At 36.5% G+C, this 72,089-nt stretch overlaps 3 protein-coding genes across 3 annotated transcripts; all 3 read right to left on the bottom strand.

Moving 5' to 3' along the window:
• Positions 1–2,531: 2,531 nt before the first annotated feature.
• On the bottom strand, positions 2,532–9,308 carry LOC140236019 (uncharacterized). The gene is made up of 5 exons (XM_072315998.1): positions 9,155–9,308; positions 8,543–8,827; positions 7,003–7,263; positions 2,891–3,039; positions 2,532–2,558 (listed from the first exon to the last, which is right to left on the bottom strand). The coding sequence occupies exons 1-5, from the start codon at positions 9,306–9,308 to the stop codon at positions 2,532–2,534; spliced, it is 876 nt and encodes a 291-aa protein (XP_072172099.1).
• A 6,847-nt stretch (positions 9,309–16,155) lies between these two features.
• Positions 16,156–39,368, bottom strand: LOC140236328 (uncharacterized). The gene is made up of 8 exons (XM_072316282.1): positions 39,113–39,368; positions 37,839–37,964; positions 29,251–29,424; positions 20,270–20,548; positions 19,536–19,811; positions 18,734–19,006; positions 17,383–17,646; positions 16,156–16,319 (listed from the first exon to the last, which is right to left on the bottom strand). The coding sequence occupies exons 1-8, from the start codon at positions 39,366–39,368 to the stop codon at positions 16,156–16,158; spliced, it is 1,812 nt and encodes a 603-aa protein (XP_072172383.1).
• Positions 39,369–43,277: 3,909 nt separating this feature from the next.
• On the bottom strand, positions 43,278–71,225 carry LOC140236327 (uncharacterized). Its single transcript, XM_072316281.1, has 11 exons — positions 71,129–71,225; positions 70,203–70,403; positions 69,602–69,865; positions 53,693–53,890; positions 52,184–52,249; positions 49,065–49,343; positions 48,342–48,617; positions 47,505–47,777; positions 45,476–45,739; positions 44,185–44,333; positions 43,278–43,315 (listed from the first exon to the last, which is right to left on the bottom strand). The coding sequence occupies exons 1-11, from the start codon at positions 71,223–71,225 to the stop codon at positions 43,295–43,297; spliced, it is 2,088 nt and encodes a 695-aa protein (XP_072172382.1). The 3' UTR covers positions 43,278–43,294.
• Between the last annotated feature and the right edge of the window lie 864 nt (positions 71,226–72,089).

Here is a 72,089-nt window from a genome sequence, read left to right as displayed (position 1 = left end):
GATGAAGTGTAAGCTTAGTACTTCAATAGAAAGTACACACGTGACATTATGTGGTGTTATTTATTTTATTTTCCTTTCTTGTTCACAAAACAGATACCCCTTTACGAGAAAAATTAAACATGAGACTGCGAAAAACCTAATCAGCTAATATCCCGGTGTTGTTTGCTTGGTTACATCTGTCAAAAGGCTCTCATCTGAGTTTTAAACAATTGAGTATCTGAATATAAGAACAATCCAAGTCCATGGAAGGCCATTTCGAGTAAACTTAAAAAACTTTGTCCAACAATATTCGATTTAACTCTAATGGGAAGGCAAAATTGTACATAGAAATTAGTACATATCACAATCAACATTTACATTAATTGTGGAGATGTCATTTTGTGTGATGGAATTTGGTCATTTTTTGAATCATAATTTATGGACTTTGGTCGTTCTTTGAATCATAATTATGGACTTGGGTCGTTCTTTGAATCACATACAGGATAGGCTGCTATATCAATGGTATGTAAAAGCAATAGATGAGAGAGTTTAGTTACTTTTTTTTTCAGCTTTTAGTCCGTATCCAATCCGTATCCAATCTGCCGTTCGTGGATTCTAACAAGTCAATTTGCAACTACGAAATGTTACTAGTGAAGTGTAAGCTTATATCCTTCAATAGAAAGTACACACGTGACATTATGTGGTGTTGCATATTTTATTTTCCTTTCTTGTTCACAAAACAGATACCCCTTTACGAGACAAATAAAACATGAGACTGCGAAAAACCTAATTAGCTAATATCCCGGTGTTGTTTGCTTGCTTACATCTATCAAAAGGCTCTTTCCTGAGTTAAAAAAAAAAAAAAACATTTAAAATGCGAATTAATATAGCTACAAGGTTACTCTTAGGCGTTGGTAGCGGAAGAAATGATATTGTAACATAAAGCACAGTGGATGAGAGAGTGGGGTATCCCGTAACACCTTAAATCTGATTTGACTGGCATTGTATGTACTTTCGGGAGACAGGACAGGAAATATTCGTATTGCTTCGTTTTATCTAAAAATGACGGAGCTTGAAATGCGCGTCTCGACGGAATTTGATAAAAGAGAATTGTAACAGGGAATTGAGACCCACGTTTAAATAATCGTAAAAATAAAAACAATTTGAATTTGAATTTAACAAGTTTAATCATGAGTAACTATACTCGAACCGTTCAGACAGTTTTTGTTTCATTACCTTATTTACATTTTTCGTCTCGTTTGTCATGTCTGAATAAATATGATGTGTAACTTGTGAAGAGTGTTGGCATGTGCAGTTGGGATCATGTCAAGAGTTCAAGAGACAGTACCTTCCCAAATGGGTGATTTAAAGTTCGGTGTTAGTGCCAGCTACTGCTGCCTCAACACTAGCACCGGAGATAAAAGAGAACTTGAATTCAGTCGATGTTGGCAGGTTGACAGCAACATTATGACCTATTTCCGGTAATTGGTGTTTGGCCCGGTGTTGCATATCGACTGCTAAACCAAGCTCCACCGTCGGTGTTGGCAATTTACGTGCTTTTTTCACGCTTTGGCTGACACTAGCCCCTAGGGATTATCATTGTTGTCATTTCAAGTTGGTGATGGTGTAAGCGTTGCTGTTAGAGACCCGCATGCACTCACAATAGATGCACTTTTTACGTGCAAAGTCTATACTAGCACGATGGTCGCCCGCGAAATTTACACGAGCACTTTAGACATGGTTACATAAAGCTGAGCCTGTGAGAAAAAATAAAATCGTTGTGTGCTGGAGAAGAAATTTGTAGCATTTTAATCCGTCTTCCCCATTTTTTAATGTGTCTTAAACTATTAAAGCAGTCGTGACTACACAGTTGGTTAGGAGACAGCATTATCACTAGCATTAGCACCAAACTTGAAATCAACCAGCGAATATTTCGCCAATTCTGATGATTGAGATTAGAAATTTTAGACTACAACAACTCTCCAGCATCGATAAATACTCGATAAACTCTACCTTTACAACTGTTACTGAATTAATGATACACTTATTTAGGAATCATTGAATATTCCTGCTGATATTTGTGAAGGTGCTTCTTGAGATGTGATGTTAATTGTGCTAAAGTCTCTTGAGTAGGTTTACGTGGTAAGCGATGGTTCACTGGTCAGCACTAAAGCCTGGCCTGCTGGCACCAGGGAGGTCATGGAGGTGTCGTCTCACCTCCCTACTGACACGGAGGTATCATGATGACTGCGGCTCCGACACTCCCAAAAGACTAGTCCTCTTTTCTCTATACTAAATCCGCAAACCATGTAGTGCAAGATATCTATACGCCTGATCAGGGTCCTCCGGGGCTTCTTGTAGTGGGTAGTGTCTCCGTTCGCTGTGTTCTATTTTCAGGTACCTGCCGCCTGGTTGAGACATAGAACAGAAAGATAAAGTATACTTGAATATTACGCGCGTTGATATCATATTGCACTTAGAAATGTCTTCTATCGTCAGCAACTCTTTCAAAATCGTTGTACGAGTAGTTCCCCAGTCATGCTTACCTTCGATTATGATGCATAGTCTGTGATTGATAGCTGAAAAGAAGAAACCGAGTTAAATATGTTAATTGTTGAGGAATTGAGGCGTTTAATGCACATTCCAAGAGAAATAATTCTTGATATGGCCAGTGTTGTAAATACTTGAATTTGATAAACATTTAGCGTGCCATTATTCGACTTACAGGAAGAGGATGGTGTCAATACATTTATGCCACATCCACTGAATGATAACTGGTTTATCGTAGTTATGAAAAAAAAAATATTCTTTTACAACTAATTTCAAAAGGCATTACATTACCCTTCTTGGAAAAATATAGAAGGGAAATATACTCGAATAATGTTATATCAATAAAATGATCTACAATCACCTCGGTGGGAGTAGAGAGTTGTTTTCGCCTGATGACAGCAGCAACACACACCGCCACTGATAAGATGAAGGCGATTGTTAACAATGCTGCAGTGGTGGATTCCTGGTGCAAAACTCCTTCTACAGTTTGCATCTCTGGACAAAACTTATCTGATGGGAGACAAAAAAAACCCAACAAACACAGGTGCAATTTGAATTCAGGATAAACATTGTGATGATAAGCACGAACTAACATGATTTAATTGACATCTTAAATCAACATTTCCAGCAGTAATCTGTTCTTCTTTTTTTTTTTTTAAGGGGAGGGGGGAGGAGGGCACCAATGAAAGCTTGCAACCTATTTTCAACCTGTGAATGTTTTATATCCACCGGAAGACACCCATCGGAATAAGGATAGCGTTGTTGCGTCACAACTTCAGCTGCGTTGTTGTGATGTGACCACTAATGTGGCTATGGGATCTTTGTGTCAACTGATATCGAAGAAAGGATTGACCAAATCATAATACGATACAAAACAAACACGATAAAATACACACACACACACAAAAAAAAAAACCCAGAAACGATAAATGATACAAAAAAGTCTTCAGAAGAACACGGGCAAGATCGGAAGAGCAACCCATATGAAGAGAATACCGTATGGCACAAATAGCGTACCCATCGAGGCAAATACAGTATACGTTATAATGCATTGAAATTTTGTTATAGCCGAACAAATACAATTATGAAGAAACACACAAACTATTCCTATATTGTATGTTATCTAATGAATACCCATTATACCCTGAAAAGCAATTGTAAATGTGATAGTACCTAATAATTAATTTCGTTTGACCATAATGTTGTTTGTAGCCCTGCTTTCATACTTAGTTTGAAAAGGCATGCATGAAAAGTGATGGTTAAGGATTCTGCTACAGTTCGTTGTTCCTCAGGTTCATTATTCCTTAGGTTCGTTATTACGAAGTCTCGTTTGAAACAAGGCTCGTTAATTATTCCAAAAGGTTAGTTAATCAGAACAAAAAAAAATAAGGTTCGTCATTCCTAAAATTCGATAATTCGAAAATAAACTAAATGACGAAGGTTTGTTAGTACTCATTTTTTCCTCACTTTCGAAAAAAAAAAAACAAACGAATATCTTTTATCCATTTTCGGACTCTCGAACGTTTCGTAATAAAGAACCCTATTTTTAAGTTCGGATTGAAGAACATGTAGGTATACAGAATTTGTGTTGTTCGGAAAAAAAAAACAACAACAACAACAACGCCGGAACATATTATAACACGAGTTCTCACACAGTAAACGAATTGGGCAATTTTTGAATCACATTGCAATGTAAAGCGTTTGCTCATGCAGAGACGCTCTGTAAATGTTTCTCCCGGTATGTAATTTTGTAAGCGATCCACCTTTTGTTATAACGGTGCACATTTCTCTTGTATTTCTTTATCAATGGCGCCAGGAAATGACTTCGTTATAACGAAAATGCTATATCCGTGTTCGTTGTATACATTCATAAGCAAATTTTACACCACTGACTTCATGATGATAATGACCTGAATTTTTACTTCGTCGTAACAAAATTTCGTTATGACCATGTTCCTTAACGGGAGTACACTGTACTATATAAATACGTGAAGGCACGTTGACGCTGTTGCGACACGGATTGTCGTCCCTACACGGATTGTCGCCTCCTGCTCGGGGCGACAATCCGTGACGGGCGCTGGCGGCACGGATTGTCGCCCCCTACACGGATCGTCGCCTGGCGACAATCCGTGACGCTTGTGCAGTTCCCAGTTTTTGACCTCGAAGGCGATAATCCGTGTTGGCAAAAAAAAATGTTGCGACACGGATTGTCGCCCCGTCACAGATTGTCGCCCCGGGCTCGGGGTGGTTCCTCCGGTGTTAAGCTTTGGTGGGATGGGTATGACTGGTAAGTTATGCGTATGTGTGTGTGTGTGGGGGGGGGGGGGGTGTGTGCGCGCGCGCGTGTGTGTGTGTGGGGGGGGGGTGTGTGCGTGTGTGTGTGTGTGTGTGTATTGTGAGCTGCATGATATGTGATGTGTATGATTTGTTGTGTGTGTGTGTGTGTGTGTGTGTGTGTGTGTAAATGTGTGTATGTGTATGTGTGTTTGAAGTATAATAACACAATATGTAGAAACTGTGCATGTGTGGTGGTCATAGTGGTAGTGGTTTGTTTGTCTGTGTGTATACGTGTGCCTGTATGCTTACGTGTGTATGTGGAATATAGCGGCGCTACTGTGGCAATACAAACGCCTTCAGAGTGTATGAGCACATGTTTAAAAAATTCACGCCAGCGTTGATCTAAAAATAGTATGGGTGTGTGAACCAATATCAGCGGTGAGGCAGGGTAGGCGAGAGAGAGACCGAGAGAAAATACATACGAGGGAGGCACCCTCCCCAAATGTTATTTGTCTTTGTTCATTTTTCACTGCAGTCATTTTCTTCCATCAGTCTTATAAACTTGAACGTCCATACCACTATTCTTTGTCCCAGAATAGGTTTGGCATGCTTTATGCATGAGCGAATAATTTCCACACGCCGTAAAAAAATTTGTCAATCGTTAGTTGATTTTAGCACAAACGAACTGCCATTGCACACCGCTAACACATACGTAATACAAACAAACACCAACAAACACTCAACAAATCCTCATAATGCAAATAAACCAACTCACCACTTTTTTCCTTGATATTCATTGATTTCATTCAAATCATTCATAAATCGACTCATTCTGGGTGTAACATGAAAAAAAAAAAGTTACAAATGGCAATTCGAAACAGAAACAAATCCATTTGTCAATTTATACCACAAATAATCTCATTCCAACATAGATAACTCGATTATAGACCAACCCTACTAACAATTTCTTCACGAGAAAGTTTTGACATGTAGGGCCCTACCAAACCTATATTCCTTGAATACATTGGTTTGGATCATGTAACACCTTCTTACTTACAAGGGCATATACATAAAAAAAAAAAACACAAATACATTACACGAATCTAGAATGAAATCAGTCATAAAAAACCCGACCACCCCCTCCCCTCCTCATCCGAAACAAATCTAGGGCCTACATCTATCCTAAATATTAAATCCTAGCATGAACATCTGTCATACCATTTATAACTATCCTTCTTCAAATCCAATCCCCAACCCACCAACCCCTGATTAAACAAAACCTAAATCATCCCACACCCACATTCACCAACCCAAATACATACACACACACACACACACACACACACACACGAAGGTTCCGTTATTCCGAAGTTTCGTTTTTTCCGAGGCTTCATTTTAATATCCGAAACACACAATTCCCTATACCTAGAGGTTCGTTGATCCAAAAATGAAATTCGGAATAACGAACCTTCGGAATAATGAGCCTTCGGACGAATGAGCCTTCGGACGAATGAGCCTTCGGACGAATGAGCCTTCAGAGTAACAAACTTTTGCAATAACGAAATGTAACCCACATACCGACGCACACCCGACCCGATACCACATTCCTTCCTCATGAAACGATTTCCCAATGTTGATAAATAAGACATAATGGACCGTATGCAGAAAAGCAGCATCTGCCCGCACGCAAGCTCCACTCCGAATTCATAATTATACAAATCTGCCAAACAAACTCATCAAATTCAAAGCTGCTGATAAAATCAATATCAATGTTTATGCCAGCAACAGCTTGCTAGGTATCCCTCCCCACGCGCAGCTAAAAAACGCATACGCAAAAAAACTTACATAATAAACACATTCTTCCATCACACACACACACACACACACACACGCACGCACAAACGGACACTAAATTATCATGTACACGCGCACATACACACTTCCTTGAAACCTTACCATGACTTTTTACATGGCATGTTTGCATGGATATAGCTATGTAAGTTATGTGTTAGTATTTCAATGATTATGTCCAGAACGATATTACCCAGCAAAACGTGCTTCGAGGGCGGGCGACAATCCGTGCCGCCAACGCCCGTCACGGATTGTCGCCCCGAGCAGGAGGCGACAATCCGTGTAGGGGCGACAATCCGTGTCGCAACAGACGCCTTATGCGGTTATTCGCGGCGAGTTTCTTACCTGTAGGACAAAGCGTCTTCGAGCCTGCAATCAAACCATAGGCATTCATGGCCTCACATGTGATAGTAGTGCAGCCATTGAGTACGGGTTTGATTGTGATCGGTGTGGAGCCATGAGTGGACCACGTGACATTATTCACTGTGATGACGTATGAATGGAAGCCTGCCTGTGGTTGGTTCTCTCTAGGCACGTGACACGACACTGCGAACATGACGTCATCGCCTCCCAACATCTCGGAGACTTTGATTTCAATTACGCTGTCTGTAATATAAAATCAAGAGAAAGAAAAATAGGAATTGAGTACCTGAACTTAAGAACGACCAAAGTCCATGGAAGGTCATTTCGAGTAAACTTAAAAAAAACCAAACCTCGTATCTTTTTTATTTGTCCAATAATGTTCTATTTAACTGTGACGGGAAGGCAACATTAAGTATATACAAATTAGAACATACATGTATGTTATCATGACAATGAACATTTACATTAATTGTGGAGAGGCCATTTTGTGTGATGGACTTGGGTCGTTCTTTGAATCATACACAGGATAGGCTGCTATATTATGAGATGAGAGAAGCGATGAGAGAGGGCGCTATAATATGAATATAAAAATGACCCAAGTGCTGGACTTGGGTCATTCTTACATTCATATAAGATTTCACTCATTCATTTCAGGCACTTCCGGGGGTAATTAGGATTTATCATTTATACACAGGATGAATCCATGCATAAGCTATACAGTTTCCCATGTCAATCTGAATTTGGCCAAAAATTGGACTTGGGTCGTTCTTATATTCAGGTCTTCAATTAACATCAACAACACAAATCACAGGATTTGATTGGTTCTAATGACGTTGAATGCATTCATTAGTCACTATTGTTTGGCATTTTCTACGAAAAGTCACTACAACGTGGAAAGCATTGGTAGTGGTACACACTTTGGAGGCCTTGAAATATTACCTAAAAAATCATCAAATGCTTGCTTTTTCTCCATTGGTTAGTAGGACACGTGATTCAGAGTTTGTCTTTTCTCTACTGACCATATGTCAGGATGCAGATAATTCAATTTACATAGCATCTGGTACTTAAAAAAGCAAATGATACTGCGTGAATGATACACATGCGTCTCTACATTGTTAAATTCTTGTGCGTTGAATATAATCTGTGCATATTCTTTTAAATCTTGGACCTCCTTTTGTTTTATAAACCTCAGCAAATAAAAAAAAAATGAAGCTTGGATATTCATGATAGTACTGTAGGCCTAAACAGACGTCTAAACGAGTTAAGCTTGTCAGGGATGTGGGTAAACGGCAGAGAACAACCTGCATTGACCTTGTAACTATGATTTGAATATAATACACTTCTACTGGCATACAGAAGCTGCCACTGCCGGTTTTACGTTTACGTACCTCGCTGAATCAACGAAGTATTGCAAAATACTCGTCACAATTGTGGTGATGAGAATGTTGTCAACTTGCTCCTTTGTTCATTTCAACCCTTTTTAATCTTATGATAATGAATACAAGGCTGTTCCAGTGCTCACCATCACCCGTGGGGCAGTATGTCTTTTCAACCGTTGTAGAGCCAACCCCATTTTGACCAAGGCAAGTCACGTGTTTACACCTGTCTGGGCGAGGTGCTATGATAAATGAAGATACATCTGAGGACGAAACTACCTCCTGGTCTACCTTAATGACGAATGTATGGATCGGAGGGTACGGCTGATCACGTGGTTTCAATTGACACGTGACCAAAAGGTTTCCTCCTGGATGGTTGGCGTCCTGTTGTTCCTGAAGTCTCATTGACAGGGCGTCTGCTGCTGGTGCATCTATCCATGTATGGTGATCAATCAAGTGAAGGTTTTGTAGGATATTTGTATCATGATATCAAAATACTTTACCTAGAACTAAAACATGAAAAAAAAAAACCCAAAGTATTATCAACGTCACCACTAAATTCCGTAGCTTTTCTGACAAACTTTTACAGAGAAAGTTACGGATAACATTTCGAACGCATGATTCATACTATAGCAATCACTCATATCCGATCGGTTCCTGGACACAATTCTATGCACTCTTCTACCAGAAACTTCATTGCAGCACTCAATATGCATTTGAATCATGGATAACTCTGACAAGCAGACCAAAATAGTTACCTTTTGGACAGTAAATAGACGCTGTCGTTGTATTTCTGAGTCCGTTGCTTCCCTTACACGTCACGTCCACACACCAACGGGGAAGGGGAGAAAGACGAGTTTGAGGTGAAGAAGATCTCCACAGTTCGACGCCATTAACGGTTATCTCATACATTGTGATGGGAGGAGATGGTTGATCGTAAGGAGTCACGTGACAATCAATGATAAGACCAGGCTCAACGTCAGGGTCCGATTGATCGTGAAACTTGATGGTTATCACACCTTCTGATGGAAGCTCTTAATCAAAAGAGAATGAATTATAACAAGAGGTAATCAAATCAAAGTGAATGGTTTATTCATAACATTATGTTGTACTTTCTCTGTTTTACGGGACGGAACTATAATTTGTCAAAGGTATATTGTTAAAGTTAGATATCATATACAATCCTTCATGTAATAGAACAGTGGTTCACCCTTCATGACCCCAAATGCACTTAAGTTTTTCCTCTGGCCAGGTTAAACCTGGAGCTACCTATACACCAAACAACATTTTGACTGATCTAACGTTCGTCAAGCATTCAAATTCATTATCTACTCGTTTGACCCGACGCTATAAAGAAATGCTGAAGCCGCCTAACATCAAATTGATTGTTTCGCTATTTCCATGTTCTCGGAATTCTCATAATTATTACTTCAAGAAATATGTGATTTGTTCAGCTTAAATATCAAAACGTTCCAAGGAACGGTACGGAACTCATTGACTAATTAATGCATTTAGGTTACAATCCCTTAGAATTTTCTTTGTATAACCTATTTAGGAAAAGACATCGTTTACAAATTTATCTATCTGTCTTCATGATATTGGTAAAATTATATTCATTTGTGACATATGAAGAGCTTGTTTGCAAAAACCGATAAGTCCATATTTGCCAAATGGAGATATTTGCGATTAAAGGTCAAGAAAAATGAAGAGAATAAGACGATTTTTGCTTCTTTTTAAACCATAACTTCAAAAATGTACCTGAAGTGACCAATATATCATTTAAAAGGTGTTATTTAGTACTTTATGACAGACACCGGATTTTAACATCTTCAAAAATGGACTTGCGAACAAGCACTTCATACATACATATATATATATATATGAAGAGTTTGTTTGCAAAAACCGATAAGTCCATATTTGTCAAATGGAGATATTTGCGATTAAAGGTCAAGAAAAATAAAGAGAATAATAAGAAAATTTTTGCTTCTTTTGACCATAACTTCAAAAATATACCTTTATATGTAGTGACCAATATATAATTTAAAAGGTATTATTTTGTACTTTATGACAGAGACCGTACTTCAAAATCTTCAAAAATGGACTTATCGGTTTTTGCAAACAAACTCTTCATATATATATATATATATATATATATATATATATATATATGGGTTACTAGACTTCATATTGCTGTTACCACAAACTGCGTATTTCAAAAAAAAAAAAACGGAATAAGGCTAAAATCCTTTCTTTTCTTTGTTTAACTCGTAAGCAAGTGTTTCATATCATAATGTCTGCAAATGCAAGAGCATCCCAAAAGTCTTGCGTGGTGTACGTGTACCTCATTACAGAATAAGCATTTTGATTCGTGAATTTGCGCAGGAGCCAAATCGACGGCATAGTTAAAATAGTAACTATGTTACTCGTAACAGTTACTTCTCTAGATTTGAGGGATTTAACATTGATTTTTTTCTGTCGTATAAACTCATATTAACCGGTACTTCGTGCAATGAATATAATATCATGTGTCAGGTATGCACGGTGAACGAGAGAATTTGCCTATTTTTAATTACTTGTAAATATCCTTACATAATTCATTTTAATTTGTCTGATTTGATAACATAACCAGTCGAGCACGAAGATTAGAATGCAGAATGCCTCAATTTGTTGACACCAAATGACATTTAAGAATGTACGAAAGTGTTCCGCTGCGTCCAAACGTGAAATACGTAATCCATTAAACCAAAATGATAAAATATTTTGTGCCAGGTAAGATTCATCATGAGGGAACTGAGAAGTGTCATGTATACATCGTATTCAATTTGATTTTATTCAAAGATAACTTCTTCCTTTAGTCTCCGATACTACCTCTTCTTGTTTTCTTCTGTTTACTCTCTCTCCCTCTTTCTCTCTTTCCGTCTGCCTCTCTATCTTTAAAGGGATTGTATAGTTTTGGTTGAAACATAACTCCAGGTTTCTAACATTCCTCGGTGAGATAAAGAGAAACCTCTTATGAAATATGAAAGAGCATGTGATTCCAAAAGGAATTCGCCGATTATTTGGTGAAAATTGGTTTTGGAAATGGCCGAGATATTCAAAACAGAGTGATCCTAATAAAACGTGGGACCGACCTTTTATTAGTATCGGTCTCTTTGTTTTATTTTGTTTCTGAATGTCTCAGCCATTCCAAGAACGGTTTTCATCAAATAAAATTTGAATTCCTCTTATAATCATGTTCTGTACTATTTCATGAGTGATTTCTTGATATCAGCAAAGATTTAATCCCAATCCTCATCTAAACCAATGCTATACCATCCCTTTAAGCCCGATTTCATGTAACAGAAATACATTTAAACTCTAATTTTTTATGCGTAGAGTTTAAGCCTGTTTTAATGTAATATATCTATAAATATATATATCTGTATAAAATATGTTCAAACTCTAAGTGCATGCAATAATTTCTTTAATTGTAATAGCCTGAAAATCATGGATCACTGTTTTCGTTTGTGTGGCAGTACATAGTAATGTTTATCTCCATACGTACTCTGAGTAGGGTGTGTTGGAATTTGTGCATGTGTGTGTGTGTGTGTCTTTTTGTGTGTGGGGTGTAATGAACGTGCGTATATGTAACATGTACTCCTAATTCTTTTAAAAAGTGCAGGAGAAATGAAATAACCAAGTAATCACGACAGAAACAATATGAAATGAATTTGAAGGAAATTTTGACGAAAATTATCCATAGAAGACGAAATTACTTCTGTTGTGATTTTAGTTGAAAGTGTGACAGACGAATAGGAATTGTAATGACGAGAATGTGTGACAAATGACTAAATTGAATAGACTTTGTTCGAAAATGATCGACAAAAGACGAATTTGAAACTAGTACTGGCATATTCTAGATTTCTCGGGACGAAATTGAACTACAAAGCTTTGTAATTGAATGAGAAAAGTTTTGAAAATAAACGGGAAAGCATATAATTATTATCCTTTCTTTCATTCTGTTTTCTGTCACACTCCTTCTCTGGCTGTTCATTTTTAAAGATAGGATGGTCCGAAGATATTATCGTCCCTGCGTCTGCAAATATCTGTTGTGTTTGCCGATCACCTCGGATTTTTTTTTTTTTTTTCGTTTGATAACTTCGTGAACTTTCATCCACTCTGGAATTTCGTACCCGGTTAACTGAATATACTCGTCATAATGCAATCTCATGTCTTTCATACTATATTTTCTCTCAACCACAAGAGCATTGGCAGAATAAGTGGGAGCGGATTACAATGGCAATCTCGTCTGTAATATACTAATACGATAGATACTTCAAACCACATGAAAGCAATTGGAGTTTCTTAGTGCGATATACCTGTTTTATTCTCTTGATGATTAGTTAATATGGCAAGGCAATCGTTTACTTAAAATTATCATGATTTTACCGCTACAAGTGACAGACGTACGCTGTAACATGATTACACCAAACCTATTGTAAAATAGTACAAATCTACGTAACTCTTTAATTACAGTTTGAAAATTCACTAGTCAGAAATAAGTCTTGTAGCAAAACAGAAACTAGCAAAACAAACGATCGTTTAACTATTGATATCTAATTCAATCCTGATTTCAACCAGAGCTACAACGGAGAAAACAAAAGAGTGGAAGAAATAAATGTATTCATTTACATTTTGATAAAACGAAAGTCAGATCAAGAACTATCTCATTTTTCCTTTGAAGGCATTATCCTTAATATTTTCAAAATATTATTCAGTCAGTTGCATCCCTAAATTATCTATATTATTCACAAGGTAATACGATGCAATATATACAATCAGGGAGTAGGTAGAGAAGGAGAAGCAACAGAGTCTCTCCATTGTATCTATTTTCCTTGCCGCGGAGAAATTACCCGCTCTATAGCAGGTGTTACTGAATTGCTTTGGCCAAAGACAAACCTTACTGTTTTGTTGTTTTTTTTTCAATATTCACCCTTCCTCAATCACAACAAACCGAGCGAACTCTGTCCCTTTCAGCATATTTGGCAAAAATTATTTAGTCTGTAGAAAACAGGACACACGAACAAAAATCATTAAAAGGTTGTACTTCTTTAACTGTAAAATGCTATCAAACACGCAGAAACACTGATTAGCGAATCACCTAATCCGTAAGATGTCACATTCAGGAACTTAAAATGGCGAGGAAAATTATGCACAAATGTGCATGGGTAAAAGATGGTTAAATGCTAACTTTCCATAAGCTATCAATATTTTTTTCAGTCCTGCAGGGGTAATAACAAGAGCATTTGAAGAAAATCTGAAATAATTATTCAGTAACGTATCACCAGAAGGTGAGAAAGTTCCGTGCAGGATTTCAACAATTCCTCTAAAATACAGCTTAAAGTTGTTAAAATCAAAAACGTTTTCTTTGGTTTAAAAAAAAAGAAAATCTATGGAAGAGCGGCTTATTTCGAGTATGGAACATCAAAGCCAATGGAATGCTAATCATTCAATTCTCATACTACGGAACCTGTGCATAAATTTCAACAAATTGGGAAGAGATTCTCCTCCTCTGTCATCTCACTGATACGATATATCAACGTTACAGAAAAGGAAATATATTTTTGAGAATATACGATTTGCACTCGAAAAATAGAGCAGTTTGCAGTTCTCAGATCAAAGTTCAAACAAACCGGACTCATTGCTTGTGCAGCGATACTGTATGAATAGGGACTGCGGTGACATAACGGAATCAAATTGGAAATGAAGAAGGAAAAACAGAAGACTATTTTGTAATATTCTATTCTAATTGTAAGTAAAGAATCATCATATCTGATGGCAAATCAAATCATGGAAAATTGATCTGACCGTAAATTGTCCTGCGTCTCGCAACTATCAATATTATAATGGGTAGTGTTTTTGTTGTTGTTGTTTTTTGTTTTTGTTTTTCTCCATGTGAATATGACGAATTGCTTCATGAATTGTTTGGCAAAGACTTAACAAGTGAGTAATTGTTTTACTGTATGACAAATTATGAGTGGAATGACAAGCAAACTATTGACATAGGTTTAACATAAGACATTACACAATATTATGTATTTAACTTTATTGCTGAATGATACACTTGGTAACATGAAGTCCGGAAACCGTACGCACTTGCATTTTATGAAAAATATGATCATGTATAGGATTGCCATAGTCCATTGCAAAGTTTGGCAAAGTTATAATCAAATCCACCTCATCAGTTATTCAGTATCATATCATTAATAAGTTTTCGAGGCGAAATTGAGCCGTCGTGTCACAAGTAAAATGGGTATCCCATAAGTCCAAGATGAAACCGTTTACTCGAAACTCTGCACCTGTAAAGAAAGAAATAATTTGATTATGAATTAATTTGACTATCAACAAATTCAATTGAATTATTTAGTTTTGAAGTTACATGACGTTCCCTGAACCATTACTACAAAGTACGTGCAAACTATTCTGTAATACCAAAGTAAGTTTATATACTATCATATAGCCGGATAAGAATGCTCGCTTCAGGCTTATGAACCTTTCTTGGCTCGTGCATGGCCCTCCCGTCTTGTCCTTATTTTTTATTGGGTCGCATTTACATCAACTCTTCAAATATAAAATAATTATGAAATGTGACCCTGCACCTCAAAACAAACAAAAAGTCGCCAGAAATGAATTTTTAGTTAAGACCATATTCTAAAAGAACAGACTTTAAGCTTTAAAATGATGTATAACTCAAATCAAATGGACTCTCCTATCCTATCTAAATATTGGGAAGAAAGCACAAACTCAGGAAAAGTGTGAACTGAGAAAAGAGGCTCTGAAGTACAGTGACTACTCAAGCGCTTAATCTTTACCAAACCGTGCTGGCTGTGTGATGAATGGGACAAAAAACAGGAAGTAAAACACTAGAGTAACAACAATGAAGGGATTATCAAATTAAACTGAAATTAAACATGCCTCATTAACACATTCTGTCCATAATTAATGCCAACTTTCAAAGCAGTAGCACTATCCTTTCAAAAGTTATTAGAATTGAAAATGAAGAGTGTGGACAAGGTTTTGCAGAAATGAAAAAGGGATTCTAAAGACACACCTAACGAACCTATTCTACCAAAAATGTTCGAGATAAACTGCTAAAAAAACACACTTTCCTGCCCGTTTTATGATACCAAATTTTTGGATAATGTAAAAGAAGACACGCTCTTTTAGAACTTAAATATGAAAAAGTCAGGTTCGGCTAGGTTGACCCATTTCACTTATTTTCAGTCCTCACGCAAAATCAGTGTGTGCGACTTTATGTTCGTTTTCAGGTGCACGGTCACAAATATGATGAGAAGTTAATATGACAAGACAAGATTGTTAATCTGCCCTTCAATAAAACACAAAAATGTACATCAATTACAGTTTGTACAGCTTGCGATATCAGTCACTTCCACTTAAACAATTATAAATGCTGTATTTCGTTCACAGCTTCTACAATAATTCGTTCCTGGACCGAATTTGCTTGACTGTAAATCGTCGAGAAAAAAAAAAAAAACCCAACATATTGTACAAATGAAATCTATAGTATGACATAAAATTCAAGCCTCCGAAACCAAACTCCCTATACTTCAAGCTGTGATATGAAGATGCATAATACATGTGAAAGATCCTCAACACGTCTTAAAGGTAAGTTGGTGTAAACACTTTTTAGGCAATTTTTTTACTTTGGTGAAGTGCAAGTTGAAGGGTGTTGGTGCTTTCTTGTGGCATTGTAGTCTGATCATCTTTTAAATACCTCGTCAGGGGGGAAGAATGTTCTTCTTCTGTTGACGTAAGCGATGCAGACGATTACAGACAGGAAGAACACGACCACAAGAAGAGCGTAAGTTGTCGACGATCGTTGCAAGGCTCCTTGACGCTGAAATTCTGCTATTATTTCCACAGCTTTTGCGAGTTTATATAAGACAATGAGACAAAATGCACACTAGCCTGAAAGAGAGTGTTGTATTATTCATGATTTTCAAACATGCTAGGTTGATGTAGGTATCTGATTTTCAATCGCAGGCAAATCGCGCTGAGATCTTTTACTTGACTAACGTAGGAATAATAGAAGTATTAATAAGTAAAACTAGCCGGTGAAGGAGACCCTTATGTTTAATTCATTCAATGCTTTAGTGTTGCATGGTATACTTTTATGTTTTGAACAACTAATTGTAGATAAAAAGGAAAATGCTTAAAATGGAGTAAAATACGAGGCCGACTTCATCAAACCGTGGTAAAAAAAAAATAAGTTTTCGTTTTCGGTCACATTTATTGTCCCTACTTAGTGATTTTTCTTGCAAATTGTAGCTTCAACTGATATGACATGTTAAGACATATCTCATGACTTTTCCATCACTTCCGTTCTTCAGAGGTTAAGTGTACATCGGTCTAGAACGAGCTTGAACGGCATGTTCGCGCGGAATCAGAACATAGTATTTAAAACGGATAGGATAAATAGAGAATAGTCTAATCTCTGGATTTATGTAGGGCTGTTACCAATCAAACGTCCTTTCATTGAAAGGACTTCAGACACGTGCACGTGTGTTCGTAAGTGTGTGTACAAACTGTATGTATGTCTTTGTAGTAAACATCTGTTTCTGAATGTCTGAAGATATAGCACATGTATCATGACCCTATGTCAGGTTAAAGAGAAGTACTAAACGTATTGAAAATAGTGGTAAAGTCCTTTTTTAGACTAGTGTATCATGTATTACATTGGTTTACCAGCTTTCCAGTTGTTATGGTCTCTTTTTTAATATAAAAAAGCACCGTTTTCAAGATAAATGTTCACAAACCGCTGAATATTCAAACGATTATATTGATTATAACAATCTGCATTAGAGCACGATAATAATTGACAAAAGTAGTTTTACGCGCTTTATGTACACTTTCGTCTTTTACATCAGAAAAGGGGTAGGTTTTAAACACATCATTTTCAACAATTCCATGTTATGCCACAGCTTACCTGACGGGCAGAAGGTCTTGGTTGCAGTGGTGGAGCCAAAATCGTTCCATCCCGTACAGGAGACTTCGGTACCCCCGTCGGCCCGAGGGGTGAAGGCAGTCGACGGGGAGCGGGAGGATGAGAGAGTGACGTTATCGGCTGTGATGAGGAAGGTATGGATACCTGGTGTCGGCTGGTACTCCTCGTCGATGTGACAGACCACTGTGTAGATTTTCCCATTGTTCTCTCCCACGCGCTCGTTGAACTGAACATCGATTATGTCATCTATTATTCAATATTACGTAAAGGATGACGGTAAACATGTAATTCTAAGGTGAGAGTATGAAAAAACACTTATCAAACAATTGGAAAGGCATTTCAAGACAAAGGTACGATATATGTGGGAATGTAAATGCACTATGATATTTCACGTGTTTTGTGTTACGTGCTTAGATTAGCATATCGTGTCATATTTCAGATCGAAACTTAGCTATGATTATAATAGAATAATATTCATAGTACATTCTTACCCTAAAAACTTGTTTGTAAACAACCAATCAATTGTGACCCTGCACCACAAAACAAAACAAAAAAGTCGCCAGACATGGATTTTTAGTTATGGGCAGATTCTTAAAAAGCTATGGACTCCCCTGACGTATCTAAATACTAGAAAGAAAGCACACACTCTGGAAAAGTGTGAACTGAGAAAAGAGGCTCTCAAGTACAGGGTCGATTCAAGCGCTTAATCTTTACCAAGCCGTGCTAGCTGTGCAACGAAAGGGACAAAACACAGGGAGTAAAACCATCGGAACAACAACAATGGAGCGATAACCAGAATAAGCTGAAAGTGAGCATGTTATATTAACACATTCTGTCCATGATTAATGCCAACTCTAAAAGCAGTAGTGTTATCCTTTCAAAAGTTATTAGACTTGAAAGCGAAGAGTGAGTAAAGGATTTCAAGAAATAGAAAGGGGACTCTAGAACATACCGGATCATTCTATTCTCTCCTATAAAAGGGTTGTATAAAAACTGCTGAAAACACACTTTCCCATTAATGTTATGATTCCAAACTAAAGAATAATGTAGAAGAAGGATAGCTCTTTCAGAAAATATAACAAACTCAATACTGACTCGGTTGACCCATTTCACCTTTTCTGAGTCCTCACAGAAAGTCAAGGGGTGCGACGTTTTGTTCGTTTTGTGATGCACGGTCACAGTTATAAACTGTTTGTTTTATGTTAGTGCTGTCTGGGGCAGATTATCTGTAAAGGGACCCATTTTTCTCTCTCGCTTCTCTCTTTCTTTCAAACAACAACAACCAATCAAGCAGACAAACAGAATATCTTAAAAGTAGAATATCTGGATTTACCTCTAAAACAGTACAAATCCGTTGAACGCGTTGAGCCACGTCTATTTCTTCCTTCACACATGATGTTGATACACTTGTCAGGACGAGATTCCATAATCGCAGACGGGACACTTGACGATGAAATCGTCTCGCCGTCAACGGAGATCTCGTATGCGTCAATTGGAGGTGTGGGTTGGTCACGTGGTTCGATGTGACACGTGATCACAAGGTTAACCTCGCTTGCGACTATCTGCTCTTCAATCTGCAGAGCTATGATGTCTTCCCCGGGAGGATCTTGATTTGATATCAGGAAGAAATCCAAATGAAAAATAATTACGTACTATCATTTCATTAGTTGTAACTTTACGTTATGAACATGGGGAATTACATCAGAGGATATCTGTAGTATACTACAGTATACTGTCGTAAACTTCTATGTCATACATGTATTACTTATAACGGAATAAAAGGTATAATCAACGCATCTTACTCTTAAGAAAGGCTGTCGTATCGGGGAATCCATACGAGCGTCTTAATAATCTGTAGTAGGTTTCGTTTCGGTCAAAAACATCTTGTTCTAAATCAAGCATAATGGTTTGTTAACTATAGATGACTCTCGTCCTTTGGTGTAGGTAAAATAAATTTAATAACAATCATTAATATGAAATATTCTCACTTAATATAATATGCAATGATGTTGATTGGTTATAAATGGGGTTCATCTATATTCTTGATGCTTATTTAGTTTCCTTCTGCTTAAAGCTAATCTCGTCATTTCTAACACCCCAGTCAATAACAAAAAGGCTTTATCAATTAAAGTTACCTGTTGGACAAAATTCATTCACTGTAGATGTCGAACCGAGTTCATTCATTCCAATACACGTGACGTCCGTGCAGCCTGGAGGGCTTGACGATACCGTGAACGATGACGAGCTCGAGTTTGACACTGTCACACTTCCAACTTTGATCTCGTACCTCTCGAGAGCAGGGAAGGGTTGGTCGATTTCGTTCACATGACAGGAAATGGTGACAGTACCTCGACCACTGTCATCCAAACCTTCGTCGAACACGATGTCAATGATATGATCACGTGGTGGATCTGCCAACGAATCACAGGAAGCATTTGAAAGAAGCCATTAAAAGCTCAACCATTGAAGAAAAGATATCATGACGTCATGTCAGGTATAACACCCTGCAGAACAAAACTGAAAAGATGTATGGTGAATATTCTGAGTTGTCATGTGTGAACGAAAAAAAAAATCATTTTGTTTATCACATCCCTTTCTTCACACATGCATTCCTTTCTGAATGCCTTGGTTTTCTTGCACGAAAGAATGTGTCATTCCATGCATATGCATCACTTCACGCATTAATGTATAAGAGCTAGAGCTAATATGCCTGATGAAAGTGCACACAGTTCATTCAAGCACACATTAAAATATACACTGTATTAATATTCATCATTCTCACATAATGCATTATGAATAGGTATAATACATTATGTGATATGACATACCGGTGAACTATCAGAATGAAAAAAAAAATATAAAGTCTTACTTTTTGGACAGTAGATTTCAAGAGATGATGCCGACCCGATGTCATTTTCGCCAATACACGTGATATTCGTGCACCTATCCGGTCGAGGAGATAGGGTGAACGAGTTGGAGGTCGATAATGTTTGACTATCTCTCTTGATGACGTAAGTGTTGATAGGCGGGAATGGTCGAGTATGAGAGGCTATCTCGCAGGATATAGTCAAATCAACGTGACCACCAACCTCCCTAAGATCCCCCGACTCTTGGAACTCAACCTGTATAGCATCGTTTGGCGGAGGTGCTGCACAGGGAAACATAAAACATCGGAACACGATTTTACAACATTAAGAAACCTTCAACTACACTTAACAACAGAGCTGAAATGGTATTGTTAGTTTGAAGTCAAAGATTCCTCCTGAAGACTTGCTTGAGTATTTTAGTCGTATTGATTTTATTCATGGCATAATGCGTAATGGACTGTTTTCAAGACCTATCAGTATAATTGCATTCAAGCTTCAGAAGAAGCTTTACCGATTGTACCATACCTCGTGGACAATAGATTGATGTACTCGATGTCGATCCCAAGGCGTTCGTTCCTTCACACGACAGTTCGATACACCAACGAGGCCGTGGAGAAAGGAGAGTAGTAGGAGAAGATGACTGGGTGAGTATAACGCCATCAGCTTTGATGACGTATGAATTGATAGCGGGCGCTGGCTGGTTCTGCGGGATCACGTGACATTCAATTTCCAAAGAAGACCCCTGACCACGTGTCTTGATACTAATCACACCATCAGCAGGGCCATCTGTGTGTTGGTAACAATTGGATTGTCATCAATTTCTGTCTACACTTTAATACATCAACTCAGAGAATACATAATGGCCCGATTTCACGAAAGTGGTACAAATGAAACCATGGTTTAAACAATGGGTAAAAACTATGGAGCGTCAAGTGTCGCATGGAATTCGTTACAAAATCAGTCGTTTCGTCGATGATTATTTTGTAACAAGGTGAAAACATTTTGTAACTTAATGAATATTTCGTTAACGAAACGGTCATTTTGTCGACGAAATGACAAATTTCGTAACGAAATATTCCGTTCGACACTTGGCGTTCCATGATTTTTGTCCATGGTTTAAACCATGCTCTCATTTGTACTACCTTCGTGAATTCGGACCATTTTGTTGTTTATCGCATGTTTGAATTTCATTTAAGCATGCACACTCGTGTACAGACTTGGCAAACGACGCCGGCCTTTTCGTAGGACTCAATATGTGATTGCACAATTAATTATTAATGTCTGCGTCGAAGCAACGTCTCTATAGCTACCATGTTGCTACGTTATATGTATCAATTTTGGTATGCATATTAACAATGTTGTGCATAGTTAATATTTGGAAAGAAATCTTGCTCGATATTGTTTTAGAATAGAACATATTTATTCTTAAATAGTGTACAGTTTTCAGGTCCATTTTTTTGCACTTTTTAAATTAAATTTCAAAGAATTTCCGTTTACATTCGTCTTTAGGAACTCACAGAATGTAAATCCTAACTTCAGTTTAGTCCATCGTCATTGCAATTCGTTTTTCGTCAACCGTTTTCGAAGACATCACATTCAAAAATCGTCGATTGTCATTGAAATTAGTCCCCGCCGCCCATCGACTGGAAATTTTTTTCAAAACAAATTAGTCGGATACAAATTCGTCGGATACGATTGGTCTTATGGTGTGAGGGTAAACTTATTCTACGTGGTCGGAAGCTATAGTGTGTGTATGTGTGCCACACACACACACATTAACCTGACCACACGAGCAAAGAGAGTTAAGGGTTTTGGACGAAAACCTAAAAATCTAGGGCTTTCAATAGCTCAGTAGGTAGAGCACCGGTCTAGTAATCCGGAGGTCTCGGGTTCGAATCCCGATGAAAACCCGATTTATATGTATTATATTTAAATATATATATATATATATATATATATATATAGAGAGAGAGAGAGAGAGAGAGAGATAAATATATATAGATATATATATATATTACATATATATGTACGAGAAATTAAAGGATAAACTGCGGTCAGATAACATTAAAAACCGGTAAAGACAATCTTTAATCATGTCGTGACAACTTTTGGATTTGAGGTCTTTTACTTCCCGATTTTATGTTATTACACCTAAAACGAACTTTATTCAAACTGATAAACGACAAAAAATAATGCATTTTCAATGTAGATTAAAATGGGGTTAAACTCTACACATACTTTTTATGTTAAATTGTCTGGATCACTTTTTTCGTTTCTTTGACAGTACTATGTTTGTCTCCATGTGTTCTTTGAGAAAGATATGTTTGTTTGTGTGTATATGTGTGTGCACGCCCGCGTGCGTGTGTGTGCATATTGTGCTTTTGTGTGCGGGGGTACGGTATACGTGTATGTATGTTACTTCTAAATGTGGAAAAAGTTAACGGTTGCAGGAAAAAAAGTAAACACCCAAGAAAACACAACAGAAAAGATATGAAACGGACCTGAAGAAAAAAATTGACGAACATGATCGCTAAAAGGGGAAATTGCGTTTGCTGTTATAGGTGTGCAGTGAGTGTGACGGACGAATTGCCAATGACGAAAGTGTGTGAAAAATGACTTTGTTCGAAATGATCGGCAAAATACGTGAAACTAGGATTGGCATATTCCAGATCTCACGGGACGAAATTGAACCACAAATCTATAAAACTGAGGCACTCGCACGCACATTCACCACCATCACACATCAGAGTGTATTTTCCCCTGCTATCTTCGCAGCAGAATTTGTATTGTTACGAATCTAGTACGTCCCTACCTTTTCCTCGGACCGGCCATCTTTTCAAGCAATGCTTACAATGGCGGCCCTCTGCATGATCGCTTCTTAACTACAATTATTATTGTAATCTCTGCTGCATAGACATGCATACTGTATAATTTATTATACCATTAATTTCTTTTTATATCTTTGTTTATGCAAGTTAAATGACTATGTTTTAAATATACTTTGTATGTTTCCCACATGTTCATGACTATGTATCTTATGTATATTCATTTGCAGAAAGTAAAGTATCTATCAAACAAATCAAATCAAAATAAGTTTGAAAATAAACCGGAAAACCTATATTTTATTTTGCAAGACCTCAATCCTTTCTCTAAAACCCTCGGTGCAGCTAGATTATATCCATATTGTTAAATTCACAGAACTGTTAAAACACTCTAAATCAATAAAATGAATAAACTCTGCAAGCAAGATGCAACAAGAGAATGATTTATGAACACTTTTCGTTCCTTGCATACGTAAAAAAAAATATTGCAGGAGCCAATGATAAGGAGGTTCTTTTAGTCTGTAATAAACGTGACTTGTCTCTCGACTAGTGAGGTAATATACGCTGCTATATCCTTTTCACAGTGTGTCTTCAAACTTTCTCTATGGTAACGTGACAATCTATCAACAGAAAAAGAAGAGGGGATCACCCCCAAGAGACCACCACCCACAAGTTATACAGCCCAGGAGTTTGACATTGAAGAAAAATACACGAGTCATACAGCAAATGAGTTCAGCACTTAGGATTGTAAAAACACCCAACGAGTTCGACAATGAAACACGTGTCGGCAACATTGTGTCGGTCTCGTGGGCCTTGTTTGCTTAGTGTCGAACTCATGGGATGTGTGACTCGTGGGTTTTCTCTCTGTGAGGTCTTTTTTTTTTTAGTTCACAAATAGCAGCATTTGTACCATTAGACAAGGCAATTTATCCCCATTGCTAAGTTTTTTGGAGTGGACGTAATGTCAACAGGTCCAGGGTTGCTTGCCTTACATATCAAGGTGGATGAATACAGTTTAGATAGCGCTTTTTTGTCTCACACTGTTCCCTCTTGGTAACGTCTAGAAATTGTATCTTTTATACTATAAATTTTGGTTTGGCGACTACGCTTGATTTATGCCGTTTTTGTTACGATATAGTAAAACAATAACTTTAAAATTATATCTTTATCAACTTTTTTTTAATGAATGAGTTTGCCCATGTGTGTCTTTACAGTACACAGAACACACACAAAAATTCACTTTTTTTCGTCAAGAAAAACATACTTATTGAAATCTCTCCAAAGTTGTCACACCCACCAACACACACACACACACACACACACACACACACAAATATATATAGACACAATGTACAGTAGAAATCAGGCTATAAATACAGTGGCATTGTATAAGGAAATACTTGCATTTACAGTAAAGAAAAATAAGTTAACTTGTTGTGTGAACTGATTTTTATGAGAAAAGATGAGCCGCTCATAAACGTGAATATACAGTATGTCCCAAGAAAAATTACAACGGGGCCCTCCGCATTGATATCTTTAAAAATAGTGAGTCAATCTGAATACAAATTCAGGGTATGAAACTATAACTCATTACCCACATCTTACAGAAAACCCCATTCGATTTGCTTCAGTGGTCAAAGAGAAATACGGAATTTTGTAGAGGATGACGGGAATCTCTTCTGTCCAAGTTCTGTCTATTGTTCACACACAAGATCATCGAAATGCTAAACTCGGAAGAATCTGATTCATGACATGCTTTACAACAATCCACATTTCTCTGTGACCGCTTAACCAAATTGAATGGGGATGTCTGCAAAATAGAGCTAAAATGTTATATTTCAAGACCTTGAAGTAGCATTTGAAACATTTAATCATATTGGGCATTATCAATGCGAAAATCTTACTGTAATTTTTTTTTGGGACATACTGCAGTAAGTCGCCACAAAAATTACAATCAGATTTTCGAATTTATAACACCTATTATGATCAACCTGTGTACGTGCTACTTCAGAGTCTTAAGGTATAACATCTTAGCTCTATTTTGCAGAAAACCCCATTCAATTTGGTTAAGCGGTCACAGAGAAATGTGGATTGTTGTAAAGCATGTCATGAGTCAGATACTTTCGAGTTTAGCATTTCGATGATCTTGTGTGTGAACAATAGACAGAACTTGGACAGAAGAGATTCCCGATATACTCTACAAAATTCCTTATTTCTCTTTGAACACTGAAGCAAACCGAATGGGGTTTTCTGTAAGATGTGGGCAATGAGTTACAGTTTCATACCCTGAATTTGTATTTAGATTGATTCACTATTTTTAAAGATATCATTGCGGAAGGCCGCGTTGTAATTTTTTGGGGACATACTGTATATTTAAAAAAAATCAGAAAAAAAAAGTAGCTAGATGACGGAAAAGTTAAAATACGTAAGTATATACGTTTCATTTTGAAAAGCTGTGCATTAGTAAAGAAATGGCATTATTAGGGACCACCTCGCGAAAAACAATGCATTGATAATGATGGAGCACTTATCTCACATTTTGTCCGTTATTTATAATTGTTGTTAAAAGTTTTTATTCTTTTTAAAGTATTCAGTCGAACATGGATCTCGTATTTGCAATGTTGAAATGAAAATTCCTTTGAAGGTGCAGGAAAATACATCTGCATCTTCCTTAGGTTATCGCATAGTGAGATATGGGATGCGTCTGTTGATGGCCCTGGAGGAGAATACTGTGGTCTGGGCAGTAGGCCTACTCCTCAGTCTTGACGACCCCATGTAAATACCGGTTTATACAACAGCCTTATAATAAATATAAACAATATTTGTGTTTTCTTTCTGCAATTGACAAACAATACGGTTATATGCCTTTTCTTCATACTTATCACTTGATTTCTTCGAAAAAAAAGGGTGAAATAACCAACGTTACTACCGACAACTGTACAATTTGTACGTGTATTTTTTTTTTCCGTTGTATTAAACCATAAATGAGAAAATGTAGTGTTTGTGCATCATGAGGTCTTATGAAACTGAGATTTCATTTATCATTTGTCAACGGTAAATCTTTACAGGTTTTATCACATCTTTATTAACACAAACAAACAAACACACACACACACACACACAATTAAGATTAGAAAATTGGTATTGGATACATACGTCTAACGTTGAGTGTGGCTGATTGTTGAGAACCGGAAATGATGCACTGTAGAGTCTTTCCATGATGAGAGGAGGAAGGGGTGAAGGTCAACACACTTTCGATGTTGTAATACGTCTTGTAGTGATAGCAGCGATCCGTGCAGTAATAGGGTTGAGAGTAATAGTTATTCCTAAGTAGTCATTTGAAACTGTACTTCGTTCGGCTCTCCGTGCCAATAGTGCTCATGTATACTTCGTGTCAGAATTGTCACCTGCGGTTTCCAACTGAAAATATCAAATGAACGTGCATTTCCTGGATAAATTTCAATAGGATACGCACTAAAATACATGATCTATGGCTGAAGAAAAAGTATTGTGGAAATGATTTCTTGACAGAATGCAATACCACATTTTTTTTTTTTTCACATCAGACGGCATAGTTCTCCCATTCTTTCTGCTTTTTTTTTTTTTTTTACTGACGAAGATGAATGTCCGTGATAAATGTAATAACGAATTCAATTTCGATGCTTTACTGTTTGTTTTTTTTTTTTAATTTTGTCACATCATCGATAGGTAGTAAGATAGTCACAAACTCTACACGGCGTAGGATCAATATTGTATATCAGAAATAATGCAAAAATTGCCATAAAAAAACATAATTGTGTGGAGCCGTTACTCAAGACATTCAGCACTATAGTGTTTATAAGCGTAACAGGGCAGAAAAATGCAGAGACTTACAAGAGAATAAATTGCTTTCTCTAATTACATGTGTTGTTTCTTTGCTTCTAAAACACTTTGTAATGCATATCAGTTTGTCTGAATTCACTTCCCTAAACCTTCAAGTCGTATTATGATAATTATAATTTTTGCCAGCTACACTAGTACAGTATCAGAGGCGCCGATGAAGAGCGTAATGTTTCTGCCACTGGAACGGGCCAACCAGTGTGAGGGGTATGTCGTGTATGTCTCTCGGTATGTTGTTCGGTTTAATCTCACGCCCTTTGGACTAAACAAATCAATCATAGATTCTGCATAGGGTAAATTTACCTAATTCATTTGGATTAGATTTAAAACAAAATATGATTGGAATAGATGCGAAATCACACCAGCAAATAGATGGTTTATAGCTTCATATATTTCATTTTTTGTTGGTATCACTTGTCCATTGCCTGTGTTGTACTGTATATGTCACATCTCCAATTCACAACAAAATCATACCTCATCCCTAGGCTAGTAATTTTTTTGTCTTCTCACCACCAGAATTCCTAAAACAATTCCCAGACTGGGGCTACACCGTTATAATATGACAGACAATCAAAGACTCTTCCTTGTTGGTTTCAGTCCAGTGTGGACATTCCAACCTGTGTAAATCAAGCAGCGACATGGGAAGAAACATCAAAGCCATCTAGCAAGAATTATTTATTCCTTCTGGTTAAATAGACAAAGTTACGGGAAATATTGATTCACACGATGTTGTTCACTGTGCCTAAATCACGACAATCCGACTTTACATTCGTTTTGTCGAACATCTGTAAATTTGAAGGCCATGCTAAACACTTAGAATGGTCCAAGTCGGGCAGATTGTCGTCTACCAATACGCCTTTAACATACCAAGTGATATTCAAGTGGAAAAAGTGAATTTTTCACGTCCTAACATGGAAAAGAATAATTTTTCAATGATTTTGATATTTTGAAAATCCTATTCTATACTTAACTACTATCACGCTTTCTTGAGTATTCAATTTCCGAGTAATTAAAGGGTTTTTAACGTCCCATCGTTATGTGCTATCAAACGTAACTTCCGTCGGTGTGGGAACATAAATTGGACAATTTGTGTTTTACAATGGCGTAATCCAAAACATTTTTATGATCACCACCAACACTAAATGGATCTGACATGAATAGTGATGATGCGACTCTAAGTGCAACGACTGTGTATCAAAATATTGTCATTTCCGTTTGGAGTAGTATGGCAGAAATAGCAGGCCGCAATAAGATAAATCAAACCTTATTTTGTGCAAATTGTGTGTCTGCCGCAGCTAAAGATTTATCGTACTTAACCTTAACTGTATCCTTTACATCGTTGAGGTAGTCGTATTGTGTCAGTCTTTGTCTTCATGTTTACTCCATCCTTCCTAACCCGTAGTAGCGAATCCGACTCAACGCTTGCATTTTCTGCCTGAGGTGTTTTCCAAAGCTTCACCAACATAATCAAAGCACCAGCATGCTCTGTCCTAAACAGTTATACATACATACTTTCAAATTCGATGACTAGTTTCACAACACATGATAGTCTGTGTTTTGGGAACATTTAAAAAGATATCATTCCCAGGGATTGAAATAACGGGAGTTTTTTGTGGTACTTGCGTTTTATGACACAAAGGTCACTTCCGTCTTCATTGTCGCTCATAAGACTTCCTCGTTCAGTAAGTCTTTTGACATTGATTGTTTGTCTAGAGGTATGTAATAGGGCCTAGCTTGTCTCTGTCCTCTCTGTTTTGTCATTGTCCATACATGAACATGTTTTTTTATGTTTATCAGTATTCTAATTGTTATACTTACAGCATAACCGGAAATCCATTACATTATTTAACTCCCAGGCAGATCTTTTACCAAATCAACCAATATTCCAAATTGTTCATGTGTAGTCACTGTTTGGTGCATTGTTACTCTTATCATCAAGCAACGGTGCTGTCTCGGCACCATTAAGCTTCCTAAGAAATATATAAAAGGATAAATCAAAATATGTCAAGGTTGTAACCATCCTTCTAATTGTAAGAGAGGTTGACTGGGCAGAAATCCTCCCTAGTAGGCAGGCCTCTTCTACAGACAATTACCTGGTTATATATCATTTGCAGAAGATGAGCTATGCGTATAACGGAAGATGAGTATTATATTGTTCTAAGTATCATACTGAGCTTGCATTTCGAAACGTTATTCTTTTTTTTCCGGTCAGCCTAAATAATGGGTAGCAGTGGAGCGGTATGTATCCGTAGACCGAGCCGATTGAACATTCCCCTGGTAACCCCATCCTTTGTCTTGTCGAGCCTGATTGCTATTTGTGACCACGCCCTCAGTGATCTGGACGCCGTCCAAGAACCAGCTCGCTGTCTGTGACTCGAGCACTCCACTCTCCGTACACCGCGCAGTGACTTGGCGGTTAGCCGTCAGGGTACTCGGTACGGTGAAAGTCACGGCGACTGTAGAGCAAGATTCAAACAAAGTGACATAAGAAATGGCAGGGGATCGCAGCTTTATTTATTTCATGTTTTATATCAGACCATCGTGAATAAAACTTTGTAGACATGAGCCTAAATATGATTTGTCATGTCAGCTTACAAATTATTTGATAATTTATTCAAATATGGAAAGAGAAAACGCATGAGTTGAACATTTGTTTTTTCTAATTGTGTCATGGTCATGCTATGAAAAACAATGTGTCTCTTTTGAATTGATATGCAAAACATTCTTTTTGAGGCGCTGATTAATACACAAACGCACCTTATGATAAAAGATATTATATTAGGGGAAGGCTATCTTACCACAGGAATGCACCAAGAACAGCAACATCCAACACGTGATCATAATCACAGCCATGTCGACCTCCAATTTAGTGTCCAAATCTGCAAGAACATTGAATGCATGCGTGATGAGGTGATATATATATATATATATATATATATATATATATATATACATCTTATATATATATATATATATATATATATATATATATATATATATATATATATCAATGAAAAGTATGCAAATATAAGCTACGTAAGAAAAGCATGATTGAAAAAAGTTTCTATTGGTATCATTGCAAATCACGGGAGTGTGTATTATCAGGCAATGTTAATCTAGCTACGTTGCACATGAAGTATTCTTACCAAGAAAGAGATGCTATTAGTCAGAACATGTGCATTCGGTGCCAACCTCCTGTGAATCTCTGGATCATTTATATTGAGATCGGCCTCACGACGGACACGGAAGCAGAGGACAGTGCACAGCCTCGGACAGAGATATCACTCCGCCTATAATAATCGCCAAGCGTTATGTGTCGGCCGTGTCTACTTGTAGGTCTTTCCTGGCCGTAATTAGAGAATGGTTCAAACAAAATACAACTTGTAAGACCACCACTGCGAAAAAAAAAAAAAAAAAAAAAAAAAAAACTTTCCAATCAAGAAAATTGCACGAGGTCAGCTATCGCCATTTGTAATTATTGTATCCAATATGAATGTATGACTTTTTTGAAAGAAGTGTGTTGTATATATATATATTTCATTATCCTGTCCCTTAGCGGAAATTCTATAGATTTGAAAAAAAAAAAAAAACAAAAACAAAAAACTCACGTGTCGCTATTAAGCTGGCCCGTCTGCGAACTTTTTTTTCTTCTTCTTCTTCGTCTTCTTCTTTTTTTCTTCTTCTTTTTCTTCTTTTGGTTAATTCTGCCTCCTTCAGTATTGTTTGAAGATTCTTGCGCACTGAACTTTGCTACGAAACTGCCCTATAACAACACCAGGAACAAAAAGATAGAATGGACCTATATCACGTCACATCTTTTGCAAAAGTGGGATAGGTTGGACACATGATAATGTTTGAAAAATATATGATAAAAAAATAGTAGAAGAATCCCAAAGAAAACAGTTTTCAAGAAGAGGTCAAAATCGCATGTATCACTCCTGTATTTAAGAAGAGATCTGTGGACTGCTCCCTTCCTTCCGTCCTATGTCAGCTCCCACAATTTATTTTATAAAACATGTTTTATAACCTTGCTTATTTCTTCAGAAATCTGCGATGAATATGGCTTCAGAGAGGGTCATTGCACATCTCATATATTGTGATTAATTGTATTGTATTATGTGACCGTGCATCACAAAACAAACAAAAAGTCGCACCCCTTGATTTTACGTGAGGACTCCAGAAAGGTGAAACGGGTCAACCAAGTCAATGTTGAGTTTTCCATATTTTCTGAAAGAGCTATTTTTTTCCCTACATTACTCTTGAGTTTGGGATCATACAATGATGGGAAAGTGCCTTTTCAGCAGGTTTTCTACACCCCCTTTTTTTTGGTAGAGGTATAGTATGATCAGGTTTTTCTTAGAGGCCGATTTTCATTTCTTGAAAATCCTTTGCACACTCTTCACTTTCAACTCTTTTGAAAGGATGATGATGCTGCTCTAAAAGTTTGCATTTATCATGAACCGAATGTGTTTATAGAGCATGCTCAATTTCAGCTTACTCTGATAATCCCTTCATCGTTGTTACTATACAGTGGTTTACATCATGTTTTTGTCCCATTCACGGCACAGGTTGTGCTTGAATATAGACTCTGCACTTCATAGCCTCTTTTCTCAGTTCAAACTTTTCCAGAGTGTGGGCTTTCTTTTCAATATTCATATGGGTTAGGAGAATCCATTTGGATTGAGTTATACATCATTTTAAAGCTTAGAGTCTGCTCTTTCAGAAGCTGCCCTTAATTGAAAATCCGTATCTGGCAACTTTTTGTTGGTTTTGTGGTGCAGGGTCACTTTATACTAATATTGTAACGAACGACTCTCATTATGAAGGACTTAATGTTGGAGATTTTTTGGGAGGGTGTGGTGACACTCGGGGATTAAACATTATGCACGTTTCTTGCACTACCACTGTTTTGCCTTCGATGTAGAATAATGAGAAAAAGAATGAAAAACCTAAAATCCATTACTTCTCAGTGTGATTTCTTCACAAATGAAGTATCTTAAATTTGATATCACCATACGAATTCTATTTCGGTCGACTACAAGGACTAGAAACGAATAATGCGTGCACATTTCTCTATATATGTGACTTCACAGCTAATTTTCACAAGTTCACTTTTGTAATGTTTGACAGAAAAATGTCCAACTTGAATCGTAGAAAGTGTATGAAGATCCTTTAATAACGAGAAGTCTGGTATGTGCAAGCGGTTTGGGGAAATTAGCTGATACGGCATGTAACTAGATACTAAGGAGAAATACAGGGTAGTGTTTCAATGATAACACTCATAAAGATTAACACATAAAAGTCACGTGACAGGATGTGAGTCAAGACACAGCACTTTGTTGCAAAATCAATAACAAGCAGACCGTTAAGGATTTCATACCTCCGATTTGAAATATGAATAAAGTAATTTCGAAAAGATGTATGACTATTAAAGTTGAGAGGTACTTGACGATGATCAACTGCAATCTAAGATTGTCTTTGAGTATAATAAGTTGACGTACTTTAAACATTATCGTGAAATAGTTTACTTTTAGAAATGCTTTTGTCAGCTCATTTGCCCGCTTTGTGATAGCAATGCATTGAAGTGTAAACACTCGAAAGATTTGCCCGAATTACTTCGAAAGAATTACTCGAATTACTTCGAAAGAGTTTTATACTGAAGGTGCACTTGAAATGTCGAAACACATCTTCCATATTATTATCATTAGCTCTTTCTCTCTCTCTCTCTCTCTCTCTCTCTCTTTCTCTTTGTCACATACGTATACAATGTATAATACATGGATTCAGGGGAAAATGGATTCATATCATATCACAGGAATACCCCTATATCCAGTCTTTCTCTTTCACTTTATCATTGTGACATGATATTTACAAAAACCATGAACATACGGTCTTTCTAATACGTACTATACTTGTATGCTTATTTTTTTTTTTTCAATCAAACTGTCTCCATCGTCTCGGGCTCCTGTCCCTGAACTGAGTCCCAAAACGATTCCTCGCCCACAAGACAAGCTACCTATATAGTATTCTTTACTATCAGTATCACCTGTCTTCGGTTGTGTAGCATAGAACTGCGTTAGTATATGTCTATGTCTGAGATGTTATTTCAGCTCTAGAGCCATTAAGTGTCTACTGTGCGAGGCGATGGACATATTCGATAACATGTTGTTCCCATCACTGGAAATGCCTTATTTTCGATTATTGTGATATCTTGTACATACATCGCTCTAAGGTGAATCATTGTTACATTATTTCCCCTATAGTTTTCTGCTCCATAATGTGTGACCGCCTAGCTCGAAACCCACAGGCAGATTTTTGATATTTCACATGTTTAATCGTCTTAAATGCTGCATTTGACAATTCATCCATGCATTTGTTTTTTGTGTTTTTTTTTTTTTTTGGTTATGTTTATTGTTTAGTTGTTGAAATGTGGAATATGGAACAACAAGAAATTAAAAACAAACAAATAAACATATCTTTTTTTTAAATAATTCTAGATGTATGTTGCATTGGTACCATACAACCATAGAAATTTGAAAAGGCAAATGCCCTAGCTACCTCCCCCAGCTGCATGCCCCACTGATAAGTGGATAAGTGGACAAAATTATATCCTGGGTGGTATAATTGCATGTGTTTGGAAAGCAAGCTTTTGAAGAGTGAGGCGAGAACTATACTTCCTCATTAGTGTTATTACGACACTCCACTCCCAGAACACACGACATTGGACACCGGTCACTTACGTCTCAAAATCAATATGAATATGACACAAACGGCAAATCACATCTTGCTTCACCTACGTTGTAATAAGAGATGTTCGCAGTGTATGTTATGTCATGGCAAGTGAGAATATTAATGTGAGATATCTCTGACAAAAAAAAAAAAAAATCAGCAGCAGCAGGGTCACTGTTTGTAGCACATAACAGAAAGGACCTAAACACGCCACACACACACACACACACACACACACACACACACACACACACACACACAAATAACCAAATTCTTATGCTGACAAAAAAAAATGTAGAACCTCTGGTCACAAACAAACACGTCGCTATTAATGCACGGGATGTTGGGAAATTTCACATTTAGTGCCTTACGAATAATATGTTGAGATATATACTTTATACATCATTTAAATACGAGATTATTTAGTTCTAAAAGATTTTGTGTGGGCTCCCCTAGATTCCTGTTGACATGTATTCCCCAAAGAGACAAACCAGAAGGTGAAAGTATTAAAAAAATCATAACTATCCCTGCTGGTTTATTTTTCCTTTATTTCAGAATTTCAAATCACTTCAGTGTCTTTTCTTGCTTCATATCATTTTCTTTCAGGGCACTGCAAGCAATAACAGAGAATAATCACAACGATGTTGCACAAGAACAAGAACAAGAACAGCTGCAAGCGGAAGGAGGAGAAGAAAAAGAAGGAGAGGTGTGCCAAACATGAAATTTCAATTCTGCTAATGTGTAACAGGAAACATCGAAAAACACAGATCAACACAAGAACGGAGTTTTTAAAAAAGGGTGAGGAAGAGAGGGAGAAAAGCTCATTTCAAAAGTAGGGTTTGGAAACACGCCCTCTTCGGCAACGAATAGGCCACGCTTTAGTAACTTTCTACGGATACGCATTCTGCTCGGAAACAAGAGCTCCTGGTGAATTCCCGACAAATCAATTAACTACTGAAAAATTGGCTTATTGTTTTATTTTTCCAGCAGATAAAAAAAAGGTAATCCTCTGTGATAGCTATACCCCGCATTTGTTGTGTCACCTTGTATTGATAGATAAACAAGATACTCAATGTTTTAAATACGTGGGTGTTTTGGGTTTTTTTTTTTTTTTTTTTACTTTCAATTGTTTTTTTTTTCAATAGGATTAAGCTTCACAATTATTGCAATAAACAATGCAAAGTAAGTAGTTTTAATCTATTACATATATTTGATCTGATGTATTAGTGTCTGCATTATCGCTGCACATTGTTATGTACCCCATAATACTTCTGCCAACTTCTTGGGTAGCCCTAATTTCAGAAGCATTACATATCGAGGTGCATTTGGCAACGTGTAACAGCAACAGATTGCTGATTACAAGAACAGAATATTCTACTTATTATAAAGTTACACACACACACACGCACACATTTATAGTATACACATACAACGTATTACGTTACCATATACATATTTTTGCGTATATCTTTGTGTGATTTCAAATAAAACGCCATATTAAGACATTTTGAGGACAAGTAATTAACCCGTCAAAACATATTTCACTAAAAGTCTGTCTTTTACTGAGTTGGCTGATACAGCAATTTCTCACAACAGCGTAACACACGAAAATAAGAAAACAACTACAATTTACAATGGAAAATAAGAAGCTTTAATATATTTCAATGATGAAGGTCATGATATATAAAAACCTGCATAAGGTAAACTTTTAAACGGACAGACTTTTGAGAGCAAAGTGAGGAGTAGAGGTAAATAATAGATTGGTGTTCAAAAACTTTCTTGTAAGTATCTTTAGATAACAGTCTCCTGCTGCTATTTGCGTACTGCCTTTATCTGAGCTTTAGTAAACAAATTGATACATAATTCTATCTATATGACTTATTTTTCTGTGCATTCGTTTGTTTGCATTTTGCTTGTTTGTTCTTTTACTTCAACAACATTGAATTGACGGATTCTTAAGAGTTGGTCAAGTAGGTCATGTAGTAATTCAAACCTTTACAGTGAAGCAAAACGCGATTTACTTCTTTAGTTATGAAATAAATCAATGAATCTTAAACACAAGCTTTTCTTTGAGGAGGCCGTTTTGAAAATATACGCTCACAAGAAATGAATCATGCGTAAGTAATCTAATCATGATAAGAACTTCAACAACAATCATCTCATTTATTATAATCTCTTTTGATTCACATTGCGTGTCTATTTACTTAAGTGTGACTTGTGAGGAAGCTCTGTACAAGTAAGATATTCATCGTGTCAACAGTTCGACATCACGCACTAATTCATTTGGATACATATTCCACTTATTCTGACAGTTGGGTTAAAAATTAGCCTAAACTGGTTACCCAGCAATGATGATATGTAATGAATGAATGGTGATAACACATCTCCAAAATGGACAACTGTGGCTGTTCGTTTATAGCGTGATGCTGACTTACAGATACACGTGTATTTACAAATTTGAGTACGCCTGCGGGTTATTGTGACGGTGCTTTGAAGACGTATCGGGGTGTTCATTTTTTCTTGAATAGCTTTACGTTTTATATGGTTGGCTGGCCGGTATGCAAGAATGCTTAGCCGACACCACGTTGTCACGAATGCTGTCCACACACTCTTTAAAGTTCCATTTTTGCTTTTCACTCAATCTACAAGCAACTCAGTGCGGGACATCGTCGTGCATGATGAGGCTCTTCCAGGCTGTCTAAAGGTGAGTTAAGTCTGTATAGTTGCTGCGTTACTGGCCGCTTGGTCAGCCTCTCCAGTCATACTTACCTTAGATTATAATGTCTCGTCTGTGATTGATAACTGCAAAGAGAGACAGAGTTAAATATGTTAATTCTGACGTATTGGCATGTTCATTGTACATGCCTGGCAAAAACACTCCTTGGTATGGCCAATATTGTAAATACACGAATTTAATGAAACGATTATTTTTTTCTGTTATTTCATTTGCCGTTTCATAAGATATCGTTTCATTTATTTTATTTCATGTTTATTTCCAACAAAAAAATGGAATTAGAGAAAATCATTTACATACGCATAGTTTTACAAAATCAATCCAATGAATGAAAAACAAAAGAATCTTCGAATGAAATATAATCAAGTGCTGTGACTTTCATGGATTATATGAGACAAGTTAAATGACAACAAGTTTATTGTAATGAGGAGAAAACTAATATACATGTATTACAACTGAAAACAAAATATGTTATACTGTGCCATGCCTGTTTTGAAAAATGACAGCTATCGAATTATATTATATAATCATACATTACATATAACATATAATTTCAATAAAATCTATCATTGTTATATAGAAATATTATCTATATCAACTAATCGATCCACAATCACCTCAGTGGGAGACGAGAGCTGTTTTCGTGTGATGACTGCAGCAACACACACAGCCACTGATAAGATGAAGGCGATTGTTAACAATACTGCAGTGGTGGATTCCTGGTGCAACACTCCTTCTACAGTTTCCATCTCTGGAAAAAAACTTATCTGTTGGGATGCAACACATGGTGCAGGAAGGTATTATAATATTACAGTGCGCAATCAACTTCCCCATGATAATGAACGATACATTTTGTTGTTGTTAATTGGTTCAGTTATAAGGAAAGTTCGATATAGCGACGTAGAATTTGAAATTATGTTGCGGTTTTAGGAGTGTATTACCTTTATGTCATTTTTTGACAGATCTCCATTCCAAACAACAGAGTTGATAGTGTTAGTGACTAGACCTGTATATATATATATATATATATATATATATATATATATATATATATATATATATATATAATATATATATATATATATATGCAACCACAATTCATATTAAAACAAAAACTTATTACCTCCTGGACATATCAGATCGAGCGAAGTACTCCAGCTGTGTACGTTGCTTCCGTTACACATGACATTAGGGAGCTTTAGATTTTAGACGCGCGGACGTTCAAAGGGAAAAAAACATGGTCTGAGCGTGCGCAGTAACTTGACGTGCGCTACTGCGCACGCTCAGACCATGTTTTTTCCCCTTTGAACGTCCGCGCGTCTAAAATCTAAAGCTCCCTATTAACGCACTTGTGAGGACGAGGTGACAGTACGACGGTAGGATGCCATGACGAAGACAGGACCTCACCGTCGATTACGATTTCGAAAGTGTCAAAAATGTCTCCTGGGTCAGTAAGACACGTGATCGTCAGTTTGTTTTCACTCTCTCGAACGTGCGTCACGATGGAGATGATTTCATGTAGACTTGTCGGAACTGAATTGTTAGAAGCAACAGTTAATTTATCAGGTAATGGGTCCTATCATGTGTATGGATTGAAAGCACTTTCAAATTCAACGTCATTTGTTTCATGTTTAAGTAAGCTTAATGGAGCCACGTTTACTTAACTCTGAAGACTAGAAGCTGCGTACACTCAAAACATTGCGCATAACCAAAATCTTCTTTTTTTTTGTGTCGCATACCTTAGATGACCGAAGAGGTAAAACTGGTAAAAGGGACCTCTGACGACGAAACTATCTCCTGGTCTACCTTGATGACGAATGTGTGGATGGGTAAGGCTGATCACGTGGTTTCAGTTGACATGTGACCAAAAGGTTTCCTCCTGGATGGTTGGCGTCCTGTTGTTCGTGAAGTCTGATTGAAAGGGCGTCTGCTGCAGGTGCATCTATCCATGTATGGTGATCAATCAAGAAAAAAAGTTTTGGGAGATACTTGGATCGTAATATCAAAATGCTTTAGCCAATATCTGCACTAAAGTGTGATAAAATCATACCATCGTCATCAGTGATGTCAATGGCTTTCCTAGGAACTCATGTAAGTAGAGAACTTTTCTTAGTTTTTTAATCCTGCTTTTAAGTTGATCGTGATCACATGAAATATAATATGTGCGTCCTCGCAACGATGCCTCGCTCGGGTAATAATATTTATTTTTGATTAAACTTCTACTTTATGTGCAACTGGAACCTGCAGTCTAATTATGAACATTCTTGTCGATTCTTCATATTCATTGCATTTTCAACATATTGTATTCTCGCGTGTTCCGTCATTTCTCGTCATTGACAAATTGTACCTAGCTTGTATTATTACTACGAATCCTAAATCCTACAAACTTTTGCTTTTCAGTAGGTTCCTCATATATTGTCCTGATAAATTTGTTTAATTCCGTCTCAAATTGACTGTTGTGCTGTACGAAAATGTGGAATATGGAACAACAGAATAAAAAAGAAGACTAAAGAAACCAACCTCTCGAATTCAAGACTCTTATATTACATGCAGACACCCCTTTCACTTTGTTTTATGGACGTAATTCCAAGCACCCTTCTACGTAACAACAACAACAACATTGCACATAAATCTTCATCTGAATTATAGACAGCACTTGAAATTAGACAAAGAGTACTTACGTTTTGGACAGCAAATAAACGCTGACGTTGTATTTCTGAGTCCGTTGCTTCCTTTACACGACACGTCCACACACCAGCGCGGAAGAGGAGAAAGACGAGTTTGAGGTGAAGACGATCTGGAGAGCTGGACGGCATCAACGGTTATCTCATATATTGCGATGGGTGGAGATGATTGGTCGTGAGGAGTCACGTGACACTCAATGATAAGACCAGGCTCTATGTCAGGATCTGATTGATCGTGAAGCTTGATGGTCATCACACCTTCTGATGGAAACTCTTAATCAAAATAGAATGAATCCAAGAGGTTATGAAATCGAAGTGAATAGTTTATTCGTAACATATTTGGTACATTCTTTGTGTTTTATTGGACTTAACCGCTAAATAACAATGGCATACTATTCAGGTAATATGAAGTAAATGCTTCATTCATTGGTTCTCGCTTTTTAAACCCGAAATGCACAACTAGTCGTCATGATAGTTATATTTCGTCTTCAAGTGGCCGGGTGATACATCAAACTGCATTTCTAATAATCACACGTACGTCATGCATTCAAATTTATTAGCCGTCTTTACTGGTGATCCGCCACCACGAGGAAATGCGTAAGACGCCTTAACATCAATTTGATTATTTACCTATTTCTATGTTCTCTGAATTGTTATTTTAGCATGTGAAAATATATAACTTGTTCCACTTTAATTGCAAAACGTTTGAAGGAAAATTTTAGCGAGTCGCCAACAATAAATAAAAATTTGGGCTACAATCCCTCAAAAATATCTTTACAGGTATCTATATATATATGTATATGTATATATATATATATATATATATATATATGTATATGTATGTATGTATATATATATATATATATATATATATATATATATTATATATTACATGTATATTATACGAACAGTTCAAACAGATATAAGTTAAAGTTACCAATTTGAAACAAATGTGATACATATCATTTTAATGTAATCATGTCAGTTAGTCATATATTCACAATAATGTGTTCAGATGTAACTACGATCACTTCGTTAGGTATACATTGCCATAAGTTTCTCAGCAAATTAGCATTACAGAACCAGGTCACATCCTTTTGTTTTAAATAATCTGATGTCTCATAATCATAATGCCTGCAAACGCGTAAGCACCCTGAAAGGCAGCTGGTTCAGTCTACATTGTACTTGTAAGTGATTACCGACTTAACATCTAAAATTTTGATCCAGTGCATAAACAACTTCGTTGTTACAACAATGTTTGTTTGTTTCTGTGTTTGTTTTCACGTTTTCAGAGATTCAGCATTTATTATTTTATTTGTTCAACTATTCGGTACATTGTACAAAGAGCTGTTAATGTCTCATGATGTGCACTCTTTGCAAGGACGAAAAGAGAATCTGCTGAATTCGAAGTACTTGTAGTAGACCTGAAATTTGTCTGATTCATCACATAGACATCATAATATTATGTGACCCTGCACCTCAAAACAAACAAAAAGTCGCCAAACATGAATTTTTAGTAAAAGAGCAGACTTTAAGCTTTAAAATGATGTATAACTCAAATCAAATGGACTCTCCTAACCTATCTAAATATTGGAAAGAAAGCACAAACTCAGGAAAAGTGTGAACTGAGAAAAGAGGCTCTGAAGTACAGTGTCTATTCAAGCGCTTAATCTTTACCAAACCGTGCTGGCTGTGCGATGAATGGGACAAAAACAGGAAGTGAACCACCAGAGTAACACCAATGAAGGGATTATATAATTAAATTGAAATTGAGCATGCCTCATTAAAACATTCTGTCCATAGTTAATGCCAACTTTCAAAGCAGTAGCACTATCCTTTCAAAAGTTATTAGAGTTGAAAGTGAAGAGTGTGGACAAGGTTTTTCAGAAATGAAAAAAAAAAAGAAGGATTCTAAAGACACACCTAATCACACTATTCTACCAAAAATGTTCGAGATAAACTGCTAAAAAAAAAAACACACTTTTCTGCCCGTTTTATGATACCAAATTTTAGCATAATGTAAAAGAAGACCCGCTTTTTCAGAAAATATGAAAAAGTCAAGTTCGGCTAGGATGACCCATTTCACTTATTTTAAGTCCTCACGCAAAATCAGTGTGTGCGACTTTATGTTCGTTTTGAGGTGCACGGTCACATATAGAAGAACTAAAGTACAGACATGATAGGTTGTTTAACTTTTTGGCACTTAAGGACTTACTAAAAAGCAGAGAATTTCTTCATAGTTGCCTCTAGAGTGATGTTTTTTTTTTTCTTCAAAAATTCCAAGTTTGAGAAATGAGATGATTTGTGCATATTTAACTCCAACAATTGCAATAATTACAATTGTAATAATGTGTACGGATATGTGTTATGTGTGCAATGCATTTTGAATGTTTGCATTTCACTTTATTGCTTTTGCCTCCAGAATATTCGCTTCCCTGGTTTTCTTCTTTTTACTCTCACTCTCTCCCTAGCTCACTCTCCCTCTGTGCCTTGGCCGTATTTATATCCTCTCACACACACTCTTTCGTTCATTCTTTCAATTATTATGATGTGTTAAAAATGTTCGTCTTTGCGTTGGTAAATATTTATTGCATTTCTCGATTACCTCGGATTATCACGTTTTAATAAGTTTGTGAACCTAGATTTCATCTACACTGGAATTTCGTACACAGCTGTGTGAATAATAGTTATCACAATGCATTCTCAGCTTTCTCTTTTCTTATTGCACTCTTTCCTCTCAATCACAATCACAATCTCAACTTGTTTATTGTTTGAGCATTAACGGGTTTAAGGACTAATCAGTAATGAGTCGTGCGAAAAAAACAAAATCAACACAATTAACAAACGATTCCTTTAATGCTGGAATATCCGATAATTTAATGCTGATCACAACTAGACTTATAATTGAAAAAAAAAAACAAATGGAACGATGAGGAGGGGGTATTACAATGACAGTCTCATCTCTAATATCCTCACACAATAACACTTTAAAACAAATGAAAGTAACGGGAGGCTCTTTGTGCGAATAAACCGGTTTTATTCTTTTGATAATTGACGTTTATGACAGTGCAGTAATGTGTTTTAAAATACCATGATTTTATTGTTACTATAGCTAGATGGTTTCGTATGTTTAAAAAACTTACCATAATAAAGTAGAAATATACGTAATTTTGCAATGTTTTCTGAACATTAACTGGTTTAAGGACTAGTCAGTAATGAGTCATGCCGCAAAACAAAACCAACACAACAAACGATCGTTTTAATCAGAGAGGTAAGAAGATTTGACGTCCCTGCTTTAATGCTTGAATAATATTTTCCGATAATCTAACGTTGATCTCAAGTATATCTATAACTGAGAAAAACGAAAGAACTGAGCAAATAAAACCCTTTACTAACATCTTGAGATAACAAAAGTCAGATAAAAAAGGCCAGATTTTTCCTTTGAAAGTACAGTGTAATAATCTTGGCATGTTCAAAGTGTAATATTCGGTTATACCGTCCTAGTTTTAGAATTAATGCTTGTATATACGAGATATCGAGGTTGCATACTATTAAACGGAAAAGGTAATATTATATTTGTGAATATGTACAATTTGCACTCGAAAATACGATGATTTGTAGTTTTGGGACAAACGTTCAAACAAACCAGAACTCGTTGCAGTTGCAAGGATACTGTATGACCATATCGGACATATTGACATATTGGAATCAAATGGGAGAATTAAACTAGGAAAATAAAAACAATATTTTGTAGCGTTGTATTTTAACTGGCAGCAAAGCCGTTTTACATCTAACGGCAGATCTGATCATGGAAAATGAATCTGACTACACTGCACATGACTATTCAAAAAAGGTCGTGACATTTTTTTTTTTCTTCTTTTGCTCGCATTTAATGATAGATAACTTCCAAAAAAACTTTTTGCATGACTTCGACAATTTGGTGATTGTTTTATTGTCTGACAACTCTGGGTGAAGTGAAAAAAAAATAAGTTAGGAAACGGCAGACTCGTGCATTTTATGGACATGTGATCAACTAGGATTGCCATAGTTCATTGTAATGACACAGTTATGATCAAATCTATCTTTATGGTTATCTAGTGTCACATTAATATACGAGACGAAAATAAACCATCCTCTCAAAAGGAAAATGAGTAATCAGTAAGTCCAAGATGAATCCGTTTACTGGTCGAAACTCTGCACCTGAAAAGAAAGAATTTGAAGGCTAATCAATTTCAGTCGGGAATGTACATATCTTGTCTATAAAATCATTAATATAACATTTATTGGTGCAAGTTGTTGTGTAATATCAAATTAGGTAATTCACTATTTAACTATTAGTTAATACGCGACACGGTATTACAGCGAATAACACTGTCCGCTACTGGCGTAAGACCCCTCGGCTCCCACCCTTTGGCCATTACTTTCTGAGGGGTCGCATTCATAGCAACTCGTAATGTTTACAAACCGATACGAGCATAATCTATACGACAAAACAGACATCGTTAATCTGCCCTTCCATCAAAACACACACACACACACACACACACACACATGTACGTATATCAAAATTGTACAGGTTATAGGAAAAGTCACCTCCACTGAAAAGATTATTTCGTTCATTGCACTTAAAATCTGGTACTGGACCGCATTTACTTAATGGTACACACTCAGCGAAAATTACCTTTACTTGATAAGACTGAAAGTCTTATCAAGTAAAGGTAATTTTCATTGATTGTGATAAAACGAACGCTCATCCAGTTGAATTTCCAATCAGATGAACCTTTTCAGCGAGGTACACACTCAGAAAAAAAAAAAAAAACAAAACATCACACATATGAAATTAAATCATTTAAACCTTATAGACCAAAATGTCATGGTTTCATTCAAGCTGAGGTATGGAGACGCGTATTTTTTATATATGTTTATATATATTTACGCCTTGAAAACAAGTTGCTGATCAACACTTTAAACACGATTTTTTTTTTTTTTTTTTTTTACTCTGGTAAAGTGCAAGTTGAAGGGTGTTGGTGCTTTCTTGTGGCATTATGGTCTGATCATCTTTTAAATACCTCGTCCGGGGGGAAGAATGCTCTTCTTCTGTTGACGTAAGCGACGCAGACGATTACGGAAAGGAAGAACACGACCACAAGAAGAGCGTAAGTTGTCGACGATCGCTGCAGAGCTCCTTGACGCTGAAACCCTGCTATTATTTCCACAGCTTTTACGAGTTTATGCAAGACAACGAGACAAAATGCTCGCTAGTCTGGAAGACAGTATTAAGCAAGATTCTGGAATATGATAGGTTGATAAATGTAAGGATCTCAATCGCAGGCAAAACGTGCGGGTTCATTAACTTGATTACCGTGGGGATAATAATAATGAAGTTAGAGTAAGAATTTCCGATGAAGAAGACCTTTTATGTATAAACGGTCATTCAAAATTCTACTGTTTCATGGTATACTTTATGTCTTTAAACAACAACATGATAAATCTTACTGAAAGGACTATTTAAAATGGAGACGAGTACGAGCTGACAGAATCGCACCGTTATGAAAATAGAGAGCAATTGAATTGTCGTTTTTGATCATATCCATCGTCTCTACTCTAGTTTTTTTGAAAAATTGACCTTCATTTGATATGACATCGTATTTTTTTTCCCCTTAATTTTCCATTCTTCAGAGATTAAGTGTACATCGATCAAGAATACCCTGAAGGCCATGTTTGGGCAAACAAAAAACAAAACAACGTAAAATGCATGGAAGATATTTTTAATCTGTGAATTTTTTTTTTTTTTATGGACTGCCAATTATCCAACATCTCTTCATTGAAAAATGCTTTATTCACGCGCACGCGTGTTCATTAGCGTTTGTGTGTGTGTGTGTGTGTGTGTGTGTGTGTGAATGTGTGTGTGTGTTTGTTGTCGTTACATTCTGTTTATTAATGTTTCAATGCCTTAACAGAAAATATACTCAAAACATTCAAAGTAGTGAGGAAAGACCTTTTTTAGACTAATGCATGTGTTTGTTTTGCTTTACACTGCTTTATCAGCTTTCTAGTTCGTATGGTGTGTTTTTTTTTCTAGAAGGCAAAGTAAAAAAAAAACAAGAACAATCTTGATGAATCTCGAAATATTCAGATATTACCCAGAAATCTCTTTTATTTTGATGCTGATAGAATGAAACTGACGTGATGATCGCTTTAAGTATTGTATTCCCACTGCAGATTGTAAAGAACACAATTAAGATAACAATGGGTGGATCTCACTTGCAATATACTTGTGAATCAAAATATGGAACATGTTGGTAAATAATGCAGACAGCTTTGATTTAAAAGCTTTCAGGGTTTTATTGAGTAGCTTACCTGACGGGTAGAAGGTCTTAGTTGCAGTGGTGGAGCCAAAATCATTCCATCCCGTACAGGAGACTTCGGTGCCCCCGTCGGCCCGAGGGGTGAAGGCAGTCGACGGCGAGCGGGAGGATAAGAGAGTGACGTTATCGGCTGTGATGAGGAAGGTATGGATACCTGGTGTCGGCTGGTACTCCTCGTCGATATGACAGATCACTGTGTAGATTTTCACGTTGTTCTCTCCCACACCCTCGTTGAACTGAACATCGATTATGTCATCTATTATTCAATATTACGTACAGGATGCAGTTAACCATGTAATTCGCAGGTGAGACTGTAATAAAACACTTATCATAGTTAGGAAGACAAGACAAGAGGCAGGTAGGAGAATATTAAGGAATTTAGATACACCACACGTCACATCAACTTTTTAGCCAAAGTTTTATCTAGGAATGCAGGAATTCTAAACAAACTAAGAGATTACTTCCCCACCAGTACATTGCAAATTATAACATACTCAACCATGATTTCCCCTTACCTCAACTACGGAATACTGGCATGGGGTAACACGTCCAAATCTTTGCTTGACTCGCTCTTTCTTTTACAAAAGCGCGCTATTAGAATAATTATTAATAAGACTGGTTATTTGTCTCATACAATTGATATTTTCCATAAGAACAAAATTTTGAAATTGTCATATTTGTTTCATTACAATTCAGGGATATCCATGTATAAATCATTCAAAAATGATCTTCCTGATATTTTTTTGCATATGTTGAAAAGAAAAATTTCTATTCATGATTATCCCAACCCGCCAACGTGACGATTATCACCTACCACGTACCCGAACCATTATTGCGAAAAAAAAAAACAAACAATTACGTATACAGGGCCGAAATACTGGAACTATCTCCCCATAGAACTCGCAGGTTGTTTGTCTTTGTCGACCTTCAAATACAAAATTAAGACAGAATCTATTGAATAATTACATTGCGGAAGTCCATTCAAATTTCCTTCTATCTTATTAATGTGCCTCTTCCTGTTGTGTTGGTTGTTGTCATTCAAATCAGTTAATCCTCTCTGTTTGCGCTCTTTAAATTCCTCCACACCAATACCCTTTTTCGTACCCTAAGACTTCGGAACGCGTGAACAGCTGGCTTGTTTTATTCATCCCAGTGCTATACTGGCTGGTAATTCTAATTCTAATTCTTCTTTGAATGTTAGTACTGGTATGTTCACTTTTTAGGTTTCCTGTATCTCTTCCGAGGACTCGCATGTCGAGTTGTTCTCTTTTCAGCATTATTCAAAATAATTCAGATCATTTTATTACACTATTGTCAACATTGCTAAAACAACTGTTCTTACATCTGCAGAATGTGATTGTCTGTATATCACTTTTTGTATTGAGAAGATTCTTTTATTGCCCCGTTTATATTTGCCTTTTATTTTTGTTTTTCTTTATTTTGGTCCTACGTTGCATCCATGCTCCTCATCTTCATCTTACACTCTGTTCAGAATTTGGGACCTACGCATAACAAGTTCGCTTTTAAGTAGGTTCCATCATATTTCTTTTAATAGCGTTATACATAGAACCAAACGTACGATGATTGACCGCTATGTTTTATATGTTTACATTAATACTGTGTATCCAAGCTATTCACTATGTTTTAATTATATTTGATGTACATTCCTTCATTGAGAAATATGAGAATAAATTGAATTGAATTGAATTTAATTATTTCAAATCTTTTTTTTTTTTTTTAATATCACGTACAGGTAGGCCTATCATGTGCTAAGACTAGCATGATCATTTTGTCATATTTGAGATCGAAACTTCGCTATGATTATAGTAGAATAATTGTCATATACATTCTTACACTAAATCTTTTTCGAAACAAATAACCAAAAAGCCTATCATGGAAAAGCCAAACTAAAAACTATATTCACCTGCAATTTGCGTATTATCTTGAATGCCATAAGTAAATGGCAATAGAAACAATGAAGAACACCAGAAAAACATTCAAAGTGGAAATTCTGGATTTACCTCTAAAACAGTACAAATCCATTGAACGCGTTGATCCACGTTTGTTTCTTCCTTCACACATGATGTTGACACACTTGTTGGGACGAGATTCCACAATCGCAGACGGGACACTTGACGACGAAATTGTCTCGCCGTCCACGGAGATCTCGTATGAGTCGATTGGAGGTGTTGGTCGGTCATGTAGTTCGATGTGACACGTGATCACAAGATTAACCTCGCTCGCGACTATCTGCTCTTCAATCTGCAGAGTTATGATGTCTTCCCTGGGAGGATCTTGATTTGATATCATGAAGAAATTCAAACAAAACATGATTATGTTTTATCATCCATATTCACTACTCGTAACTTTACGTTATGAACATGCGAATACATTCGAGAACATCTCGCATTCCTCAAGAAAACTTTCTTAGGTTCAAAAAATGCGTATATATTATTATATAACTTCTATGTCATTCATGTATTATATACGGGAATAAAAGGGACAATCAACACATCTTGGCTGCACTATCGGGAAACCCATAAAAGCGTCTTAATACTCTGTCGTTGGTTTCGTTTTGGTCAAAAATATCCTGTTCTAAATTAAACATAATGGTTTGATACTAATAGAAGACTATCATCCATAGGTGTTGGTATAAAATAAAAATGATCAATACTAAATTATTCTCACTGGATACAATTATATACAATGATGTTGATTAGCTGTGCATGTGGTTCCTTCATATCCTTGATGTTTTACCAATATTTTGTTTCCTTCTGCTCAAATTCAGTCTCGTCATTTCTGACACCCCAGACTTAGCACCCCAGTCAATAACAAAAGACGTGATCAATACGATTTACCTGTTGGACAAAATTCATTCACTGTAGATGTCGAACCAAGTTCATTCATTCCAATACATGTGACGCTCGTGCAGCCTGGAGGGATTGGCGATACCGTGAACGATGACGAGCTCGAGTTTGACACTGTCACACTTCCAACTTTGATCTCGTACATCTCGAGAGCAGGGTAGGGTTGGTCGATGTCGGTCACGTGACAGGAAATGGTGACAATACCTTGACCCCTGTCATCTAAACCTTCGTCGAACTCGATGTCAATGATATGATCACGTGGTGGATCTGCCAACGAATCATAGAAAGCCTTTGAAAGAAGCCATGAAAAGGTCAACCATTTTGAAATAGAGATATCATGACGTCACATCAGAAATAACACCCCGCAGAACAAAACTGAAAACACGTATGATAAATATTTTGATTTGTCATGGGTGAACTAAAAAGATCATTTTTGTTTATTATATCCCTTTCTTCACACATGCATTCCTTTCTAAATGCTTTGGTCTCCTTGCACGAAAGAATGTGTTATTCAATGCAAATACATCACTTGACGCATTAATGTATTAGAGGTAGAGCTAATAATCCTGATGAAAGTGCACACCGTTCATTCATGCACACATCAAAATCTATTAATATTCATATACTCACATAATGCAACATGAATAGGTAAAATACATTATGTGATATGACATACCGCAAAACTATCAGAATGGGAAAAAAATATAGTCTTACTTTTTGGACAGTAGGTTTCAACTGACGATGCCGATCCACTGTCATTTTCGCCAATACACGTAAAATTCGTGCACCTGTCCGGTCGAGGAGATAGGGTGACCGAGTTGGAGGTCGACACGGTTTGACTACCTTTCTTGATGACGTAAGTATCAATAGGCGGGAATGGTCGAGTATGAGAGGCTATCTCGCAGGATATAGTCAAATCAACTTGACCTCCGACCTCCCTAAGATCCCCCGACTCTTGGAACTCAACCTGTATAGCATCATTTGGCGGAGGTACTGTATAGGGAAACATAAAACATCGGAACAAAATTCATTAACATTAAGACACCTTTAGCTACAATGGAAAACAGAACTGACAATGTATTTGAAGTTTGAAGTCAAATAATTCTACTGACTGACTTTTTAAGAATTTTAGTCATATTGTTTTTTATCCATGGTATAATGCGTAATGACCTGTTTTCAAGACCTATCAGTATAATTGTATTCAAGCTTCAGAAGAAGCTTTACTGATTGTATCATACCTCGTGGGCAATAGATCGATGTACTCGATGTCGATCCCAAGTCGTTCCTTCCTTCACATGACAGTTCGATGCACCAACGAGGCCGTGGAGAAAGTCGAGTAGTAGGAGAAGATGACTGGGAACGTATGACGCCATCAGCTTTGATGACGTATGAATTGATAGCGGGCTCTGGCTGGTTCTGAGGGATCACGTGACAATCAATTTCCAAGGAAGATCCCTGACCACGCGTCTTGATACTAATCACACCATCGGCAGGGCCATCTGTGTATTTGGCAACAATAGGACTGCCATCAATTTCTCTTGCCACTATAGATCAAGTTCCGTGTTGATTGCGATCAAAGCAAAGTTTTGAATCATGCCATTTTGAAATGCAAATAATTGTTCAGCTTATGTTCCGACACTGACGGAAGTAACGTTTGACAGCACCTAATGGTGACACGTGTATTGCTCGAAAATTGAATAATACATGAATGCGTGATGGACGTCAGATGAAGAATAAGATTTGAAGAATATCTTGAACATAAAAGATTTATTCTTTCTCCTGATAGACTTTTGAAAAAGATCGTCTCTTCCATCTAAAAGACCACTGACACTTCGAGTTCACAGACAACAGCATTTGTACCCGCGGGCGAGACAATAATTCCCGTTGCCAAGTGCAAGTCTTTCGGAGGAGACTTAGAGAGAATATCAACCCCAAATATAAATACACGTCAAAAGAAAGAGGAAAAAAAAAATATTCAATACAGAACGATGCAAATATGACAAAAATCTGAGAAGAAATAAAAAAGATATGATATTTTGAAATTTCACATTTTATAGAAAAACATTGCGAGACCAGTCCTTAAGAATATTCAAAGGAGCAAGTAGATGAATGATGTCATACCCCACAATTTTTCATGTATATATAAGATTATATGTGACCGTGCACCTCAAAACGAACATAAAGTCGCACACACTGATTTTGCGCGAGGACTGAAAATAAGTGAAATGGGTCAACCTAGCCGAACTTGACTTTTTCATATTTTCTGAAAGAACAAGTCTTTTTTAGCATTATGCAAAATTTTGTATCATAAAACGGGCAGGAAAGTGTGTTTTTTTAGCTGTTTATCTCGAACATTTTTGGCAGAATAGTGTGATTACGTGTGTCTTTAGAATCCCTTTTTCATTTCTGAAAAACCTTGTCCACACTCTTCACTTTCAATTCTAATAACTTTTGAAAGGATAGTGCTACTGCTTTTAAAGTTGGCATTAATTATGAACAGAATATGTTAATGAGGCCTGCTTAATTTCAGTTTAATCTGATAATTCCTTCATTGTTGTTACTCTGGTGGTTTACTTCCTGTTTTTTGTTCAATTCATCGCACAGCCAGCAAGGTTTGGTAAAGATTAAGCGCTTGAATAAACACTGTATTTCAGAGCCTCTTTTCTCAGTTCACCTTTTTCCTGAGTTTGTACTTTCTTTCCAATATTTTGATAGGTTAGGAGAGTCCATTTGATTTTAGTTATACATCATTTTAAAGCTTAAAGTCTGCTCATTCAGAACATGGTCTTAACTAAAAATTCATGTCTGGCGACTTTTTGTTTGTTTTGAGGTGCAGGGTCACATATGAAATTCGGAAAATTTCTTATGACATATGTTTTAACACACATACACACACACACACACTCACGCACATATATATATATAAATATATATATATATATATATATATATATATATATATACACACACACTCACAATTAAATGAATTGCACTGGTTACATACGTCGTACGTTCAGCGTGGCTGATCGTTGAGAACCGGAAATGATGCACTGTAGCGTCTTTCCATGATGATCAGCGGAAGGAGTGAAGGTCAACACACTTTGGATGTTGTAATACGTCTTGTAGTGATAGCAGCGATCCGTGCAGTAATACGGTTGAGAATAGCAATTATGCAGTCCGATGAAATTCTATTTCATTTTGCTTTCCATGCCAATTGCCCTCACACTTACCTCATGCCAGATTCGCTGTGTTTCTTTTTTCCAAAAAAAAAAAAAATGCTTCAAGGCGAAATAATTCATGTGTAGATATGTAAATCAAAATAAGCTACTGTTAGAGTACGTTGCAATGTTGATTCACTATCCTGATAGAATGCAACACAAGATCATTTCTTGAAATCAGATGTCATTGCTCGCTCATCTTTTCTCTCTTTTTTCGTTTCTTTTTGTATCGACAAAGGTGAACGTCGGTAATGACAGTAAAAATGAATTCCATTCGATACCTTGCTGTTCATATCAATCTTGTCATATCGTCAATAATTAGAATCAATAGCCGCTTAGTCTATGGCCTAAAATCAATAATTCATTTCTGAATTGATATAAAACCAGCAGAAAATGTACGTGTGTCGAGCCATATCCCTGTAGGACATTTAACGCGATGGCTTTTTCAGTAGTAAAAAGGCAGAAAATTTCGAGCCACTCCGCAGAAGAAATTGCTCTTTCCTACGTACACGCGCTGGGTGTTTATATTTCCAAGACGATTTTCAATCCATACCAGTTTGTCTGAATTCAGTTGCCTCAGCCTCCAACTTGTAGAATGAAAATCGCGATTTTTACCGGACACACTAGCAGTGCTGCACTTAGAATGGTCCAGGTCGGGCAGGTTGCCGTCTGCTAATACGCCTATAACATACCAAGTGACATTCAGAAGAAAAAAAGTGAATTTTTCCACGTTCTAGCATAAAAAAGAATACTGCTTCAATGTTTAGGACATTTTGGAAATCCTATTCTGTATTTCACTACTATCACGCTTTCTTGTGTATTCAGTTTTCGAGGAATTAAAGGTTTGTTTTTTTTTTCATGGCTCGCCATAATGTGCTACCAAACGTTACTTCCGTCGGTGTGGGAACATACATTAAACAATTTTTATCTTAAAATGATGCGATTCATAACTTTGTTTTGAGCACTATCAGCACTAAATGGATCTGAGTAGAATAGTGATAAAATAACTTAAAGTACGACGACCGTATATCAAAATAATTGTCATTTCCGTTTCGAGTAGTATGGCAGAAATACCCGGCTTTCTTGAAATAAATCAAAGCTTATTTTCTGCAAATGGAGTATCTGCCGCAGCTAAAGATTCATTGTAATTAACCTTAACTGTTCCTTCACATCGTTGGGGTAATTGTATTGTGTCAGTCTTTGTCTTTGTCTTTACTCCATCCTTCCTATTATAGCCACATGAATTATATCTACAGTGTAGAGAATCCGATTCAACGCTTGCACTTTCTGCCTGAGGTGTTTTCAAAAGCTTCACCAACATGACCAGAGAAACAACATGCTCTTCCCCAAATAACTATCAATATATCCTTTCAAATCTAAACACTAGTTTCTCAAGATAAAAAAGTCTGTGTTTGGGGTACATTAGAAACGACATCATTCCCAGGGATTGAAATACGGGGAGTTTTCTGTGGCACATGAGTTTTGCGAAACGAAGGTCACTTCCGTCTTCATTGTCTCTCATGAGACTTCCTCGTTTAATAGGTCTTTTAACATTGGTTGTTTGTCTAGAGGTGTGTAATAGGGCCTAGCCAGTCTCTTCGCTCTCTGTTTTGTCATTGCCCATTCATGGACCTGTTTTGTTATGTCTATCGATATTCTAATTATTATACTTTAAGTATAAGCGGAAATCTTTAAGTTGAGTTAACTTCTAGACAGAATTATCTTTTACCAAATTAACCAATACACCAAACTGTTCATGTGTAGTCACTGTTTGGTGCATTGATACATTTATCATCAAGCAACGATGCTACCTCGGCCCAATAAAGTGTCCTGAGATTTAAAAAAAAAAAGAAGGAAATCATAATATGTCAAAGTGTTAACCATCCTTCCAGTAGTAAGACATATCGACTGGGCAGAAATCATCCCTAGTTGGCAGGCTTTTCTATAGAAAATTACCTGGTTATATGTCTTTTACAGAAGACGAGCTATACGTATAATGGCAGATGAGTATCATCTTTTCCTAATTATCGCACTTAGATTGAATTTCGCCAAGGATTTCTATTTTTTCCGGTCAGGCTATATCACGACGGGTAGCAGTGGAGGTGTATGTATCTCCAGGCTGACTTGATTGAACATTTCCCTGATAACCCCATCCTTTGTCTTGTCGAGCCTGATTGCTGTTTGTGACCACGCCCTCAGTGATCTGGACGCCGTCCAAGAACCATCTCGCTGTCTGTGACTCGAGCACTCCACTCTCGGTACACCGCGCAGTGACTTGGCGGTTAGCTGTCAGGGAACTTGGTACGGTAAAAGTCACGGCAGCTGTAAAGTAAAAGCCAAACCAAATGATATAAAGACCAGAAATAAAAATGCATGGGATCGCCGGTTTATTCATTTCAAAGTGAACATCAAACCATCATAAAAATAAACTTTGTAGAAATGAACCTAAATAATACGATTTGTCATGATACATCAGCTAACAAATCATAAACTTAGTAATTTATTCAAATAATAATAATTATGGAGGCAAACCCATGAAATAACACTTACCCATGTTTTTCTAATTGTGTCATGGTAATTTTAGTAATGTGTCTTTTTTTAAATTGATATGACAGGCATTCTTTGTGAGACGCTGATTAATACACAAAAGCACCTTATGATAAAAGAAATTTGAAAGGAAGGCTATCTTACCACAGGAATGCACCAAGAAGAGCGACATCCAACACGTGACCGTAATCACAGCCATGTCGACCTCCAAATAAATCTGCAAGAACATTGAATGCATACGTGATCAAGTGATTATATATTGTATATACATTGATGAACAATATGAAAATATATCCTATAATACGTAAGAAAAGCATGATTCAAAAAAAGTTGCTATTGCTATTATTGCAAAACATGGGAACGTGTATTCAGGCAATGTTCATCTATAGTTCCTACGTTGCACATAAAGTATTCTTACCAAGAAAGAGATGCTATTAGTCAGAACATGTGCATTTGGCGCCAAGCATCAGCCTGTGAATCTCTGGATCATTTATATCGAGCTCGGTCTCAAGACGAACACGGAAGCAGGAGACGGTGCACAGCCTCGGACAGAAATATCACTCCGCCTACATGTACAATAATCGACAAGAATTATGTGTCGGCCGTGTCTACATGTAGGCCATTCATGAATGGTTCCAAACGAACAGAGCAAAACGAAACAATAGTTGCGAAATAAAAACAAAAACAAAACCTGGCAAGTAAGGAAATTGCACGAGGTCGTCTATTATCTCGTCTATTTATTGTATTAAATTTCAATCTTTCACTTTTTGAAAGACGTGTTTTGTATATTCCAATACCCTGTCCCTTTGGGGAAAGTCCATAGAGTTTGGTAAACTAGCGTGTCACTATTCAGATGGCGGGTCTGCGAACCTCTTCTTTTTTCTTTTCTTCTTCTTCTTTTTCTTCTTCTTCTTCTTCTTCTGGTTAAGTATGCCTCCATTAATTAGTTGAAGATTTTGGCGAACTGAACTTTGCTTCGAAACTGCCTCCAACAGCACCGGTAAAAGAAAATCGCATTTTTCTGTTTCGATGGAATTCTTTATCACGCCTACATTTTGCAAACACGGGATACGTTTGGACACTTATGCTATATTTTAAAGAAGAATAGTAAAAAGATAATAGAGGGATCCCAAAGAAAATACCAGCTATCAAGAAGAGGTCAAAATTGCATGTCTCACTCCTTTAATTAAAGTTCAAGTTCAAGTTCAAATTTCATTTCGTTTTCCACAATAAAACAATAATAAATAAACGTAAATCTCACTTTCTTGAGTGACAGAGACAATGCATGTAAAGTTGTACAAAGAAAACATCAGTAATAAAACAAAAACATTAAGTAGAGATACATTGCAATAGTTGCCGGGGTAACGAAAGTGAAATAATTGTCAATATGCACTTGTGTGAAAAAACAAAAACAAAAACGGAGGGACCCACTAAAAAGACAATGCTCAGGACTTGCTCTCTTCCTTAACTCCTATCTCAGCTCTGACAGTTTATTTTACAAAACATGTTTTAGAACCTTGGTTACTTCTTCAGAAATCTGCGATGAATAAGGCTTCAGGGAGGGTCATTGCACACCTCATATTTTGTGAATGATATTATTGTATATATGATAATAATTGTAACTATCGACTCTGATTGTGAAGAATAAACGTTGTTTGTGTGTGTGTGTGGTTTTTTTTTTGTTTTTTTTTGGGTGCACTTAGGGATTAAACATCATACACGTTTTTTGTACTACAATAATTTTGACTTAGCTGTTGAATAATGGGGAAAAGAAAATAATAAAGAAAGAAGAATGAAGAACCTAAATTTCATTACTTCTAAAGTGTGATTCCTTCACAAATAAAATATCTTAAAATTTGATATCACCGAACGAATTCTATTTAGGTCTCCTAGAAACGAATAACGTGTGAACATTCTTTACAGATGTGAAATTGCAGCTAATTTTCACAAGTTCACTTCTGTAATGTTTAAGAGAGAATTGTCCAACTTAAATCGTAGGCCCTATAACTGTATGAAGATCTTTAAATAACGAGAAGTCTCGTTTATTACGAGAAGTTCAAGCGCTTTAGGGATATCAGATGATACGGTATGTAACTAGATACTACGTAGAAATACAGGGTAGTGTTTCAATGATAACACCCGTAGAAAGATAAACACATACGAAGTCACGTGACAGGATGTGAGTTAAGCCTCAACAATTTGTTGCAAAACCGACAACAAGCAGACTGTTCAGGATTTCATACCTCCGATTTGAAATTTAGTTCAGTTCATTTCAATTCAATGTTTTATTCTGTTTATCGACAAAAAAAAGTATAAACATCACCTCTTCTTTTTTGTAACAGAAAACAGAAAATAAGGTGCGTAAATCTTTGTAGGATGAAAAGAATGTAAAAGATTGAAGCACCTTACGATAATTATATAATATTATCAATAAAACTGATTTGAAGTAAATAAACAATGTGGATAAATCGAAATATGAATAAAGTTATTTCGAAAAGATGTATGAGCATTAAAGTCCAGAGTTACTTGACGATGATCAAATGCAAACTAAGAATGTCTTTGAGTATAATAAATTGGCGTCTATACATTACATTGAAATAGTTCACTTTAGAATTGCTCATTATCCCTCTTTATGATAGCAATGCATTAAAGTGCAGACAAAGGAAAGAGTTACTGAAGTTGCACCCTACGTCGGAATACATATTCGATATCACCAGGTCTCCTCTCTCTCTCTCTCTCTCTATACATGGATTCAGTGAGAAATAGATTAATGATTATTATCACAGGCAGGCCCACTCTCATCCAGTCTTTCTCTTTCACTTTATCATTGTGACATGGTATCTACACAAAACCATTAACATACGGTCTTTCTAATACATACTGTATCGATAATTACACACGGATTAAAAATCATTATATTTTTTTTTTTATCAAATAAAATAGTAATGTCTTCATCATATCGGGTTGACTTTCCCTGAACCGAGTCCCAAAACGATTCCTCGCCCACAAGACAAGCTGGCTTTTACTCTTTATTCTCATTATCACCTGTCTTCGATTGTGTAACAAAGAACTGCTGCGTAGACACCTGTGTTTGAAATGTATTTCAGCTCTTGAGCATTTAAGTATCGGTGCAAGGCGCTGGACAGTTTCGATAACATGTCGTTCCCATCACTGGAAATGTCTTATTATATATCGATTCTTGTGTTATCTTGTACGTTCATCGCGCTAGGGTGAATTGTTACATTATTTTCCCCTAGTTTTCTGGTCCATAACATGTGACCGCCTAGCTCGAAGCCCACAGGTAGATTCCTCTTATTTCACATGTTTAATCGTCTTAAATGCTGTATTTTGCAATTAATCCATGCACATTTTCTTGTTATGTTTATTGTTTAGTTGTTGAAATGTGGAATATGGAACAATAAGAATTTAAAAACAAACGAATAAACATCTCTTCTTCTTTTTTTTTCCAGATGTGTGTTACATTGGTCCCATATAACCATAGAAATTTGAACAAAGCAAAATGTCCTAGCTACCTCCCCCAGTTGCATGCCCTGTATGCACTGATAAGTAGTTAAGTGGACAAAAATATATCCTGGGTGGTATAATTTCATTTGTTTGGAAAGCAAGCTTAAGAGTTAGGCGAGAACTATACTTCCTCATTAGTGTTATTGTGACACTGCACTGCCAGAAGACACGACATTAGACACCGGTCACTTACGTCTTAAAATCAATATGAATATGACACAAACGGCAAATCACATCTTGCTTCAGTTACGTTGTAATGAGAGATTTTATGATCATATTGTTCACAGTGTATGTGGTGTTCGTGGTATGCTAGGGTATTAATGCGCGATATTTCTGACAACAATTTGAAAAGATTATTGTAGCAAAACAGCAGTGGGATCACTGTAGAACACAACAGAAAGGCCAAACGCACACACACATACACACACGCACACACACACACACACGCACACACACACACACACACACACACACACACACACAAATGACCAAACACTTATGTTGTTAAAAAACACACCATTCCAGAGCCCCTTTCAACTGCTTGTCACAAACAAGCGCGTCTTTATGTTGGGAAATTTTATCATTTCACTACCGTACAAATAATAAGTCAAGATATACGGTTCATCATTTCAATACGTCCATTTCATTTCAATATAGAGACTGTGTTATGTGGGCTCCACTAGATTCCCAGGGACGTCATGATTCCATTGCATTGATTATTGCAATGATTCTTGTGCTCCCTTGCGGAGATTTCCAATATGAACTCCCTCGTGGAGACATCATTATGGTATATCTGATATTGTCTTGTTTGATATCTTTACGATTTACACTTATTATTTATGATTTATGTCAGTATTGTCTGGAGCAAGTTATTTGTTGCATTTGGCCCCATTTTTTTTTTTGCTCTCTCTTCTTTCTTTAAAACACACCAACAACATGATTCCATTACAGAAACCAGGAGGTGAAAGTAACAAAAGAATCATATCAATCACTGCTTGTTTAGTTCTTTTATTTCAGAATTTCAAATCATTTTTCTTTTTGTTTCTTTACTTACTTCATCTCATCATTTTATGTCAGTACACTCTCTGCAATAATAAAGAAAAAGAAGAAAAAAGAAAGAAGAAGATGATGAAAATGAAGCGCAAGAACAAGCACAAGAACAAGAAGAAGGAGGACAAGGAGAAGAAGGAGAGGAAGAGAAGGAAAAGGAGACGAAGACAATAAAAATGAACCACCTTTTGTCTTGACGCTGGAAGGGCCAAATATGAAATTTCGACCATGCTAATGCGTAAAAGGAAACAATAGAAGGATCGACAAGAAATCCTCAAAGATCAACACAAAATGGAGTATAAAAGATAAAGAGAGTGAGGAAGAGACGGGAAAGCTCATTTCAAATCAGATTTTGGTAACACGCTCTCTACGATAACGAATAGGCCACACTTTAGTAATTTTCTACTGAAAGACATTCTGATCGGAAACACTAAGAGCTCTTGGTGAATTCCTGGAATATCAGTTAACTGTTTAAAAATTAGTATGTAGCTAAACTAGTAATCCTCTGTGATAGCTATACCCCCGGCACCCACACTCGATCTTTAACGTTGTTCTAATACCAACAAGGTATTCAAATGTGTTGAATGTGTGGGTGTTTTTGTTCTTAACTTTTTTTTCAGTAGGATCGAGCGTCAAAACAATTATTGTAAAAATCAATGCAAAGTTAGAAGTGTGAATCTTTTACGTATATTCTATTTGATGTATTGTATAAGTCTCTGCATTATCGCTGCACAATTTTCTATACACATTGTGAACAATCTTATTATGAACCCCATAATACTCCTGCCAACTTCTTGGGTAGCCCTAATTTCGAAAGCATTGCATATCGAGGTGCTTTTGGCAACGTGTAACAGCAACAGACTGCTGATTACAAGAACAGAATAATATGGTAATCATTATAAAGGTATTATATATATATATATATATATATATATATATATATATGTACACACACACACACACACACAAGTACACATGTATAATTATGTATACAATGCATTACGCTACCATACACTCGTTTTTGTGTTTAATTGTATTTATGTTATTTAACGCCTTATTAAGGTACTTTGTGGAGAATTAATTAACCAGGCAAAAGATATTCATTAAAAGACTGTCATTTACTTAGTGGGCTGATACAGCAATAATCTACTTCTCACAACAATGTAACACACAAAAATAAGAAAACACAACGGCAATTTCTAATAAGAAAATTGAAGCTTTACTATTTTTCAATGATGAAGAAGGTTATGACATATTTGAAAGGTCACCTGTATAAAGTAAGTTCTTAACCGACAGGTAAACAGGGGAGTCGGGGTAAATTGAATTCGTGTTCTAAAACTCCCCTGAAATTGCATCTTTTGACATCAGTATACCATGTCGTTGTTTGCCTGTACCCTTTATCTGAGCTTTAAACAAATTGATACATAATTATATCTATGTGAGTTACATTTTCTGTTCGTTTGTTTTTCTTTTGTTTGCGTGTTCTTTTACTTTAACAACTTAGAACTGAGGGAACCTTTAGAGTTGGCCAAATCGGCATTTAGTAAATGAAACTTTTATAGTGAACCAAAACGCGATTAGTTAGGAAATAAGTCAATGAATCAATAACACAACGATTTTCCTTGACGAGACCGTTTTAAGAATGTATGCTTACAAGAAATAAATCATGCGTAACTAATCTACTCATGATCAGGACTTCAACAACATTTCATGTGATTTATTGTGATCTCTTTTGATTCACTATAGAAGTGAGTGTCAGTCTACAAAGGTGTGACTTGTGAGAATACTCTGTGCAAGTAAGATCGTTCATCGTGTCAACAGTTCAACATTACGCACTGATTCAGTTGGGTAGATATTCCCGTTATTCTGCAAGTTAGGTTAAAAGTTTAGCCTAAACTGATTACCCAGCAATGACGATAAGTAATGAATGAATGGTGATAGCACAACTGCAAAATGGACAGCTGCCGCTCTCCTTTTATAGCGTGATGCTGACTTACAGTTACAGATAAACGTGTATTTACAAAATAATAGATATGCTTGAGGGTGATTGTGACGGTGCTTCGAAGATGTAACTGAGTGTTATTTTTTTCTGGAATAGCTTTACGTTTTATGGTTGGCTGGCCGGTCTGCAAGGACACCTAGTTGACACCACGTTGTCGTGGATGCTGTCCACCTACTCTCGAAAGTTCCATTTTTGCTCTATACTCAATGTACAAGCAACTCAGTGCGGGACACCGTCGTGCATGGTTAGGCTCTTCTAAGCTGTCTTCAGCAGTAGTCGCTGTGCTACTGGCCGCTTGGTCAGTTCTTATCTATCCAGTCATACTTACCAGTGTAGATTATAATGTCTCGTCTGTGATTGATAACTGCAAAGACAGACAGAGATATATGTCCTTGGTATGGCTAATATTGTAGATTCACGAGTTTAATAGAACGAATGAGCCTTCTATCACTTCAATTCATGTCATATCTTTTCATTTATTTCATTTTATGTTTATCTCCAACAAAAACGGAATTAGAGAAAATTATTTACAGGTAGTATGCATAGTTTTACAAAAATATCAATCCAATGAATAAAGGGAATCTTGAGAATGGAAGTATAATCAACGTGATAATCATGTGCTGTGAATTTTATTGATTGAAAACAGAGACGACAATATGTTAATTTCTATTATTAGAAAACTGATAGATTACAACTAATAACATAAGGTCATATTATGCCATAAATAACATTCATTACAATTGTATCATATATACATTACAATTATTATCTTATTCAAATAAAATCGAATTTATTATAACGAAATATATCTATATCATGATGCTACATCACCTCAGTGGGAGAAGAGAGTTGTTTTCGCCTGATGACTGCAGCAACACACACCGCCACTGATAAGATGAAGGCGATCGTTAACAATACTGCAGTGGTGGATTCCTGGTGTAACACTCCTTCTACAGTTTCCATCTCTGGACAAAACTTATCTGTTGGGATGCAACACGCGTTGCATGAATGTAACATAATATTACAGTGCGCAATCAACTTCCCCATGATAATGAACAATACATTTTGTTGTTGTTAAGTTGTTCACTTATAACGAAAGTTCGATATAGCGATGTAGAATTTGAAATTATGATGCGATTTTAGGAGTGTATTACCTTTATGTCATTTTTGGACTGATCTCCAATCCAAACAACATATAGTGTCAGTGACTAGACCCTTTATAATTATGTATACATATACAACCTCTTTTAATTTAATTTAAATTCATGTTAAAACAAAAGCTTATTACCTCCTGGACATATCAGATCGAGTGAAGTACTCCAGCTGTGTACGTTGCTTCCGTTACACATGACATTAACGCACTTGTGAGGACGAGGTGACAGTACGACGGTAGGATGCCATGACGAAGACAGGACCTCATCGTCGATTACGATTTCGAAAGTGTCGAAAATGTCTCCCGGGTCAGTAAGACACGTGATCGTCAGTTTGTTTTCACTCTCTCGATCGTGCGTCACGATGGAGATGATTTCGTGTAGACTTGTCGGAACTGAATTGGGAGAAGTTACAGTTATACAAAACTGATCCGGTAATGGGTCCTAACATAATATGCACGGATTATAAGCATTTTCAAATTCATTGTCATTTGTTTCATTTTAAAGTAAGCTTAATGGCGCCACGTTTAGTTAACTCTGAAGACTAGAAGCTGCGCATACTCAAAACAATTCACATACCCCAAGTCTTTTTTTTTAATGGCACACCTTAGTTCAAACTTCATTTGGCGACGACCGAAGAGGTAAAACTGGTAAAAACTGGTTCAAATGCCACTATACTCATATGATAGTACTTATAGGCAGTTTCACGACTTATGGACATATACAGATGCACTGGTGACCCAGAATGATGTTTCACTTTTCCATTTTTATTTTGCTCTTATGTCTTCAATTATGATAATGATATGAACAAGGCTGTTTTGGTCCTAACCTTCATTTGTAGGACAATATGTCTTTTCAACCGATGAAGAACCAACTCCATTTTGACCAAGGCAAGTCACGTGAGTACACTTGTCTGGACGAGGTGCTATGGTAAAGGAAGGGACCTCTGACGACGAAACTATCTCCTGGTCTACCTTAATAATGAATGTGTGGATGGGAGGGTACGGCTGATCACGTGGTTTCAGTTGACACGTGACCAAAAGGTTTCCTCCTGGATGGTTGGCGTCCTGTTGTTCGTGAAGTCTGATTGAAAGGGCGTCTGCTGCAGGTGCATCTATCCATGTATGGTGATCAATCAAGAAAAAAAGTTTTGGGAGATACTTGGATCGTAATATCAAAATGCTTTAGCCAATATCTGCACTAAAGTGTGACAAAATCATACCATCGTCACCAGTGATATCAATGGCTTTCCAGCGAACTCATGTAAGTAGAGAACTTTTCTTAGTTTTTTATCCTCCTTTTAAGTTGATCGTGATCACACGAAATATCTCTGTGTGCTTTACACAATGATGCCTCGCTCGGGTAATAATATTTGTTTGATTAAATTGTTACTTTATGTAGCATTGGAACCTGCAGTCTAATTATGAACATTATATCTGTCGATTCTTCAAATTCATTACATTTTCAACATATTGTATTCTCACATGTTTCGTCATTTTCGTCATTGACAAATTGTACCTAGCTTTTATTATTACTACGAAGCCTAAATCCTACAAAATTTAGCTTTTCAGTAGGTTCCTCATATTTTGTCCTAATACATTTGTTTAATTCAGGCTCAAATTGACTGTTGTGCTGTACGAAAATGTTGAATATGGAACAATGAAGAAAAAAAAAAGAAGACTAAAGAATAACCTTTCGAATTCAAGACTCGTATAGTACATGTAATCACTCCTTTCACATTGTTTTATAGAAAAAATTCCACGCACCCTTCTTCGTAACAACAATAACAACATTCCACAGAAATCTTCATCTGAATTATAGACAGCACTTGAAAATAAACGAAGAATATTTACGTTTTGGACAGTAAATAGACGCTGTCGTTGTATTTCTGAATCCGTTGCTTCCTTTGCACGACACGTCCACACACCATCGGGGAAGAGGAGAAAGACGAGTTTGAGGTGAAGAAGATCTCGATAGCTCGTCGCCATCAACGGTTATCTGGTACATTGCGATGGGTGGGGATGGTTGGTCGTAAGGAGTAAGGTGACACTCAATGATAAGACCAGGCTCAGCGTCAGGATCCGGTTGGTCGTGAAACTTGATGGTTATTACATCTTCTGATGGAAGCTCTTAATCGAAATAGAATGAATCCAAGAGGTTATGAAATCGAAATGAATAGTTTATTCGTAATATATTTTGTACATTCTTTGTTTTTACTGGACTTAGCTACTATAAAATAACAATGGCATACTATTCAGGTAATCAAGTAATAAATCATACGTAATGCTTTATTCATTACAACACTGGTTCATTCTTTTTAAACTCCAAATTCACAACTAGTAGTTATGTAGTTTCATTTCGTCTCCCAGTGGTCGGATGATACATCAAACTGCATTCTGAATAATCACACGTTCGTCATGCATTCAAATTTATTATCCGTTTTTATCGAATAGCTAAACTACCTTTCATCTTACTATTATTTTACAAATATATGAGTTCTTCCACTTTAATTGCAAAACGCTCCAAGGAAAAGGTAAGCGAGTCGCCCACCAATAAATGAAATTTGGGGCTACAATCCGTTACAAGAATCTCTGTCCAGGGAAATAAAGATTTATATACATGAGGTAATTTCAGAAGGCAGAGTTTACAAATATATCATTATCCTGTTTATAATATACATATATACATACATATATATGTATACATACATAATATAAATAATTTACATATATTTATATATATACATGTATATATATATATATATATATGTGTGTGTGTGTGTATGTGTTTGTGTATAATACGAACATTTCAAACAGATGTAAGTTAAAGCTTCCAATATGAACCAAATGTGATACATAATCAAAATCTAATCATCTCAGTTAGTCATACATTCATGATTATGCGTGTGGGCCATTGGGGGTGTAACTATGATTACCTCGTGAGGTATAAAATCGCCACAAATATCTTATTTCGAAGGAAATTAGCATTACAGAACCAGGCCATATCTTTTTATTTTAATAATCTAATGTCTCATATCATAATTCCTACAAACACGTAAAGATCCAGAGAGGCAGTTGGTTATAAAATCTAAACATTTTAAATTGTGATCCAGTGCATGTATCGACTTCGTTGTTAGAACAGTGTTTGTTTGTTTTATGTTTGTTTGTTTATTTATTTATTTATTTATGTGTTGGTGTGTTTTTCACGTTTCAGAGATTCAATTTTTTGTTTTTGTTTTTGTTTTTGTTTTTGTTTTTGTTTTGGTTTTGATTTTTGGTTTTTTTTTTTTTTGGGGGGGGGGGGATTACCATTCAGTACATTGTAAAAAGAGCAGTGAATGTCTCATTATGTGTACTTATTAATCTGCTGAATTCAAAGTACTTGTAGTAGACATGCTTGGTGACATATCACGTAGCCAGTAAGGGAAGGAAGAACTAAAGTACAGACATGATACCTAGGTTGCTTCACTTTTTGGCACTTAAGGACTTACTAAAAAGCAGAGTTTATCCAGTGCGACCGCGCCAAAATAATAACATGTTTTGTGCCAAGTTAATTACAATAATTGCAGTAATAAGAAAAACATGTAATAATGTGTATGGATATGTATTATGTATGCAATGTATTCTGCATATTCGCATTTGACTTTATTGCTTTTGCCTCCTGAATGTTTGCTCCCCTGGTTTTCTTCTTTTTGCTCTTACTCTCTCACTAGCTCCCTCTCCCTATGTGCCTTGGCCACAAATATAGTATCCTCTCACACAAATTCTTTCTTTCATTCATTCAAATAAATATGATGGTGCGTTAGATATGTTCGTCTTTGCATCTGCAAATATCTATTACATTTCTCGATCACCTCGGATTACCATGTTTAATAACTTTGTGAACGTATATTTCATCTACACTGGACTTTCGTACATCGACACAGCTGTTTTAATATACCAGTCCTCACAATACATTATTAAGTTACACTTTTCTTAATGCACTCTTTCCTCTCAATCACAATCTTACTTGTTAAACAATGGGGAGGGAGGTATTACAATGACAGTCTATCGTCACACAATATATACACACTTTAAAACACACGAAAGTGATTAGAGTCTCTTTGTGCGAATATACCGGTTTTATTCTCTTGACGATTGGCGTTTATAACAGTACAATCATGTGTTCTAAGATACCATTATTGTATCGCTACAAGATATAGATGGTTTCGTATGTTTAAAAAGAATAAACTTACCATAATAAAGTAGAAATATACGTTATTTTCAAATATTGTTTGAACATACCCTGATTGGTTTAAGGACTAGTCAATAATGACTCATGCGGCAAAAACAAAATTGCTGATTAATGCTGATCGAAACTCGACTTATAACTGAGAAAAACGAAAGAACTGAGCAAATATAATACTAACATCTTGAGATTACGAAAGTCAGATAAAAAAGGCTAGATTTTTGCTTTGAAAGTAATAGCCATGGCATGTTCAAAGTGTTATATTGGGTTGATACCGTCCTAGAATAACGAACTAATGCATGTATGTTCGAGATATCGAGGTTGCATACTATTAAACGGAAAAGGTAATTTATTTGTGAATATGTACAATTTGCACGCGAAAATACAACAATTTGTAGTTTTGGGACAAACGTTCAAACAAACCAGAATTCGTTGCAGTTGCAAGGATACTGTATGAACATATCGGACATATTGACATAATTATTGGAATGAAATGAAAGAATTGAATAGGAAAGTAAAAGCAATACTAGTATTTTGTAGCATTGTATTTTAATTACCAGCAATGCCATTTTACATCTGATGGCAGATCTGATCATGGAATATAAATCTAACTACACTGTACATGACTATTTAAAAACGGTCGTGACTCATTTTTTTTCTTCTTTTGCTCGCAATTGATATGAATAACTTCCTAAAACCTTTTGCATGAATTCGACAATTTGGTGATTGCTTTAATGTCTGACAACGCTGGGTGAAGTAAAAAAAAACAAAAACAAAAAAACAAAAACAAAAACAAAAACAATTCAGGAAACGGCACACTCGTGCATTTTATGAACATGTGATCAAGTAGGATTGCCATAGTTCATTGTAATGACACAGTAACTTGATCAAATCTCTCTCTACGGTTATCCAGTGTCACATTAATATACGAGGCGAAATTGAACCATCCTCTCAAAAGGAAAATGAGTATTCCATAAGTCGATGATGAATCCGTTTAGTGGTCGAAACTTTGCACCTGAAAAGAAAGAATTTGAAGGCCAATCAATTTCAGGCAGGAATGTACATTATTTTGTCTATTAAAATCATTAATGTAAAATCTATAAGTGCAAGCTATTGTGTAATATCAAAGTAAGTTCATACACTACACTGTATATAGCGAATTACAATGATCGCTATACTGGCGCAAGACCCCTCGTTATATGGATTAAGATGTAAGTCACCTTCACAGTATTATTTCCTTCATGTTGCACTTAAGATTTGGTACTGGACCGCATTTACGTAATGGCACACACACACACAAATAAAGATATTGCACATATGAAATTAAATCATTTAAACCAAACATATTTTTTCATTCAAGCTAAGGTGAGGAGACGTGTATGTATTATTTATATAATTTATGTTTATTATTACATTTACATAATATTTACGCCTTGAAAACAAGTTGCTGATCAACATTTTAAACAAGATTTTTTACTCTGGTGAAGTGCAAGTTGAAGGGTGTTGGTGCTTTCTTGTGGCATTGTAGTCTGATCATCTTTTAAATACCTCGTCTGGGGGAAAGAATGTTCTTCTTCTGTTGACGTAAGCGACGCAGACGATTACGGAAAGGAAGAACACGACCACAAGAAGAGCGTAAGTTGTCGACGAGCGTTGGAGAGCTCCTTGACGCTGAAATTCTGCTATTATTTCCACAGCTTTTACGAGTTTATGAAAGACAATGAGACAAATGCTCACTAGTCCGAAAGACAGTATTAAGCAAGATTTCGGAATATGATAGGTTGGTAAATGTGGAAGGTTCTCAATCGCAGGCAAAACGTGCTTGTTCATTAACTTGATTACAGTCGGGTGGGGATAATAATAGTAAAGATACAGTAAGAATATCCGATGAAGGAGACCTTTTGTGTATTAACGGTCATTCAATATTCTACTGTTTCATGATATACTTGATGTCTTTAAACAACAAAATGATAAATCTTCATGTAAGCAATGTTTATAATGGAGACGAGTACGAGTCTGACACAGAATTGAACCGTTGTGAAAATAGAGTGCAGTTAAATTGTCGTTTTCGTTCACATCCATTTTCCCTACTTTAATTTCTTCTAAAATTTTAACTTCATTTGATATGATATTGTATGATTTTTCCCTCCCTTCTCATGCGTCAGAGATTAAGTGTACATCGATCAAGAACGTCCTTGAAGGCCACTTTCGCGCGAAAACTGAACAACGTAATACGCATGGAAGATATTAACTGTGAATATTTTTGAGGACTGCCAATTATTCAACATTTCTTCATTGAAAAATGTATTATTCGCGCACGCGTGTTCATTAGTGTGTGTGTGTGGGTGTTTTTGTCGTAACATTTTGTTACGGAATGTTTTAGTTAAAAGAAAGACACCCACAATATTCAAAGTATTGGAGAAAAAAAAATAGATAATGCATGTGTTTGTTTTACTTTACATTTCTTTACCAGCTTTGCAGTTCGTATGGAGTGTATTAATTTTTATTTTAGAGAGCAAAATCAAAATGAAAAATGATCTTGATAAATCTCGGAATATTCAGATATTACCCAGATATCTGTTTTACTTTGATGTTGATTGGATGATATCATGGACCTAATATACGTACATGGACTGTTCACGGCAGTCTTTCTTTGATGTAATGATCGTCACCGACACCTTTTTATGTGCATCTTAATGAGCACATTCAGATGTCTGGACAATAACGATTGTGTAATCGTGTATCGTCACTAACAAAAGGATCGTTTCCGTCATTTCAGTCTTGTTTCGCTGATGTGCCTTTTTCAGACGGAGATGTCTTTGAATTAATACAGATGATGAGGAGCAAAAAAACAAACAAACCTGAGATCATGACAAATGTTGTGCCAAAAGATTGTTAAATTGCTGATTCGCACATTTTCGCACACGCATAAGACCTTGCCTAATGGCAAGATCTGTTCTCTTTATACCGTCCCTTTTTGCTCTGGAATAAGCTGGAGAAAAGTTAAATATTGAGATCACAGATGACAATCATGTTGCCAAAATGTTAGCTTTCTTTTAAAAACTGCCCGCTTCTCCCAAGAGAAATTGCTTGAGGTATGATTTCCTAACATACACCACAACTGCACATTCACTTTACTTGATTTTTGTGAGTTATTTTCTTCTGCGTATATAGTTTTAGATTTCTCGAATCTCCGTCTTGTTCTTCCCTCAGCTTGCTGGCGGTGACGATCATGGGATCAAAGCAGTGAAGCATGCTTAAAATGTCTTTGTGGCGCTTTTGAGATGTACGGGTGCATGAATTAATTAACGATACAATGAATGTCCATGTGTATTAGGTCCATAATAATACTGACGTGATGATCTCTGTTACTTTTAAATTAACACTGAAGATTGTAAAGAACACATTAAGATACAAATGAGAGGATCTCATTTGCAATGTACTTGTTAATCAAAATCTGAGACATATTATTGGTAAATATTGCAGACAGCTTTGATTTGAAATCCTTTAGGGTTTTATGGAGTAGCCTACCTGAAGGGCAGAAGGTCTTGGTTGCAGTGGTGGAGCCAAAATCGTTCCATCCCGTACAGGAGACCTCGGTGCCCCCGTTGGCCCGAGGGGTGAAGGCAGTCGACGGCGAGCGGGAGGATGAGAGAGTGACGTTATCGGCTGTGATGAGGAAGGTATGGATACCTGGTGTCGGCTGGTACTCCTCGTCGATGTGACAGACCACTGTGTAGATTTTCCCATTGTTCTCTCCCACGCGCTCGTTGAACTGAACATCGATTATGTCATCTATTATTTGATATTACGTAAACGATTAAGGTAACCATGCTATTCGAAGGTGAGACTATAGAGTCTAACACAGTTAGTAGGATAAGACAAGACACAGGTACGAGATCTACGTTTGTAGAATATCATGTGAGAGTATTACCTGCTTAGACTAGCATATCGTGTCATATTTGAGATCGACACTTAGCTATATCTATGGTATAATGATATTCGTAGTACATTCTTACATTGACAACCTATATCATTAAAGTAGACATTCTTTATTTACCTCTAAAACAGTACAAATCCGTAGAACGCGTTGAGCCACGTCTGTTCCTTCCTTCACACATGATGTTCATACACTTGTTGGGACGAGATTCCACAATCGCAGACGGGACACTTGACGATGAAATCGTCTCGCCGTCCACGGAGATCTCGTATGAGTTAATTGGAGGTGTGGGTTGGTCACGTGGTTCGATGTGACACGTGATCACAAGGTTAACCTCGCTTGCGACTATTTGCTCTTCAATCTGCAGAGTTATGATGTCTTCCCCGGGAGGATCTGAATTAGATATCATGAAGAAATTCAAACAAACATTGTATATTATTATCCATATCTATTAGTGGTGTCATACTTTAGCAGTGTAAACATAAGAAATTAACACAAACACAGGACATCAAAATGTACTAAACACCGTGACAGCTTTAATTTGGCATTGTATCAAACTTGGTTTAAAACGTCATACATTTGAGGACATCTTGCATTCCTCAAGAAAACTATCTAAGGTTTAATTGTTGAGTGCATAAATTGTTGAATACTTGCATGTTATATTACTTATACGGGAATAAAAGGGATAATCTACACATCTTACTCTTGTAAAGTTAAAAATATCTGCAGTATCGGGGAACCCATACAAGCATCTTAATGATCGTTGTGTTAGTTGGTTCGTTTCGGTCAAAAATATCCTGTTCTAAATCAAAGGCAGTGACATAATGAGACTATCGTCCGTATGTGTAAGTATGAAAGTTAAAAGGTTTTAAATACTCATTAATACCCATTTAACAAATTACAAGTATTTTCACTGAATACAATATGCAATGATGTTGATATACATCGTCATGACACCAAATAATGCTAATGAAGCTTTGAGAAAATGTATACATGTGGTTCATTTGTATTCTCGATGTTTATTTTTTTCCTTCCTGCTCAAAGCTAATCTCGTCATTTGTAGCACCCCAGGCTTAATACCCCAGTCAATATTAAAAGACTTGATCAATACAAGTTACCTGTGGGACAAAATTCATTCACTGTAGATGTCGAACCAAGTTCATTCATGCCAATACACGTGACGTCCGTGCAGCCTGGAGGGCTTGGGGACACCATGAACGATAACGAGCTCGAATTTGACACTGTCACGCTTCCAACTTTGATCTCGTACCATTCGAGAGCAGGATAGGGTTGGTCGATGTCGGTCACGTGACAGGAAATGGTGAAAGTACCTCGACCACTGTCATCCAAACCTTCGTCGAACTCGATGCTGATGATATGATCACGAGGAGGATCTACCAACGAATTTTACAGTTATGTATTGCTTAGGTTTGCATGGTGAAGTAAATGAGGAGAGAGGTTTGCTGTAACACCATGTGCTCGCAGTCCTTACAGGGATCGTTTCTTGGCAGCGGAATGTTATAGAGAAGAAATAAAAGGTCAACCATTTTGAAGGAGAGCTATCATTACGTCATAATTATCAGAAATAGCCCACGCTTCGAAAAAAAAAAAAAAAAACGTGTCCATGAAGAGGGGCATTAAGATTTGGACTGGAAAGGAGAATTTGATCTAGTAAGGAGATATGAACAGCCATGATAAACATTCAAAAAATGCTACAACATGTAGGTTTATCCTGTCCTTTCTTTTTCATACAGGTATTATATTCCTTTGTAAATGCATTGACATATCTCCATGCATAAATCGCACATTGCTTGCTACGTGTGTGCATGTCATAGCCGGAGCTAATATCACGGCACATAGGACACAGTTCATGTACATACATGTACAATGAAAATCTTCAAATATATCTATAAACACATAAGGCATCATGAATAGGTGTAATTTTATTTAATATGATATACGATGAAACGAAAAATTATTACTTGTGGGACAGTAGGTTCTAACAGAAGTTGCCGACCCGATGTCATTTTCACCAATACAGGTGATATTCGTGCAGCTGTCCGGTCGAGGAGATAGGGT

The sequence above is a fragment of the Diadema setosum genome, chromosome 12, assembly GCF_964275005.1.
Source record: "Diadema setosum chromosome 12, eeDiaSeto1, whole genome shotgun sequence".
Classification (NCBI taxonomy): Eukaryota; Metazoa; Echinodermata; class Echinoidea; order Diadematoida; family Diadematidae; genus Diadema; species Diadema setosum.
This window is presented reverse-complemented; position numbering and strand designations above follow the sequence as displayed.

Excerpts from the sequence above, each read along its gene's own strand:
- LOC140236327 (XM_072316281.1), bottom strand. The coding sequence starts at position 71,225 with ATGGTGTCCCCAAGCCCTCCAGGCTGCACGGACGTCACGTGTATTGGC. Across the intron at positions 53,891-69,601 it reads CAAGACCTTCTGCCCTTCAG|CTGCCGTGACTTTTACCGTA; the intron begins GTAGGCTACTCC and ends TTTACTTTACAG. Across the intron at positions 52,250-53,692 it reads TCAGGGAAATGTTCAATCAA|GCGTATTAGCAGACGGCAAC; the intron begins GTCAGCCTGGAG and ends GGTATGTTATAG.
- LOC140236328 (XM_072316282.1), bottom strand. The coding sequence starts at position 39,368 with ATGACCATCAAGCTTCACGATCAATCAGATCCTGACATAGAGCCTGGT. Across the intron at positions 29,425-37,838 it reads TTTCGAAATCGTAATCGACG|TCGCCGTGACTTTCACCGTA; the intron begins GTGAGGTCCTGT and ends CTTGCTCTACAG. Across the intron at positions 17,647-18,733 it reads GGATTTGTACTGTTTTAGAG|ATGACATAATCGATGTTCAG; the intron begins GTAAATCCAGAT and ends ATTGAATAATAG.
- LOC140236019 (XM_072315998.1), bottom strand. The coding sequence starts at position 9,308 with ATGTATGAGATAACCGTTAATGGCGTCGAACTGTGGAGATCTTCTTCA. Across the intron at positions 7,264-8,542 it reads ATACTGCCCCACGGGTGATG|ACAGCGTAATTGAAATCAAA; the intron begins GTGAGCACTGGA and ends TTTATATTACAG. Across the intron at positions 3,040-7,002 it reads GAAGACGCTTTGTCCTACAG|ATAAGTTTTGTCCAGAGATG; the intron begins GTAAGAAACTCG and ends GTCTCCCATCAG.